Below are 59,898 nucleotides of genomic sequence, written 5' to 3'. Positions count from 1 at the left end.
CCACCTGATCCCAGCCAGCCACAGGAAGTTCCCTGTCTTCACTGCATTCAAAGCCTGCCTGTTCTCCAGTGTCACTGCTGTGAAGTTAGCACCACTTTAAATTAAAAGTTAAATTTAGTACAGCATGAGCTCATCATCCAGGAGTGTTAATACTCCCCCCTCCCCATTCATTCATCCTGTGCTCCTCACTTCTGCACAGATCCTCTCTTCCCTTAAGTAGTTTGTTTACATGAAAGTTTGCTAGCATATATAAACTCCTGAGGTGTAACGTCTCTTTTATGTAAGAACTGTGAGGGAGGGCAGATACACTTGCAAGTGCCCAGACACGTTCTCTCATGCCCAGTAGAAAAGTATAGTGTGCTTATCTCAGAGTCAAAGTAAACACAGCAGCCTAAAAATGGCATGAGATTTATAGAATCCAGGCAGACAGAAGAATATATTCCTTTAATAAACACAATCAAATAATTAATTGATTGCATTCTACTCCAAATCTGTTATAAAACATTCTGTTTGTTGTTGATGAAACTCTTATTTACTTAATCCTGAATTTGCAGGACAGTAGAAGATGCTCTGTTAGCACAGAAATATGTCAGTGGTATAAAGTGTGACCTTCAGTTCAGGTTACAACCTCCTGTATTGCAGAAAATTGCAGATATTTCCTTTAAGGACAGCTTTGAGCTCCTCAGGACTTACCATTTACACAGTTATCACTGGACTGCCAGTACAGAATGCACTTGGCTGCATACAGCAAGACTACATTAAAACACGTGTTTCTAGATGTTTTCAAGTGAATTAGTGTGTATTTTCTCTCCTAAGATTGACAAATTTGAAAAACATCCATGACTTTACTACAGCAGGTTCTGTGTCTTTGGTAGAGCTGGTAAATAGATGGGATTTTTCTTTTTTTTTTTCTCTTTTTTTTTCCTTCTTGTAATAAGAAAAAGATCCTAGCCTTGTATTTGAGAACCATTAGCAGCCTCTGATTTCTTTATTGAATAAGAAAAGCAGTTTCACATGTACTTCAGAGCTCCACACCTGCAGCAGAGAGGGGCAGCAGATCCCACATCACCGCAATGTCAGGGACATTGCAAAGGGCTCATAGGACCTCAAGTTTTCTTGAGGAAGTGACATGTCATTACATCCAGCTGATGATGCAAAGTTTCAAACACAATGGGAATGGGTGAAGTGGAGGTTTTGAAAGACACAAGGAGATACTTGCAGCCAGGGCTCACTGAAACCACTTCCCCACCAAGCTTCTTCACCCTGCCTGTTCTCACACACAAACAATGCATTCACCAGAACATAAATAAAAGCCCAGGAATGTTCAATAATCCATTTCATGCTTTTGCTCTCCCCAGCCATGTGTTACTCCCATTGCTTCAGGCAGGATGGCTGACATTGCTGCTGCACTACCCAAAAGACTCTGGGTGACTCGTGACTTTAGGGAGGTCTATGTGTGCTGACTGGTTCAGGTGCCCTCAGAGGGCTTGGAGGAAGGGGAGCCCAGCAGTGATCATGCTGCTGAAGATGGCAGGTTCTGTCATAGAGAAAACTCTTTAGCCCAGGCTAAAAAAATGCATCTCTAAAGATTAAAAAACATTTGGTTTTGTGATGGGACAGGAGGCTCCTGCTTCCCCTGGCACCTTGAAAAACTTTGCAGGTTAGAGTCAGCTCTTTGAATATGATTCACCCCAACTAAAAGGACAAAAAAGCAACTATTTTCCTAGTTCATTATTGGTTTTCTCCAAGAGGACTATATTTACAAAATAATATTTTTTTCTAAGATTTCAAGAAATACTATTTTCAGAAAACATCTTACACTGTATTTGAGTATAAAAAAACCCCAACAAAACCCTACCAGAAAAACCAAACCAAAGTAAACCAAACCGAAACACAAAAACAAACAAATAAACCAACAAAAAACAACAATGTACTTCATGGTTTGCCCAGTGAATTGCAGTCAGGAAGTTTGGCTTTACTCCCCAGTTCTGATTGTCAAATATTTGCAACAAACTTTAACCATTTAAAACTCTCCTAGACTTATTGAATTAGTTTGTGTTCGAGAACCATGTGCAGAAAATAGTAACAACTTTTTAAATAAACCCAACAGTGACAAAATTATGTGTGTTCTACAGACAGTAAACTCAATTCCCTCTTGGTTTTATAACACAGTAATTCCCATCACATCTCAAATCATCATGTGCAAATGCCAGCAGGAAAAGGGAGGGAGGCAGATGTCTTTTCCATCTATGCTAGACATCTTTCATATTGGGAAAAAAGTGGTCAAGGAACTCCAACCCATGCTGCTGTAAAAACATTGTTTTGTCTCTCCTCCTCACACCTCTAGTGTCAGGACCAAGAGGTGTCCAGACCCCAGATCTCCCCTTCTCTGACCAGAATACCATCCTGCAAAACGGTCTCCTCCAGAGCAACCTGATTGGCTTCTTCCTTTGAAGAGTATCATTCAGTCTACAGTCTCTTAGTGTGTCCTTGTAGCACCCAGTTTAATCCATCAAAAGAACCTGCCTTTGAGAACACATAATAGGCTAAATTCTAACTGCAATTGCCTACGGTATAACCATTGTGATATTAAAGCTGTAATAAAGATGTTTAAATAAAATGAAATGCAGCCATCTTCAGAAACAAATCCATTGCTAGAGAAGGAAGAGAACAGAGATATAATAATTAGTATTATCCTTTTCTGTTATGTTTTTATTATATAAAATATTGTACACGAGTTACACAGATTGGGATAATGAGAAATGTACATCTCTGCTTCGGATGACTTTCAAAGCCATCATTCATTAAATGTATAACAAATGATCACAGAATAATAGCTATTATATGTCCTTGTAGAAATCAGACCAGGCACTTGCGTTTAGTCCACAATGTGTTTGGAAAGCAACTCCTCTAAACCAAATTTTATCATGCTGCAGGCAGGATCCAATCAATTATGGAATTCAGGCTTTTAACATGCATTTTAAATGTGAGTGTTAAATAAAGCCACAGGAACATGAGAGGATTTCTGTGTTATTTGGTTGATCAGATTTCACAATATGTCAGCCAGGATAAAGCTGTATATGTGCTGCAAATGCTCTAGACAGGGCACTCGCAGAAGGAATGAGCACATTGAACGCGCTGCAGATCTTTTTCTCCTCAGGGTTTTCATCCAGTGCCACTGACTGCAAGACTCCCTCTGCCGTCAGTGGGAATGGGAACCGAAGCACCAAAAATATTAAATTTTGGTTGATCCTCTTTCTCTGCATGAATTACAAATCCAAACTAAAGATGGCAAAATATTTTTGTTTCCAAGCAACTTTTTGAGTAACAAATTTTCCTTTTCCTTCTACTCTTTCACAACCCCTTTGTTTACTCCCATTCAAAATAATTTGTTTTATGCGATAGTCATACAAAAAGTCAAGAAGTCTCTGGAGTAGCACACTGTACAACATACACTGAAGAAAGCAGAAATCTCAAACAACAACAACAACCAAAAAAAAAAAAAAAAAGAAAGGAGAAAATACTGCTGTGAAAGAAGAAGGCAAATTGTCAAAACAATTCAACCCCAGCTTTTAGCAACATGAAAATTATACAACTGGGGCAAATGTTCAGGGTAAAATCTAGCTACACACCAAGGCAGCAGCAGGTCTGTCTACCATTTAATTCTCAAAGGACATCACCATTTAGGTGCTAAGCCTTCCTGTTGGATCATGATGCAGAAGTGATTACCATCCTCATAGAGCATGCTGCAGAGGGCTTCTGAGTCGATCCTAAATTATCTTTACTCTTCCTACACAGGAATAATTTTTCCTCCAGACCTGCAGTCACTCACTACCACACATTTCAAGGCATGCTTATAAAGCAAAGGCTGGAATTCTGGGGAGGAAAACACACATTTTCCACTCTTGTAAAAAACTACAGGCCCACTTTAACCTGTGCACAGGTCACTGAAAGAAGGATTTGAGTTAGGAAAGTGCAGTGAAAAAGGTGCTTTTCCAAGTTTGTGGAAGTCCCTCTTTCACAAAGAAAGTAAGACAAACTTCATAGCACATCACATTACAGGCATCTAACTTCATCCCACACAGAAACCAAAAGAAAACCATGATCATGGTTTCAAAGCAGTCTAGCTGGGGGAAATGGAAAATGAGACACTGAAGGCAGCACTGGGATCCTAGCAGGGAGAAAGGCAGACTGGCCTTTTAACTGTAAATGGTTGTGTTTGTTCACATCACCACATGGTGCAGATTTTACAGCCTGCTATTGCACCCTTTGCTTGGTGTAAGTTACTTTCCACATTAGGAGGAGGTGCCAAGTACCCAGACCCACACTGCTATCATATCAGAATTGGGACAACTGCTCCTCATAGCCCAAGGAACTAAATGGTAAAACATCTCCTCAGAGGAACATAATTTTCTTTGGCACTGAAGTATCCATTACAATTTGGAGAACTTCTATCAAAGAAACAACATTTGGTATTTGAAGGTTGGCAGTGGACCATGTGCAAGTGAGCCAATCTCATCTTTACCCTGCAGATGGGCAGTCTGCAACTTCATGTGGAGTGTGAATTCCCAGTTTTTCCACGTCTCCTAACTGGCAGGTTGTCTCTGAAGACCACTAATCATGGGCGTCTACCTTCCTTACTTCTGTGCCTGCAAACTGCAGCACAAGGGCAGGTGGCCAGCAATTGTTACAATTAGGCTTACAGGGGCTAGGAGATGCTGTAAGGAAAGGAAAACCAGAAACATGAGGCAAAGATAGGAAGGGCAAAGGAGAGAAACAGGTAACATAACCTGACACACTTCTGCAAGATGGGCTGCATTTCTCCCTGCTCTCATTGCAGTGAGGGCTGTACTTCAGGCAAAGGCAAACAAAAACACCTTGGAGACCTATCAGGTGCAGGACCAGCCTTTGGGTGGAATTTTTGCTCTTAGCACCAAATTACTTTGTTGCCAGGGAAGGAAGGCAGGAGAAATGGGATGCAATGGTTGCAGAAAGCTTTTGAGTGAGATCTCAACAAACATCCAATGAACCTCACTGTGGACTTCCCACTTTTGAAAATGTAAGGCTTTGTGGTTGACAAGAGTTTACTTGTCCATGTAACATGAGACGCAGGCAACTGCTGGTGGTCCTGCAGTCTCCTGTTTTGACTCTGTCAATGTCATGTTTGTGAGAGTCAAAGAGGACGTGGAAGTGAAAAGGCGGAAGTGAAAAGGAAAAGAAAGTGGCTTATGACTTAGGAAACATAATCTTTCTACAGAAGTAAATGAGTATGCAAAAATAAAATAGTAAATAATATCCCCAAAAAGATTGTTTTCTGCAATCTTTTTTTTTCTTACAAACAGTACTCGAAAACAAATGAGGAAGGGAAGAAACAGGTAAAAGCCAGGAGCATAAATGTAGAAGAACATGGAGGGACCAGTTTGGAAGGAAGCCCCACCAGTGAAGTGTTGGTTTGCTTTCCCTGGGGACTTCTGTGCTCCTGGAAATGCCTAATACAGGTACTGAGTTAGCACAACCAGTACCCTTACCAATATGAGGAGTCCAGGGTTGGTGGCCCCGGGGTCAGCCTTGTTGTTTGGGAGGCACAGTCCCACTCAGGGAGGTATAGCCCACCCTACTGGAGCACAGTCCACACTTCTTGCTTGTCAGAGGACCTAGCTGTTTTGTTTCTCCACCCCCTAAAGTGAGGCTTTGTGTGAAGTCCAGGGGCCCATGGGCTGGTACAAGTCAGTCTGGATAGGTGGACATAGAGGGGCCCCCTGCGTGCATTCCTCAGACCGATGGGGTGGCCACAGCCCTCTCATACATGCGCTCCAAGATGCAGTGGATGCTGGCAAAGCTTGGCCGGTCAGCAGGCAACTTGCTCCAGCAGAGGCGCATCAGGTTGTAGAGTTCGAGGGGACAATCATCTGGGCAAGAGAGAACGTTCCCATCCCTCACATAGTAGATGACCTCCTCATGAGCCATCCCATAGTAGGGTTGCATGCCATAGGAGAAGATCTCCCACAGCACCACCCCATAAGCCCACACATCAGATTCTGTGGTGTAGCGGTTGTAGAAAATGGACTCAGGTGGCATCCAGCGGATGGGAATGGCATCATTCTCATTGGCTTTGTAATAGTCGGCTGAATACATGTTCCTCGAAAGACCAAAATCGGCGATTTTGACCACCATGTTCTCCCCTACCAGGCAGTTCCTGGTCGCCAAATCCCGGTGGACAAACTTGCGCTCAGAGAGGTAGGCCATGCCAGCAGCCACCTGCTTGGCGATGCAGAGCTGGCTGGTGCAACACAGGGCCAGAGGGTTGGGCAGGCGGCGCCGCGCCTCCAGGCTGCTGCGCACCAGGCTGCAGAGGTTGCGAGGCGAGCGGTCGCGCAGGTATTCGTTGAGATCCCCGTAGGCCATGTACTCAAACAGCAGGCACATCGGTTTCCCAACAGCACACACACCTGGAAAAAAACAGATGCACCACGCAGGTCATTTGGGGAGCCAAATGGATTCTGCTGTGCAAAACCAGAAACATCAAAAAATACTTACACAGAGGGGAGACTTTGAAGAATGCATGAAGGGACAAAGAGAAGGGTGAAGCATGCAAAGATCATCAGGTTTGCATGCACCCTTTTCTGTCTTTGAAACTCCTCCACCACGGATCTAATGCTGAGCTGTGTGGGAGATGTCAGCATGTCATGTGCTTGCCTGATTTGTTTGAACATCCCAACAAAAAGATAGACTTGTGGAGCTATGTTTAATAAGAGTCCAGTCCTGCTTGAGTTGGTATTAACAGAAGTTTTGCCTCTTCCCAGGTGCAACGGGAAGGACATAATTATAGACTCAACCTTTATAGTTCTGATTGTGGTATCTTTAAAATTACTTTGTTGTAATGATTGTACTCATACTGGTATTGGTGTAGGAGCTACACACATTTAGTAAGACTTCAGCAGTAATCAGAAGGGGAATGTTCAAGGGTTCAGTGGGACACTTACAATGCAAAGACATTCCTACTACAACTTCTTCTGGGTTGTGGTTTGTTGTTGGTTTTGTGTTTTGTTTGTTTTAATAACTCATACAAAAAGAGTTAGTTGCAAGAATTACTTTTGGCATAAGAGATACTCAAAAATGAAAGACAAGGAAAAACCAAACATCATAAAGGAGATATTTGCCATATCTGATAGATGTAGAACCTAGTCCCACTTACGGGCACATGCTTGGCCCTACACCAACTTTACTGGGGGCCAGCATCAGTATAGGACCCCACTCCCACCAGTTTTACTGACCGTACATGGGAAAAATATTTGGATGCCTATGATTAAATTGCCAACCAGCAAAAGCTAGCATTTAAAATTTATGTGTTTTGCTTTCTTTCAGCCATCATTTAGCAATCGGTAATGCAACTTATTGTGAAATCTGAAATTCTTGTTGATGACCTAACACTTGAATCTTTGAGGAAAAACAGATAGCTGTTCTCAGTGTGATAAAATCAGGATCTGACAAGCATGAGGAGTGTATGTGAGAGCTTTATCATCTAAGCTGTCTTCAACAATGTGGCTGTTTTCTCCACACCCTCAGAATGATAAATTAGCATACTCCTGTACCTTTGCCCTGACTTAAAATGTGCTGACAGTAAACACAATGTTTATTTGAGTTTAGGGCATTTCCTGCTTTTCTGTAGCCAAAGTACTTGTATCAGCTCAGATTTCCCCAAACTGGGATTTAGCTATTTTCAAATTGTGTGAAGCTTCCTACTGATATAAATTAAGATCTCAGCTGCTTGTTCACAGGAACCAGAGCTGCATACAACTGCTCAGAGTAGGATTGCCCTGTGAAGGTGACTAGCAACATCTACTTCAGTTAAATAATGAAAAATTGCTGAAATAAAATTTGGCTGGCAGTTTTCTTCACAGAAGAATGGCTAATAATTATTAGCCAAGCTGTGGCATCAAGACTTCCTAAAAAAACCAATAAACTGGGGGTTCCTTTCAGCTGGGAAGGGAGAAAGAGACCATTTTTGCAGCTGGCTTTTTTTTTGCTTACTTTTTTTAAATTCTGTTTTGGTGTGTGTTCAGACAGCACAATAGTAAGTGGGAGCCATAAAAGTAACAGGCTTATGCCTGTTTTTTTTAAGTATCCACAAAATAAATCCCAACTCCAGGAAGCTCGTGCCTTTCCTGTAAGACATCTCTGCCCATCTTACTAAACTGGGAGCACAGCTTGGCAGCAAGATGATCAAATTCATACATAATGCAGGAGGAGGAGGATTTATTACAATGTACTGTCCTGTCAAGGCCATAGCATCAGACCTACATTTTGAGGCTTGTTCTGGTGGACAATTTAGCAGAGAATGCAGTGGCACATAAAAAAGCTCACTTCTTTTGCAAGAGGCGTTTTTTCTTGCTAAAATGGCCAGCACTGCCATTTGCATGAAGCGCCAGTCATGCATGTGTGGTCACTCCTGCACCTCCAACAACACTGCAGCAGTTTGCAGAAGTTGGTGCTCTGTACATGGGCACCTCATTGAGATACCTAAAAGCTTGACGATATTCGGATTGTCGAACTCTGCCATGAGGGCTGCCTCCCTCTGAAAGTCGGCCTGCATGTCTGCAGACGCTTCTTCCTTCAGCATTTTCACTGCCACCATTGTGAAAGGCTCATATGGCAGCAGCCCTGGAGCCCTGCAAGGAGAGAGAGAAAAGGAAGATATCAGTGATGGAGGCACACCAAATGTAGACTCTGTTTCTGGAGCAAAAAGAGGGTCTGACATAAATTAAAAAAAAAAGAAAATAAAAAATGGGAGGAAGGCCCCAGCACTGACTGAAAGAACATAAAAGACCATATTCACGTCTCAGGCATCTCTGCATTACATAGTACAGAGACATAAAATTTAGTTCATGGAGATTTAATCTAGAATAGCTTTTTTTGATCAATGCCCTTTCTGCATATAAACTCTTGACCATGACTGGTAGATAGATAAGTAACAGGTTGGTAAGCAATGAGCTCCTCCTCAGTTGGAGGTCACATAGTGTAATGACCAGAGGTAAAAAGAAAAATATTTTATATTAAAATGTTGAAAGAGCCTCTTTTCACTGTGTCTTGTCCCATACCTGGCACAAGGATGACATTGGTACATCTTGCTACTGTAAGAGTGAAAGCAAAAGTTACATAAAGTCTGTAAGGAAAATATCATTTTGTCACTGTTTGTAGCATGTGTGTGCGCCTGAAATACAACAATTTATACATTCATTAGCTAATTCCAGCTGAATTTAACATGGTGGAGCTGACGGCTAGGAGATGTTATGCTTATGCAAGTTTTGTGGAAACAGATGACAGGGCAGAAGGGACAAAGCATATATGTGCCCTGTCTGAATAACAAGGTAATTTATGAATACACCCATAATAAGACACTGACGAATCTTCAGCTAGAGCTTTGAGACACACATCAGTAGGAAACAGAGCTTCCTAACTTAGAGCAGTCACAGACTCATTTTGTTTTCTTATCCACAGGTCACCAAGTTTAATTAGATGGGCTTGCTAAAGATTTAGGGTAGCTATTGACAGAAAACAGTAGCCTCCACTCTTCAAACATACATCAAAACTCAGATGTGCATTTTATTGCCCACACCAATTCTTCCTGTGGGTCCTGTAGTTCAAACATGCTCCTTATGGGTAGTCAGACAGAGCCCATGGTGAGTGGTGCACATTTGCATCTTATGTTACTGCTCCAGCCTGGCTGCCCTCCTGTTGCTCAAATGACAGGTTATTTTACTGATCAGTAGCCCCAAGAGAAGATTCCAATTTCCAAAGCAAACTTCCAGCTTCCTTGCATCTACTCCAGACAAATGGCAGTTCCAACAGATGCACTTGGATGCTATAAATGTCAAATGTCAGAAGATGGCAGAGTGCCCATGGAGAAAGGAATCTCACAGGTGGCCAGATCACAGCATAGACACTCTTCAAAGGAGGTCTGGCATGCTGGAGCAAAGGAGCAGTCTCCACACTTGTCTGCCCCTGCCTCCATTACAGCAAAATGCCTTCCTTTTTTTCCCCTGTACTGACAGAAAGTTTCTAGTCTAGTAGGAGAGAAGTACCTGCACCTACCAGCTGCTGTCTAATCTTAGCACTGAAGAAAGTCAGCAGCACCAGCCTGAAGAAAACAGCAGAGCATTTAATAGTAAAAAGAGAAAGGCCTTTATCTCTTCCAAATAATCTCGTACATTACCACTCATCACTGGCTAGCAGACCTAGTGCAGTGCCAAAGGAGGGGCAGGCACAGCTCCATCTTTCATGCTTCAGAGGGAGAAACTCATCCCAGGCTAAAGCCTGAAGTAAACCCATCTATCTACTCTTCACTGAAGTCCTGTAATGTAAACTAGTCTAAATGTAACTTAAACTGAGATTAAGATGCACAAAGCCTTTTAATGGTCCTTCAGGCAACAGCAAGTCATTTCACCCTTGGTAACTCATGTGCTACTCTTCGGCCTAGTTCTTAGCAGATATAGGACAATCACTGCAATCTGGGACAGACTCTGTTTGCAGTCTTGGTACAGAGCTGTTGAAGTTGACACTTTTGGTACCCAAAAGACAGGGTACTCAAAGGACGAGGGCACATCTGCCAGGGAGCAATGAGAAGCTTGCTGCTTCTGAAATTCACCAGGAGAATGCAGGCAGCAGGCCAAAAAGTAAAGTCTTTTCTAGAAAATAGGTTCTTTGAGAACTGGGAAGAATCAACAGAAATTACCATGGGTTTCATGTTTGTCTAAATGCTTAGGAGAAAGGTCCACTGTTTGTGCAGGGGATGGACAGCAGCTGTCCTTGCTCTTCACCATCAATGGATTTATTAAACACTGGCTGCATTTGGCTTTTAGGTACCTGCCATTCAAAGAAGTAACCAGCAGTGCAGTTATGGATTTTACACCAAGCCTACCTACAGAGAGTGCCTGGCTTTAAGTTTCTAGTAATTTTTTCTTTCCAGGTCATTTGCTGGGAAAAACTGAGGAGCAGCTCAAATCTGTGTTTGGATTGTATCCAGTTCCTGATCTTCCTCAGCATCACAGCTGTTAGGTCATTAAGTGATAGAATTAACATCTACTGAGGCTGGTGGAGACTTATCTTTACCCAGTCTTTTAGAGATATTTGAATGCAGGCAGGAGAGTGCTCTGAATTGTCAGGGGCTCATTTTGCTGTGGTGTTTTTTTGTTAACATCCACGCTGTTTTTCAGCTGTATTTGAGCCAGCAGGTCAAGGAAACACCCTTTGCACTTAGAAATAACATGAGAAGACTTCTATCAGAGAAACTCTGACCTTAGGGACAGCCTTGTCTCATGCAGAGACAATGATCTGTGCCTTTTCAGTGGTGGTCTACTGGCCTGCTAGCAAAGACCACACACCCGGGCTTTTATGCAATCCTGGGCATCAGGCTTAGCATGCAGTTCCTGCTGTGGGAGAATGCTTGCATGCTTGTCTGTGTTGAACTGCACAGGACTGGTGCTCTGGTGACATGTGGGGCCAGCATGGCCATGACCCAGGGGGAGAGGATCCTCAGTTGGCCATCTTGACTCAGCTGGGACAAACTTGAGCCAGGTACTGAATCTTGTTTTAAGGACATCTGTTAGAGTAACTGGTTACTTCCTCATCCTTCACAGTGTGAAGCTGCCCAGTGAAGATGGCAGCCTTTCAGGAGAAGCTGGTAAATGATAGCCAGACACTTCCTGTCCTAACATGTTACTTGACCCAGGAGTGAGTAAACTCTGAATCAGGAGTCACAGCAAGCCAACTGGCAAAGGCATTGCTGGCACCGGGTGCAGAGCTGTAGTTGCAGGAGGGGGAGAAACACGAGAACAGGAGAAGTAAGACGCTTGCTAAACTTAGCTCAAGATGTCCATTCAACACATGTAGACTGGTACATTTTATCCATCTGAGACAGGAAGGCAATGGTTTAAGTTGTGATAGCTTCATTAACCTGGAGGGATGCACAGCTGGCACAACTGGATCAACAGTCTGCAGTGATCTGTCAGCAGTGCACAGAAATGCCCGTGGCTTAAATGTTCCCTGTAAATGTAAGGTCTCAGAGGGACTTCTGATAGAGATACTAATAAAAATAAGGAAGCCCCTCAGAAGCAATATTTCTGTGGCCTCTTTCCTGAGAACAGATGTTTCTCTGAGTACGGTACCCTCCACTTTGCAAATACTGGCTGAGAAGATGTGATGCTTTTATTTTCTTCTTCTCTTTTTCTCTGAGTTTTCACTGACAGCCGCACCTGAGCCCTGCGCTGGAGCTGGGATGAGGGCTGCTCTGTGCCCCTGTGCCGGCTGGCGTGCCATGCCCTGGGCACAGCTGTGGTGCAGCTCCCACAGCTTGCTTCTAGTGCTTGTTCAGATGTGTTTGGCTTTGCCATCCAGGCTAACAATCAAGGCTAAGCATCTGCGCACCCCTAAAACTTCTTTATTTTAAGCTTTCTCTGTATTAAAGTATGTCTGCATTTCTTCCATTTGGAAAAATGCATCCCTTTATTAGAAGAAAAAACATTATAGCTCTTGAAACTGTTCCCCTGCTCTAATACATTTAACCTGCATGCTACTAATTTCCTAGCAGATACATCAACAGCATAACTATAAATATTAAAAATATCTGCAATTATGATTGCTTTTGCAAGGAGTATCTTTGGTCTTTCAAGTAAATGGCAGCAGTTCCACCAGGTAGGTCTTGGCCCCTGATGGGACTCTGGTATTCCCTGTGTTTTTTTGTGGTGATCATATACTACGCCAGATACAGGTAAAAATCAGCCACATCCCAGACTTGTTGACTGTAAAGGACAAAGAAAATAATCGTGAGTAACAATGAAACTAGACAATGTGTCCACTTTCAGGAATCTGGGGATGGGATTTTCCAAGGAGACCAGAACTGGCAGAATTTACAGGCTCTGTCAGAGCTAACAAGTCACCCTACATCCACTTCAGTCTAGGCAGGACTGGGTTCATCTCTGGGTTTTTCAATTAAATATTTTTTACATATGAAGAACTGTATGATCTACTCTCCCATGAGATTTAACAGAATTGAGATCTCCTCTAATACCTTAAATTTAAAACGGGCAACAATGGTAGCAAATTCCAAGAATAAAAAAAAATCAGTGACTAAATGGAAAAAAAAAAAAAAAAAAAAAAAAAGTTGGCCTAAGTGGGTTGGATTTCTAGGGGAATTTTGGTTATGTTTGATTTTGCCATTGAATCAAATAGAAACTGGGTCAGGACCTAACTGTAGCATGATCCTCTGTGGTGGGTACTGGCCAGTGCTGGTGTTACAGTGGAGGACACCACATACTGACAACTCACAAATTCCAGGAAATGTAAGAATTTCACAATAGGTCACATGTCACAGGCAATACTCTTGGCAAAAACATTGATGATAAATTTAGCTAAGCTTTTACACCAGACTTTGGAATGTAAGTAAGACATTGCATCTACTAGAGAGAAGAACAGGAGAGACATTTGTGACGAAAGTTGAACAAATATCAACAGGAAGTAGTGAACAACAGAAACAACCATTTGGTACACACGCATCTGATTTGGTTTGAGTGAATGAATTTCCACTGCCCAGATAAGCGTCTGCCCAGCTGCCATTTTTTCCCAGGTACCTCCAGATAAAGAGGACTCACAAACAGGCCAGTTACCTTGCTTGGAAGACTCTCCCAAATGCTCCTTCCCCAATGTCTCGCACGTATTCAATATTGTTCCTGGGATACTCCAGGCTGAGCAATTTTGGATTGAGGAGAAGGGGCATCCGCTGGTACATTGGGTTGGGGTGCAGCCGGTCCAGGAGGAGTTCAGAGGGCAGAGTGGTGAGCGTTGGTGTCTCTGACTCTCTGAAATGATGGAGCAGATTTTTTGGTCAGTGTGTGCACAGCCCCCAGCCATGAGATAACTACCCAAGTCTCCTTTAGGGCTGGTTTCTTCCAGGATAGAAAAGAAAGGTGTATGGTGTATGCTCCACCTTAATGTGCCTGCTTTGGTCCTCTTTGGGATTCAATTGCTCTCTGCCTCTCAGTTTTATAGCCTCAGGCCTAGAGTGGAAAGATTCCCATTGAAAAGGAAAGGGCCTAGCAAGCTCTGAACCAGTAATAACCTTGCAAGTGGAAACAGAAGGCCAAATTAATGTCTGTACCACCAGCTTCTTTCCAGTGTTGAAGAACATGAAGCCCAGTGGACATAAAATAAGGATGAACAGATAAACAGAAGAGCTTCCATGGTGGGAAAAGGGCATTCTTGGGTTTTTCCACTGGTTTCCTTTTATTCTCCAATGAGGGATTTTGGAGGTGCAGTTAAATAGTTAAATAAAGCAGTCAATCCACTTTATTCTATAAAAACCTGGTCCCATCTTTGATCAGAGAGACTCCCGTACACTTCTCCAGGAAGTGTGCTGGACCTTCTCCTCTCCAGTGGGCATGCCTGCTCAAGAGGCTGAGAAATGAGACAGGGGACACCCAGCTGTAGCCATAAAAGGTGAGAGATATCAATTCCCTCTATGTCTTCATTAGCCAGCTTCAAACATTAAGAAATCTTTCACCATTAAATTCTAGAACTTTAAGACCTCAGGTTACTTTTAGATAATTGCAATTACTGCATCATGTTGCCTGGGTATTATTTTAATAATTGTTTTAGATCTAGCATAAGGCCTACTCATAAGTAAGTTGCTAGCATTTAAATGTTTGACCTCTGCCAATTAACTGACTATTAGTTGTGCATTTTATTATTAAGATAACATTTTGCATTATTTCTTTAACATTATGCTCTTCTACCCCAATATCCCAACACTCATACATTCCAGATTGTGCCTTTTCTTGTTCAGTCATTAAGACCCCAGCATATACAACTTGCCTGCTATTGTGCTCCTTTTGGAACAGCAGGGCTGTTGAAAGAGACCTGCAGCAAGGTGTCATGGCATGTCCCCAAACAAGCCACCAGACCACCTTCTCTACCACAGGGACTTGCCAGACCTTGCAGTGGGCTGCCACAGGCCAAGGGAGGGCTACTCCCCCCTACCAAGTGTTCACAAGACTATGCTTTCAGAAACAGGCAAGTTCTCTTTCAAAGCAGCATTTGTTGCTTTCAGTTAAGTCCTGAGCTTTACCTTTTTTTGTTTTTCCACTGCTTTCGCCGACGACAGCAAACCAGGGTTACAATACCAAGGAGCATAACCAGAGCAAAGCTGGAGATCATTGAGATTATAACAGTCATGGAGTATGTGGGGGAAAAGGGAGGAGGAGCAGGGAGATTTGGAGTCTCTCCATCTGGTTTTCTTGTTCCTAGTGACAATGATGCTGAAATGCAAACAAAATCAGAAAGTTACAGCTCTGCTAGTTTATAGGGCTTTCTCTAAGAAGTATTTATGGAGTCATCCTGATGTCCTGGGAATTACTGACATTACAGATGCAACCATAAAACTGCATGAGAGGACCATACTAGATTAAGACACACAGGTTTTACAGGAAGCTAAACCTTTTTCTGCTTGCCAAGGTGAAAACTCATGATCTGGTAAAGACCAAGACACAACTCCCTTTCAGTTGGGAAAAACAGTTTTGGTAAGGAACCAGTTTTCAAGAGTCAGAGATGGGTGATTGCATCTGGTGGTCTCAGCAGTATTCAAATACAGTAATGTCTGCAATGGGAAAGATCAGTGGACCACAATGCATCATGTGTCCTAAAAGGAATCTGCTGTGAGGAGTGTAAGACCAAGTACATAGTGATACTTTGCTGAAATATCCCCTTGCCTCCAACAATTTGCATTTCAGTGTTTTTATGGGGAAAATATGGTAAACTAGTGTAAAATGCACCTGGCTGTATCATTAGAAAAAAAATAATATTCAGGTAGCCACCTGATGAGTACATTCTGAGACATTCTAGAAAATGCTCAACTTTACATGCAATGACTGAGAACAGAAATTCAAACTATTCTTTAAGGCCTGCTAAACTGATACTGACTTGTATTACCTCAAGTACGTAACAACCCTGTTCTCTGTGCAAGCAACATTGTCTGTTTCCAAACACTGAGATCCAGAAACTGTGCATCTTGGTTGAAACATGTTTCAAAAGTTTTTCTGTTCTCTGAGCAAGAGCACATGGAACATCAGAACAACAGAAAGACTTAAGTTTCAACTTCACAGAGCAATACTTCTGTCTTTTTCAGGTTCATTTTTCATTATATTCATTGTTTTTTATTATCGAAAAAATTAATCAGAAGCAAAACAACTTTGGAAACTATATCTGAAACCCTTATTTCTCTTCAAAACACAAGCAACTCCATTTCTCATAATATCACAGGAAACTTTATTTTATCCTTTGGCCTTGATAGAATCTGCAGCAAGGTACTCAATTTGCCTATTTCCATTTTCTCATCTTTAACGTGCATGTTACATCTTCTGGTTAAAGATGCTGAGTAAATCTATGAGAAGAACCAGTACTAGCTAAATCCAGAAGACAGAAAAGATCCGTGTGGCCATGATCGCTCAGGATGCAACCACCGTGCATGGCCCCAAAACAACCACCGTGGCAGAAATCATGAATTGCAGTTGCCTACCATCTCCACAAGGAGACACGCTGCAGTATTCCCAGGTCACAGATGGGTCTTTTGTGTAGCACCAGGGACGTTCGTTCTCACCTCCTGGATTGCGGCAGTAATTCTCAGCATCAGACAGCTCAGGGAAAACATGAGGAGTTCTCCTGTGGAAGTGGGGAGCCTTGGGGGAACAAACAAACTGGATTAGTGTTTTGGTATCATTTCTTCCTGCTGGTATTACCGAAAACAAAACAAAACTAAACAAATGTGCAAAGAAAGGTAGAAGTTAAACAGCCTTTCAATAGACTACCAGAATGTCAGAGAGTGCATCTTGCCAGGGGAAGGGAAACTTGCAGACTGAAATAGGAAGAAAGTCTGAAACACAAGTGAAACCAAGAAAGAAGGCAACCTGTTCCCTGCATTCAGCCCTTCCACTGGGACCAGGCTGCCAGCTCTGGGAAACTGTTTGGAAAAGCAGACCTCAAGCACGGCACTCTGCTCAAAGGGTCTCACACTGATGCGCACCTGGTCACTCCACTTCTGGCAGGGAATGCCAGAGGCCGTGACGTTGGCCCAGCCCTGGTAAAACTGTCCATTGCCACTGTAGCAAGACCCTGGGAGGAAAAAAAAACATGAGTTCAAGGCATCTCAGACCATGTCCTTCTGCTGGGACTCACAAGAGTGAAAATCATGAGAGCACGTAGCAATTAGCAGCAAATTCAAAGTGCACAGAAGGACCAGACAACTGCAGGCAGGGAGCTGCTTAGCTTCTTGTTCACACTTAAATGGATTTTGGTTCAATACATAAGACCAAACCTGTAAAACTCCAAAGAGAGAAGTGGAACACTTCCAGACTGAGAAAACAGGCCACATGCCTGTGATGGCTGAACTGCATCTACCCAGTTCAAAGCACTTCCACACAGAAAGTGCAGAGCAGAACCACAGTGAAGCCAAACACGCCAAACCAAGGCAGAAAGCAAATTGCCGTACTGGTTGCATGATTTCCAACAGACACTCCTACAGGGGCACCGACAGGAAGACACCCACGTTCTTGTGGTAGGCAGCAGAGGGCTGGGATTCATAACATCCCACAGTGGTACCCCTCCTCCCTGCCTCTGAACAGTGCTTGTTCTCTGAGACTGGATGTTTGGAAACAGCCTATGGTTTCCAGCATGCATGGAAACCACACACTGAAGGCAGCTACTGATCTGAAGGAATAGTGTCTGTATAAAATAATGTTCTTTATAATGAAGAATGTCTAGTTCACTTTCCATACACAAGGCTTACCCCAGCTGCAGAAAAAATCAAGCAGAAAATCTTGATAGGATTTTACTGTAGGACTGCATTCCCAAAACATAAATGTAAACACCACCTGTCCTCGCAGGAGAGTTAAGTGCGTGCTGGCATAATCTAGGAAGCAGGAAGGAGGAGAGGAAATGCAGGCGTACACACTTTAACGCATGCTAGCTAATCTTACTCAATCTCTGCTGACCAGGGGCTCACATTCTGGTTGACATCATGCATTAGCATTCACTGCGTTATTAACCTTGTCAGATAAGTTAACAAGCCAGCAAACACTGCTGTCATAATTATATTTTCTATTATGTTCTTAAACTTGTAGCTCAGACAAAGGGAGGGAACCTGACCCATTCTAAAAATCTTTTTCAGCTTCATGAAAGCTTTGTATAAGTTTTGATCTAAGTTTGAGACAAAGGCTATGTATTTCAATTTAAACTCACAGGTTATCCTGTTTCTCCTGTAGCAAGAACATTGTAAATGCATCAAGGGCAGATAGATCTGCTCTTTTCTTGCTTCACACACTGCACTCAGGATTGCATTTATGAGTCCTTTATAGACCCTTAGCTTCCTAGGCAGCAGACATTACACACAGGTAGGCAGAAACACCACTGTGACCATTTGCCTCAGGTGGGTGAGTTCGAATACCAGCTCAAGTCCTGCCACCCAAGACAATAAAACACCTCAGCATAGGAATGGCCACAGACTTCATGAGCACACTTAATTCATCACAAACTGCATAGTAAAGTGCTGTAACTTGGACTTCGACTGATATGTAAGCTACCATGTTGTGCTTTACATCTGCAACAACCTAGCAGTCCCCAACATGACCAGCACCTGCAGCTCTGCAGAGGTGTAGAATCTTGTTAACCTTCCCTAGAACATAGCTGTGGGTTTGAGCCAAGCATTTTAAATGTCTTGTGTTTAAAGGAGAAGAAAGCAATGCCTGAAACCTGCCTCATGACTGAGCTAATAACCAACATGAAAAAAACTTTTACACAGATCTGAAATAAACATCTGTGTGACACCTTAGAGAAGCAACATGGAGAGATTTAGGGTCAACAGCAACACCCCCAGAAAGAAAGCACCCCTCAGCTATTGGTGGCCTGGAAAATGCAGATGCTCTCATACATGGTCTTGCTACAATGAGGACAGAGGGAGTAATAAGGGTTCTTTACTGGGCTTTAGTGAATATCTTTGATGGGCAAGCTAGAAAACGGTTCAGTTCATGCTCCCCAAACCTTTGTGCACATAACAGTGACTCTAAAATATATTATTAAAAAACAAGTGACAATACAATTAAAATGTTATTGTCATGTCTCCCTGATTCATGACCAAGTGGTGTGCATCTGGGCAATGCCACTGTGGAAAAATACTGTGATAGCTAAACAAAAGGGTCACACCGTTACACAAAAGACAGAGGCTATGTCCTGAACTTGCAAGCATCCAAGGGAAGGCTGAAACCATCCTGTGAATGCACCACTCATTTGCCAGCATCCCTCACTCCTGCATATTTCCCCAGGGAGGGTACGGCTGCAGCCATGGGCTGGAAGCATTGGGCAGTGATTCTGGAGCACCCACAGGATGCTAAAGTGCTCATCTCCCATGTGTACAGTGCTGGGCACCTGGGATTTGGGTGGCTGGGCAGAGCCCAGGCCTTGCCATTAAAGAAAATTCCCCGAAAGTCTTGATTTCACCTTTTCCACTTTCTCTCCCAATGCAGAAGGTGCAGACCTGGCCTGCTCAGAAACATGGGACAGAGAAACATGCTCCAATGAAACAAGTTCAGTGTCTGAGCTTTAAGCTGCAGTTGCACGTCAATTGGAAAACCTAGAAGTGCTTCAGCATGTGACTAGCAGCAGGGTGAGACGCAGACAGAAGCCACATTAGCTCTGCAGCAGATAGCTGGGTCTTGCTGTGGGTAATGAACAAACTTCAGAGATGACTGAAGGAGAGTACTGTGGCCTTTTGGGCAATTAGGTTTTGCAGGGCCAGCCTGACATAAATAACCATGTCAGTGACAGCCTATAAGGTAGTAACAGAAATACCAAATATGGGTAAAGCAAAATTAGAAGCAATGGGTAGAAAAAAAACGGAACAGCTAGAGGCATTATCACCTAAAAGCACCATGCCTCTCTAATTACCCTCAACAGTTACCAGCCCACATTCTCCTCAAGCTAGAAATGTATTTCCCAAGGTCTTGGATGTAGAAGCTTGGGCATTCTCTGGTAATAACCTGAATCCAGCCAGCCAGGACCAGAGCAAAACAGAAAAATGCTGTGCAAGCTGCATCTTCAACAAGGAGTATCATGCCAAACTCTAGAAACATAGAGCCTGGAGTAGTCTACTTACTGGTTATATTCTCCTTCTTAAAATCTGTAAACAGAGAAGACAACTTAAGGAGGGGTTGTCCAGGATGTGATACAACTGGGTGCTTGCTTAGGAGCATGGGAAAAAGTTCCCTCCTATCTGCACTGAAGGGGTTTGTTTCTCTGCAATGGCATCTGAATGGCAATTTTGCCATCATTAAGACTAGTTTTGGCAATGGGGTTGTTATGACCCTCTCAATTAAGAGCCAGGCTTTATTTCCTCATGGGATTTTTCCCACACCCCTGTCAGACAAGACAGGCAAACAGTGGCTGTCACAGCACTGTGTACAGGCACTGACAAGACAGCACCCACCCTATATTTAGTTGTAAACCGTGAGTTGCACCCTTCCCCCCTCCCTCACTAGGAACACAGCTCTCTGGACAACAGACAGTGTGTGCCACCTTACCAAAGAACGGGATGTGGGTGCAGGCGCTGGGGTCCTGGTGCAGGCTGGGCAACCTGTTGCATTCGGGAAGAGTGAGCAGCATCAGCCCTGGCTTGTAAATCCCCTTCTGAGAGTTTTCCTCCATTGAGAGCCATTCCTTAAAGCAGTAGAGATCCTTTACAGCAAGGCAATTCTCTCTACATTATTTTGCAAAAAACAGTGAGATACAGCAGTCAATGGCTTGGTAACATTAGCTGCACTTAGCAGTGGTGGGCAGGGGCTATGCAGGCTGACAGAAATCCATTAAAGGAGCTATATTAAGCCTGTCTGGCTTGCCCATAATGGAAACTCTTATAAAATGTAACAGCTTGCTTTAGTAAACTCACAAAGCTTCATTTTTAATGAAGCAGGTTTATGCTCAAAACGCAACACACATCATAGTCTGTGAGGAGTTTGTTCCCACATTTTCCTACAGATTTATCGACACCTTCTACTAATAAACATCATATATGGGAGTTATTTTAGCATTTTTCAGTATATTCTACAAATCTCTAGTAAAAAGTGTAAAGAGTGTCTGTAAATTGTATAATAAAGTGTCATATGTTAAAGACAGGAGGTGAGCTACAATGCTTTATCTTCTTAAAATAAATATTTGTCTATATTTTTAATCTCACAGATTCACTCATCTAATTTTCTTTCCACAGACACCTTTCAGTCCCTTTTTTGTCTGTCAGCTGCCTGCAGCAAAACCTTTACAGAGCGTGGTAAAACAAGAGCCCTAACTGTCTCCTACCTAATGTGTCACCTCTATATGATGTGAAACATTCACTGACAAGTGCTATGGGTGTTTAAATGTTCCTTAGATCAGAAACTGTTTGTGAAGAAGGCCAAGGCACAAATATCTGCTCTAGAAAAAAAAGAAAGAAAAAATAAAAGTCAATTTATCGGTGATTTGCTTATTTATCTACTCATTCTTGAGAGCCAGAGTTCTAAAACCAGCTTTGAGGTCATCTGCAGAGATTACTTTTGCTGAGCTCAGCCCTCTGTGGATTTATGTCCTCCCTGAGCACCATTCTGCTGGGTGGGAAAGGGTGCAGTGATGCAGAAAGGTACAGCAGGGATCTATGGGGAAGGTTTTAGCCAAATTCCCCACAGGTGGGTTGATACAGTTTCTTTACTTATATTCTGCCAACAGTTTTGGCAAGAGCAGACGGCCATGAGTTTCAGTGATGACTGCCAATGCAGCAAACCCTTTAAAGCACCTAAATGACAGAGGGTTTGGGGAATTCCATGCGGGCAACAGTTTTCTGCAACAGCAGTGGATGCTCTTCAAGACTAGAGGCTGAAACCGTAAAATCCCAGTTGCCCTGTCCTTGGTTTTAGCCAGTGGTAGTCTACTCCTTCCTCACTTCCATGAAAGCCAGAATGCAGCCAGATGGCATAAGTTATCTTTTTTATGTTAAACATCATGTGAAACAGGAACAACCTGGAGTAAATAAATGTTTTGCTAGGGAAATGAGAAAATCTTGCATTTGAAGTGCTGGCTGACATTTGGGAGATCTTGACTGCATTAGCTGCCTTCATTCCTGAAGCCTAAGCATCCTTAAACAAGCCCCTGAGTTGGTGTGCAACTGCAAAATGCAAAAGACCTTTCCAATCCTGTCTGCTCCAGTGCTAAAAGCAGGTTATCATCACCCACAAATCCACCCTGGGAGTGTGGTGAGGCAGCCAGAGGGAGGGATGGTCAGTGTCCTTGAGCTGGGTTCATACCATTGTTGTAAGACTTGATTCTGAGCAGCAAGAGCTTGATGAGATCATATGCAAAGATTACTTCAGATTATTATTAGAAATCTTATGTCACGTAAATGACAGATGGACAAAGAACAGTAGCAGCAGAAGAGGACAAGTGGTCCAGTACCATTTTAGGGGCCAGAAAGGGCTGTTTAAGAGGAGCTGGGGACACAGGGACCTGACCAAAGTGAGAAATTTCCCAACACAAGACTGTTCCCTGCAGCCTGGTCGCTTCATATCAGCAGTGGCTGAAACTGAAATTGAGGGGTTTTCTTTTTCTATCACAGAAGCAGCCAGTAGTAAAAGGCAGATGTAATTAAGAATTATGAGATGAGACATCATTTTCCCTTAAAAACAGGTAAACTCTAATTTTAATCAAATTGCATCTTCATTTTTATTAAATGAAATTTTTCCTATCTCAATTTTTTCTTTTTCACATTGTCTTATTTTACTCCCTGAAATTTACTCAGTCTATTTGACAGTTGTTTTTCTTGCTACCTAGGTTTCAAAGCAAAATAAACATTAAAAATTACATGGCGAAATAAAATATGGTGCAGAGAATAAATAACAAGACAAAAACACATGTCAAGGGAAATATGTCCCCCAAAAACTCTCAGATAGTTAAATTCTTATTCATTAAGTATTTTGGCTGAAAACTGGTATTGTTTATCCAGTTTATGCAGAGAGGTATAAAGTTGTCAGTAACAAACAGGTAAGATAATTGGAGAGTAAGAAAGACCATGTGAAATGTGTTCAAGAGCCCCCAGAGGTCTCAACTGTTCATAAGTATGTAGAGAATGTTTGACTTATTAAAAGGAATATTGAATGCCAGCCAAGTCCATTACAGTTTAGAAATATCTGCAAATGCTGTGCCTGTTAGTTCAAGAACAAGTTCAGTTTTATGCCGATTTGTACCACTCTGACATCAGAAGTGCCTTAGAAGTCTTCAGTCAAATCACCAAGAATTCTGGTCCTACAGGCAGAAACAAATGCAGCAAGACCCAGACCTCACTGAAATGTCTCATGGAGCACTGTACAAAATCCTTAGCTGACAAATGTGCTGTGCACATGTGGCTCAGGTATAAATATCGTCACAAGTCTTGAAAATAGGCAGAGATCAGATACTGAAGGGTACAATGACAGTCGAACAAGGTGGCTGGAAGGAGTCTGCCAGAAACAAGCAACTTTCAGTATTGGGCTGCATGATCATCTGTGGATATTTGCATATGAACTTCTTTTGTAGCATATGTGCTATTACTGTGCTGGCAGAGGAATACAGAACAGCATAGGCACCAGAGAACATGATGCATTGTCAAGCTTTGTACTGGGATTTTTCTCCATGCCTTTGTTTTAGGGATATTAAAGGAGGAACAAACAGAAAGGTCTAGATTACAAAGAAAATATGCTTCTGATTGTCCTAAAAAGACCCTATTTTTCCCTACATAACTGGAAAAATAATTGCCAGTAAACTACATCTGGCCCAAGTCCAGCTGGTGGAGTGCCTGCCGTGACTGCAGAGGAGACTTGTAATTCAGTTGAGACACTAGAGACACTAGAGTTGGGGCTGCTCTCCCAGTAAACACAAATCTGAATGACCTGTTTTAAGATGTGGTTCAAGGAGGACATAATCAAAGTACTACACTAAGGCAGGGATGTTAGCAGCCCAAGCATGACCAGACAACAGTCCTCAAGGGGCTGAAAATGGACATGTTGGGGCCAACAGTTATGTTAGGAAAAAAGAAAGCTTCACCCTGAGACATCTGTGTAGGACTGTCCTCTGCAAAGCACACCAAGCAATTGTTGTTCCATTACACTAAACAGTAACAGAACCAGGGCTGGATTATATATATATATATAATGTACATATATATATTTAGCATTTAAAGAAAGATGAGTAGCTTTAGAGGCTAGAACAGCAAAAGCTATCAGCAGAGGTTGGAAAAAATGGCTTTATTCTAGTCTGAGAAGTTGAGGAAGACTTAAAATCTCACTACAAAGAGGAAGGGAAGGGGAGAAATTAATTTCTGTGGCCATGGTAGAAAGACAAGGAGCAATGAAGGACAGGCTGCTCAGGAGGTTGCACAGGGAAGGATCACTGTCTGTCACTAAGACATGTTGCACAGACACCTGTCAGCAGTGGATTAGCTGTAGTGGGAGATGCTTTGGACTCCTCTGAGTCCCTGCCAGCCCTCTTTCAGTGCACATTTCTCTACCTATCGGAGGATACAAGGGTCAGATGGGAGGTTTGGCTTAGCAGGTACAATTACCCTGGCAGTGTCTCAGTTGTGGTCTTTTTTTTGTTTCATCTCTGTTGTAGAGGGAAGAGCTGAATGATTAGGGTATTGCCTTGGCCAGTTTTGTCGAATGCACTGTGACCATATTTAGTCAAAATTCCAAACAAGCAATTACTTTTGATAGTAATAATGAGTACATACTGAGCTAGTAAGATTTAACAGATAGCACTATATTCATAAATAGTATTAATATAGTCAGTCTCTACAACTACCTTAAAGGAGGTTGTAAAGAGGTGGGAACTGGGTTGTTCAATGAAGTCACAAGTGATAGGTCAAGAGGTAATGGCTCTAAGTTTCACCAGGGGAAGATTAGATTGGATGTTAGGAAGAATTTATTCACTGAAAGGGTTATCAGGCATTGGAACAGGCTGCCCAGGGCAATGGTGGAGTCACCATCCCTGGATGTATTTAAGAGTAGTATAGGCACAGTACTTGGGGATATGGTTTAGTTAAGGATTTGTCAGTGTTATGTTAAAGGTTGGACTCAATGATCTTAAGGTCTTTTCCAACCAAGGAAATTCTATGATTCTGTGATTATTTAAATCAGTTATGTTATTCAAATGTATATTTCCTTTCAACAATGGCTGCTAAAAGCCTGACATTTGGGCCTGAAAAGCAGCCCGTACCCTAGTAAATAAGCACACAGAGAGATGGATCAGGTCTTCTTTGTACATAGAGAGGTGAGAGCAAAGGGAAAACCCATGCAAATGTAGAGGGCTCATTTTCCTTCAGTGCTACAGGTTTGGACTGACTCTCACCACTCCCGTGATGCCTACACATCCCCACAAAATGGAAGTGAAAGATGAGCATTTTTCATCATTTACCTGCACACTGGTTTTGGAGCTGGCCCAGCTCCCGAGGGATTGCACTCCTGGAAGATGTAGTTACACAGCAGAGACTCAGCGGCCGGTTGGCAGAATGAACTCACCATTTTCAGTTCAGTCCAGGCAGTGTGCACAAGCAGCTCTTGGGTCTCCTCTGGGTCAGCATAGGAGGAGTTGAAGAAAACAAGAGCATTCTTCGCCAAGATAGCACTACACACCTCACCTCTGTATGTGCTGCAGTAGCCTGCATCACCCTTGTACAGCTTGCTGTCAGGGAGAAGAACATGCACACACAGTAAGATCACAGCCCTGAACGCCTGCAGGAGTGTTCTAGGTTTTTCTGAGTCAAGTGGCATCTGTAAGGCTAACCGAGGTAGACAGGATAGATGGTTATAACAAGTAAAAATGAAACTTCTGCAAGGAACCCTGGTGAGTGCAAGACCCTCCACGTAAGCTTCTGGCTAGGAGTTACTAAGAGTGTAAGCGGGCAAAAAGACTGAGCCATCAAGAACAGTTGTGACTTAGCATGGCTCCCCACACTGCCCCAAGACTTTGATGGGAAAAGTTGTTTTTTTTCCCTGCTTCTCTGCATTAGAAATGAGCAGTACTGCTTGCTGCACACCTGTGATAACTTAGGATTTTTTGCTTTCCAGACTAGAAACAGTTTAATTTAGGAGGGACTGAATGAGCAGGAGACAGGTGAATCCTATCCAACATGTGCCAGGAAATTCTTTGCAAGATCAGACCAGCCAAGCTCCTGCCTGCCTCTCCTCAGCTCCTGCACCCCTCCTGACCCTGCTACATTTCCACACACCTATAGGTGGGAGCCTCAGAGAGGACAAAGGCACAAGCCTCTGCAGTTTTCTTTCTGGTGTTTCCCTGTAAGGTCCATCCTCTCCTGTCTTCACCACATCTCCCACAGGCAAACTCCTGCCACAAAGCATGGGGCCAGAGCTATGCCAGAGGAATAAAGAGCCCAGGAGGGTTAACCATTTATTTACCTTCCCCATGCTTTTTTGCATCTAGCCAGAGACAGCTGTCACCCCTCCCTCCCTTCTTCCCCATGTTCATCAAAATGGAGCAGCAGGACAAGGGCAAGCACAGGTCAGCTATGCTTTCAACAGCTCCCATGGCCACCTCACAACAGCAAGGTATGTGGTGAGGATGTGCCATCCACTCAGGCAGCCCCTGGGATGCAGTGCCCTCTGTGCCAGGAGAAACCTAGGAAAACAGCCTCCCCTGTGTGCAGGGAACAGCCTAATCAGAGGGGAGGAAGGCTGGGTGCAGCTGTCCCCACTGCTCATACGGTCAGTTTAACTGGGGTCAGGGAGTTCAATTCACAACATGCCAGCCATTTGGAGCAGCCAGCAGAGCTATTTGTATCTTTGCCTTTTATTTCATTCCTCTGTCCAAACAATTGCCCATTGTCAGCCTGAGGGTTCTTGCTGTTTTTCTTCAGAAAGCTGGAGGTACATGGACAAGGGATTGTACAGAACACGCAAATTTCTGCTTTTCAGATGCTGCTCTCTGCAGATGACACTCTCTGCCCCTTGTTTAGCTGCTTTACTATGAGGTCCATGTCAATTTTTTTTCTTATTGGTTTTTTTTCCTGTATGTCACATCAGCTAAAAACCCAAGAAGTCACTGATTCCTTGAGGTAGTACCAAAACCATAGTGACTCTGCAACACCCTGCACCACCCCAGGCGCCACAGACATCCCTTCATGTGACATAGGCAAGCCCAGCACCCTGCACTGGTACCACAGCCTATGGCCTCTTCCTGGCACAGAGCAGATATCCCCACAGCACTTCTCTGCCCCTACTTCCCTTCTGGAGTTGATCTTGGCACGGCAGTAGTGATATTATTCACATTTTTCTTGATGATGCCCATTGTGCTTAATCTGAAAGGTGAGTGCTTCCTGTGGCCCAACAGGCAAAGAAGGGGACAAGTGCACATGGGGCAGCTGTGCAGCTGACTTCAGTGGGCTGCAGAAGCAGCCTGACAAGAGCCATCGGAGCTTATATTGTGTTTCCTAGCTTTTTTTAAACCTGCAGAGAGACACAGACCCAGGTGCAAAGGAGAAGCACCAATACGTTTCTCACAACACCTTGTCACAGAGAGGGGATTTCATTAGACAAATGTTGAGAACAACTGTGGGACATAAAGGCTGAGTATTTGATCACTTTTTCCATGCCTGTCACACCTACATGGGTGCAGGTGTAAGGCATAAGTCTGCCATCATCATTGGATAGTCACTAAATCACGTACAAACTTCCTGAATCAACCTTGCAAGACCTTGTGAGGGGGACAAGGGCCTTTGCAAGGAGCTTGTGTCAGCAGAGTGACAAAGCCATTTGCTCAGAATTTCTCAGGCTCTGCTCTTTGCTCTGAGAGCCAGCCCTCCACCCAGGCTAACCCTCTCATTTTCCTTCCAGATTGATTTGCAAGTGCAGCATGTAGAAATATGCTAGGACTCTAAAAATAAAACACCAGCCAAATTGTTTAGTACTCAAAAAAATACTAAGCAAAGGTGTATCTCTGATCACATACAGGTGGTTTTAACCTTCTATAACTCTGCCTGAGACAAACATCTAAATCTCTCTTGCCCCAGTCCAGTGCCAAAATCTTGGCAGTGTATAGACAGGAGTTTAACTTGCAGTGAAGCTTTTGCCTGTAAATTTACAAGGTCAGCAAAGATGTGGATGTGTAATTGTTAACAGAATTTACTCCAGAATATTCTGCTCACTGATACATTTTCAATACCCTCACTGATGTGTAATCCACTGTTTGCTTGATACAGACATATCCTTATCTACCCGGGCCCAGTCTCCAGTTATACCTTTAGAAAGCAGCTCAGTGCTCCCTTGAGGTGCCATCATCTGTATGCTTGGCATCCAGAAACCCACTCCCTTCGTTAGAAAAATTAACTAAATCCTCTTGGTTCATCTCTCTTCTCCCTGGCCCAGAGAAAGCCCCCAGGCAGACATAGAAAGTCATTCTTACCTCCACTCTGCCGAGAGACACCAGATCCAGAAGTTGTCATGAGCCAAGGGAAAGAAGAAATGGAAAAGACATCAGTGACACTTTATTACCCCCTCTGAGGTGTGGGAATTAAGATTTCCATGCTAGGAAATAAGTCTGATACAATATGTCTGACATCTGTAAGCTGTCTGAAAATAAATGCACCTAAGTTCTGACCTTCTCAGGGGAAGAAATGTTGGGCAACACAAGATACCATATGGGGAGAGGGAATGAGGAGGAGAAAATTTCTCAGTTCTTGCTGAGGTGGACTGTTGAACCCTCAGTCCACACCTTCACTCTTATCCTTTCAGTCCTTCATAATCAGCAGGTAGCAACCTCTGTTAATGCAACCCATGCACTCATTGCTACAGGCAGCAGCTGTCCCAGGTGGGAAAACCAGGACTGGGGAACAGCACAGGCACACGGCTTTGTTGCCCACTTGCAGGGCTGTGGGGAGCTGGGCTGTGCTGCCACGAGGAGGCGCTGAGCATCAGCCAAGGACTGGGACACCTCTGTCCTGGGAGCCTCGGGAGCTGGGACATAGATGAGGCAGGTTCCTGCTTGTGTCAGGTGGGCCTCTCCCCTCCCTCAGAGCACGGCCAGCCTGGAGAAGAGCAGTGCAGGTTCTCCCACCAGCCCAGAGCACCTACCCTCCCTGTTGTGTGGGGCAGAGCCTTGTCAGGGCTAAAAGCAGAAGTGAGGATGTGAAATACGGTACCAAGTGCTGAGTCTCTTACAGGGCAGACCTTGCTGCTAGGTCTCAGTGTAAGAAAGGACATGGTTATTTTCTCAACAGAGCAGAAGCTGTGGCACAGAGAGAAGGGCAGGTGCATGTCTGATTATCAGCAGGACCAAGGCTACCATCTGGTGTCTGGAGTCCCGGGTGATTCCTCTTTCCTCTAACTAAACCCTCCTGCCTCTCACAAGAGGGAAAGCAAAAGCTGGCACCTTTCACTTAGTTTGAGAAATGCTGCCAGCTAGCTCAGACCATTGGTATTTCTCCTCGTTGGACCATCCTTTGCCCATTTGGGAACACAGGTTATCCCAGGCACAACAGGGTATTGCTCTGACAGCAACAACCATTCTTTCTGGAGGCAACCCCCTGAGAAGCCAAACTGCCCAGGAAAGCTATTTTCACCTTCCTGTTAGGTGATACCAACACTGGGTCTCAGCCACGACTTCCTCTGCATGGATGAACTTACGAAGTGTGCTTCTGGGACACAAAGTACAAGACGGCATCAAACATTCAGGAAATGACAGCTGTGCCAGTCTCTAAAGTGTAAGAATGTATGAGGAAATATCCTGGTGGTGGATGTACTTGTACTCAAATTTAGCCCCCTGCAAACTATCAGCTCTCCAAGGCTTTCCTTCCTCCACCCCAGGACTTCACACCCCTTTTCTCTCCCCCTGGCAGGGAAGCCAGGACTGTGATTACAAAGGTTAAAAAGTAATGACGCGCTCTTCCTCAGCATACCTGAAATGCTGATGGTTGCTGCGGCTTTTGCAGCTCCAAAGCTTTTGCTGTGCTTGTTTGTGGCAAGGCAAGTGAACAGGCCAGGTCGGGTGACATACACCTGCAGTCTGGAGTCAACCACTCTGTCCTTGACAGTTTCTGATATAGACCCTGCAGAAACCTAAGAGAGTAAAATATCCCTGTAGTGGTGTTTCCAACGAAGGCAAACAAACAAGCCAAGAAAAAATCTAAGAGAATCAGCCCTAAGCATTTAAACTGGCAGAGAAACATGTAGCAAGCAGGTAGAAGTGGCAGAGCTAAAACCGCTGGTGTTATTTTGGTGTTTGCACAGCAGCTGACTTCACAGACAAAAGCAAATGTTAAAGACCTCTCCTATTTCACACCTCACCAATACTTTTGCAATTAATTTTCAGTTCCAGAGGGCTGTAGTCTTAGTTTTGCTCATGTAATTGAGCCAGTTAATTGTTCTGGGATCTCTTCAAGTATATTGTTTGCCTATTCATGTCTTAGCAAGGAAGGGCATGAAGTGGCTTGGTAAATCCTGGCTAAACAAAGGGAGAAAAAATAATTTGGAAGTTGTTGATTCTGGATTAATATAACTACTGCCCCACTTTCAAAGTGGTCATGAGCAAAGCAAGCACTCTGGTTCCAACACTTTAGCAGATAATGCGTAATTTTCTTTCCTCACACCTGGAAATACGGAAGCGCTTGCAGACATGGTGATTTTGGCCAGCTCTTTTGCCAGGTCAGACATTCTCAATTAAATGAGGTTGAAGCCTACTGATTCTGGCCAGTTGCCTTGATTTTATACTCAAATCTTTCATGTTCATATGGCATTCCTGAAAGCAGGAGGACATGGTACACCAAGACTCTATGTTGCAAAGGTAGTAGGAAGGAGCAGCATTGTCATCTCTACCCTTCATACTAATAAGAACCATGAAATGTAATTCAAGTGAGATGTGGTTGCCCGTGGATCCCTCCAGTGCAACCTGGCCTTAAGGACAGTGAGAGTTGTCTCTCTAGATCCATCTCAGCAAAGCAGTCTATTTACACATCTATTTGAGAGGCTAAAGAAGATCGGTCTGATCTCCATGGAAGTTACCAGAAACATTATTTCAGTGGGATCTGTGTTTGCTCCTGAAGGTACTAACAGTGGTAGTTGAAAATGCAAGAAATGAAGCATCAGTGTTGCATTGTGTCTCCACCAACCATATTGGTTTCTCTCTGATTAGAAAATGCTGAGAATAATGTATTTGTTTTGCCTTACTCAAGCTGAACTTGGACCTGTAGTGGAGGAATGTACACAGGAACATATAACTAAGTAACCAGACCAACATCTGTTGGATGAGTAGTGTGCCAGTCACTGTGCAAATGCAGGGACCAGGGATATTTTTTGGCCTTATGCTGTGAAGTCAGTTCAGGTGGATGGGAGCTCAGGGGATATTTTTTCACAACTTTCTCTTTTGTTACTGTGCTGTCTAGATTTATTTTTAGATGTTTTGGGTTTTTTCTCCCCAGAAACCACTCAGCACTAATACACTGTGGGACCTTCTGGGTGGAAGGGAAGAATTTCTTTACAGGATGCTCCTGCCTTTCAGCATCAACCCAAGAGAGTTGTCAGCTTGCCCTGAGCCACTTCTGTCCTCTCTCTCTCCTTGCCCTCCAGGGCTCAGGAGTGCCACATCCTGTTAGTTCCCCCTTTGCCAGCTGTGCTGGGCTGCACCTGGTGAGCACAGAGAGCCATGATTCCTCCTCTTGGCTTGTGTCATCTGTGGAAAAGGACACTACATCTTTCCCTTTAAAGGCAGCTCAGTAACCTCAGCAGATTCCCACTCTTTAAACCTCAGGACAATTACAGGTTGGTGTTCGTGGACTATAATGCCACAGGCCCATTGCCTCTTCAAATGACTCACCAGGGACTGCTTGTGAGCCAGCCCTCAAACACACATGATGCAGTCCACCCACTTCCTGGCCTAACATCCCCAGAGACGGGCTCTTGCTAGGATCTCCTTGCAGTGTTTAAAATGAGGCAGTCTGGAGCACATCCTTCCTGGAACTGCACTTTGCTTCACAGACAGGAGTGGGGCAGAGCAGAGCTGATCACCCAGGCAGTGGCCTTGGGCAGGGACTGAGCATTGTCTCACACTCAGCACTCCATTGGATGTTCACACCAGTGGAAACTTGGCAGAGCTGGGGTTCTGTGCTCCAGAAATACTCTGCCCTTTCCAGGAACCCCAGACCTCCCAAAAGTTTCTTCCCCAATGGAGAAATCTTCAATGAATACCTGCAGTTGTCTCGGAATAGTTATCTCCAGAAACTACTGAGAACACATGGGGCTCTACAGAGGCTGACCTTTGGTGTTCTCCCTAACTATCGCAAAGGAATATAGAAAATTAGTCCTAATCAGTATGAAGGACACAATAAGGTTTAGAGGATATAAGGAAGGCAAGACAGCCAGAAGAGTAGCCAGGCTCCTTTATAATATATTTTAATAAATGGTAAGGAAGGATAAAGACCAGGATAGTGATAGCCTCTTGAAGTAAGGAATTTGAGCAAGAGGATTTATTGGTCTCTGGACAAGGAAGGCCACAGGAATGGCCCTAGCCAGGCAGTAGCCAGAAGGACTGACGGGACAGGGGGTCAATGGGAAAGGGTGGAGGCAACTTGCCAGCCTGCATGCAGCAGCTGCTCCACCTGCCTCCACAGCATCACACCCTGGGGCTCACATTCTCAAAAAAGCTGTTGAAAGCCCACAGAGAGTATAAAATGTGTCTACCATAATTGTGTGAAGACTGGAGGGAAGCCATGGCAGGCTCAGGCTGCAGAGCTGCTGTGCCTGTGGTGCACCACTCACTCCAGGGTAGGCAATACTAGGTGTTCAGCAACTCTCAAGTTCAGAGGAAAGGAACCATCACAATAGCCCACACATGGACATGAAAGCCAGATGAATTCAAAGCAGGCACCCATTTTAAATGGTCAGGACAATTAGACCACTGAACCATTTCCTGTGAGAAGCAGTGGATTTGCATCTCTTGATGCCTGCTGCCAAAGAGGGTGTACCTTTCTTGAGGATATGCTTCTAGCCAGGAATAAATTTGTGACACAATTCAGTGTGTCACCTAGGCCAATCTAGAAAATTTCAGATCCACTCATCTGCAAATATACTGTGCATATATGCTGTCCCATAGGTATTCTGCTTCAAGACAGTTTGCTCTATCTGACTGCCTCAGTTTTTGTTACTTTGTCAAAGAAGCAATTTTGCCATGTTACTGTTATCACACTAGGACAAAAGAGAGGAAAGGTGTCTGCAGAAATACTTAAACCCAAAATTAAGTTCTAGAAACCCTAGTTTGGAGGAAGGTGGTAAACATCAAAAGCATTCTTCATCTCAGGCTTTCTATACCATAACAAATTAACCTATGCAACACCCTGGAAAAGAGGAGAGTGTTTTGCAAAGGAGAAAATTGCAGCAGGGAGACAAGGCAGGCTCGACATGATTGCTCAGCAAGGTGCTAAGTGAGGCAGGAACAGAAACGACAGGATCTGGCTCCCAGCCCCACATTTTAATCCCTGAACTGTACTTCCAGATGCCAGCAGCCCTCCAGGGCCAAAAGTATGAAAAAAGAGTCACTTACAGCTTTCCCATTTTCTAGCCAGGTGACGGTGGGGACTGGAAGGCCGATAGCTGTGCACCGCAATGTCACCACAGACCCAAAGGTGATATTTTGGGATTCAGGAGCCTTCAGGATTCTGGCAAAAACTGCAGGAGAAGACAAAGGCGCTAGCTGAACAGTGATGTAAAGCTGAGACTGTGCTCATCAGGGGATGCTTCCTCCCCAGTACATCTTGAAATCACCTCTAGCCCCATGAATAAAAGCAGAGCATAGCATAGGCTTCCCAGTGAGCGACAGCCTTGAAAAAGGGACAAAGAAAGAAAGTGACCATCATGGTTCTGTTCTGCACCTTACATACCAAAATTATACCTCTGGAAATTTTAACATTATCTGAGTTTGACACCTGAAAGGAGGTAATATACAAAAAACTAAGAGCAAACTCATCAGTAGCATGCAGCTGGGACAGCTTACAGCAAATAGGTATCAAGTTATCATAGAATCATAGAATGGTGAAGGTTGAAAGGGACCTTAAAGATCATCAGGTTCCAACCTCCCTGCTATGAGCAGGAACATCTCACACTAGACCAGGTTGCACAAGCCTCATCCAACCTGGCCTTGAACACCTCCAGGGAGGGGGCTTCCACAACCTCCCTGGGCAACCTATTCCAGCACCTTACTACCCTCGTGGTGAAGAATTTCCTCCTGATGTCTAACCTAAAACTACCCTCTTTCAATTTAAACTGTTACCCCTTGTCCTGTCACTGCCCTCTCTGATGAAAAGCCCCTCCCCAGCTTTCCTGTAGCCCATTTCAAGTACTGGAAGGCTGCTATAATGTCTCCCTGGAGCCTTCTCTTCTCCAGGCTGAACAGCCCCAACTTTCTCAGCCTGTCTTCATAGCAGAGGTGCTCCAGCCCTTTAATCATCTTTGTGGCCCTTTTCTGGACCCTCTCCAAGAGGTCTGTGCCTTTCCTGTGCTGAGGGCAGCAGAACTGTACACAGTATTCCAGGTGGGGTCTCACCAGAGCAGAGTAGAGGGGCAGAATCACCTCACTGGCCCTTCTGGCGACACTTCTTTTGATGGAACCCAAGGTGTGGTTGGCCTTCTTGGCTCCAGTACACACTGGATGCTCATGTTGAGCATAACTTTGTGAAGATGAAGACTGCAGCGGGAGGTAGGTTTTCAAAGTGACTTTTCCTCTCTACTGCTCTTATTTCTTTTGTGGCAATATGGTAACTGGGCAATTTGAAGATAAGAAAGGCGTCTCCCTAGCCCGGTATGATATATATTTGTTAAAAGAAGAACTGAAGTATTTTTGTTGAAAACTTACTTCAATTCAGACACACAACTCTGATGGCCTTCACAAGCTATATTTCAGCTGCTGTACTTGGACCACATAGAGGAAACCAGAGAAGAGAGGCATTTCCCATATGGAACATTAGAGTTTTGATCCAAATCTTTTAATGGAGATGCCTGAATATCTATGCAGAAGCAGGCTGAATATGTGCTGTTTCTTCCTCCAATTTCTCATGCTTAGTGAGTACAGCTCACTCTCTACCTCTTGACTAAAAGCTAGAAGTCTCCATTGGAAATTTTACTAAGTAGGGGAGTTTCTCTTGGAGCTTTCAGACACGCCCAGGTTTGTTATGTATATGGTTCCCCTTACCAACACATCTGACCATGTAACAGTCTTCTGTGTCTGTTTGCCTAAGGTACCTCTTGGCATTGGTCACTTGTTGTTCCCCAGTAGAGACCTCCAATGCAGAACAATTAAGAGACTAACTGGAGTCCCTTCAGAAACTGAACATACGTCCCTGCCATTTGGGATGGGAAGGCTTAATCTGCAAAATTTCAGTTGGAATAAAAAAGTATAGGTTTTCCACCTAGTCCTTCCATCTGCTCCTGGCCTGTCAGGAGCTGAGATTTGTTTTAACAAAAACCCTAAAACTAGCTTTTGTGGATAGGCAACCCTAGGAGAACATTTCAGTGCAGAAACTTTTCTGTCTTAAGAGTAAAGACATTCAACAGGTTCCTGAGCAGAGGTTTCTAGGATGATTAAATTTCATGACAGTGAAGTGAAAAGGCTGGGAGGATACATATTACATTCAGCTTCTTAGTTCCTCTACAGTCTCCAAGCAATCTCTTGGTGTTGATGCTTGGTGACACTTGCTTAAAGTCAAAGCAGGGCAGCATCAATGCTGCTGCACCCCCTTTGCCCTTCAGTGAGGCAGCAGGTATGAAGCTTTACTGCTAATGAGGAAAGCTGCAGTTGCTGGCTTTCTTGAGGAACAATAAGTTAAATGAAACCCTTGCCTGAAGTTGCACTCCAGGTCATTAACAACAGATGGTTACGAATTCAGCCCTGAGTGCTCTGGGCAAAGCTCATAATTACTTTTATACCTAATTTGGAGAAATACTAAGCTTTTGGCTTGTCCCCTGGCAGCAGTTACCTGCACACGGCTCCTGCTGAAGGCAGCATGTTAACTCCTGGGCCAGAACACAGCCCTTAGTGCTTTTCTCATGCTGCTGTTTGTTTCTCAGTGTGCTGCTGGGACTTGGCCCGCAAGACAACTCTGCTGCTCAGATCCCACCCAGCTTAATTAATACTGAAGCAACAAATTAACAGGACCCTTATAGCCAGTGCCAGACACAGGCACATGTACTCTCCTCTGTACTACTACTACTCCCAAAATCTGCAAAAATCTTTCAGCCAGGAGGAAAAAAAAGGCACATTTTGAAAATCATGGCAGTTGCAGAGGCAGGGAGCAAAGCCATGGTGAGCACAGTGGTTGGTCCAGCTCATACATGGTGGAGAGGCCAGAAAGCTGCACCCCATTACCTGAGATCCCCCCACCAGCAATGATTACGGCACTTGGTATAGTAGCCCAACACGAGGGCTCATCCAGCAGTGTAGGGAAGGAATAAGGTCAGGCCATTCAAGCCTACAATACCAAATATAGAGTTAAAAAATCCAACCACAGCTGCTAAGGATTCACATGTTTCTTGTGGAAGTACTACAGGTGTATTACCTACTACAATGAGGGATGGTTAATAAAAGGGGGGCTGTAAGGAAATAACCTGATTTCCAAAGTGTGGAAGAACAGAAGCTTCTGTGACCCTCATTATCACCATGTGCACTTCCAGGACTTTCAAAATTGAAGCAACAGATTTAATACTTCAACATTTCAAGTACCAAATTTGCATGCTCTTTAAAAGTGCTCTATTGAAAGTGTGGCTATTCAACTTAAGTACTTAGCTCTAGATACCATGAATGGAATAACTTGGATTTTTTTATATTATATTATTTTTAAGTGAGAAATTCCCTGGGACAAAGGCTGGACTCCCCACACACTGCTGGGCTTTGGGCCGCCACTAGCTTGCACACCCAGAGAGACATTTCCCAAAGGGCACAGCCTTAAGCAAAAATAGCATCAGCTGCTTCTCAGCATTATCATCTATGGGTGGATGATCAACACAATGCCATTGCAAGCAGACTTGATTGCTGTGGGAAATTCAAGATGGGTTTGTGAGAGTAGCCAGCGTCACTTTCCAGCAGTGGAAGACCACCCAGTAGAGCTTAAGGTCCATTGTGGCAATTGCATCAGCGCAGAAATTCATCTTGTAGTTAAATGGAGGAAGCCAGCTCTCAAAATTACTACTTTTTTTTCCCCCACCATATTACATGAAGAAAGAAAAGAAACAAAGGCAAGAAAGAAATGGCGACTTTGATGGCGGCAAACTAAGCATCTGTAGAGGAGAGGTGTTTGAAAGGCAGGAAGAGGAAGGAACAGGAAACGGCAATAAATGTTTGTAAAACTCACATTATTTTGTGAGCTCAGTTCATGGTTTTGTTTTCATTTTGCCTCAGGGTGAAAATTCCCAACAATAAGGTAATTTTTAACACCTCTGTTACTTGCCCTCCTTTTCAAGACCTACCAAAAATGGATTTTGACAGGACCTTTGCCTCTTTAACTACATCATCACAAGGTTAGCAACATTCATGTCAAAATCTCTCAGGACCTCAGGATTTACCCAAAGTGGCTCCAAAACGCAGTTACGGAAGGCACGCAAAGAGGCCTTAATTTATTCATTTAAGTGGAAAATAAAACAGAGGACCTGGAAATGAAATCCAGCCAGCTAAAAGCCAAGCCAGCATGTCAAGTTTCACTCCCAAGCTGCCTAATAAATGTCCTTTCTTTTACAGCCCTGCTAAATGATGTGCTGTGCTCTGCAGGGCTTGCTAGGAGGTATCTGCACTGTGGCCAGCTGCTCTCATTTCTGAGAATTAGGTAACATCATCCAGTCCAAACAGTAGGGCTTTAATTCAGTCACAAAATTTTTATACTATAAAAAGATTAAAGCAGGCTTCCCTCCACTCCCCCCAGCCCCCATTTTGAATGGGTAACTCTTTCCAGGTGACTTTGTTTTCCTGTCGCCTTTGACTGAGCTGTGTTTCATTTCCAGGGTTTAGGGCCCCATCCTGCAGTCATGGCAGATACCTGCTCCCAATCTGGGTACGGTTTTTTGGTTAAAGCAGGCTGGATTGGGCCATTCTCATACAGATAGTAGTTGAGTGGCCTGGGGCTATGCTGGTGCTTTCTGGAAAGGACAAAGTAATGCCCAGATCAGTAATGCTCACAGAAAACCCTTGCAGGAGGTCCCACTGCAGGAGGATGTTCCTTTTAACCAGGGTTTCATAAACCTTAATGTTGACTTTGTTGCACCAGGCCCTGTCAAGCTCTGGTTTTGGGGTGTGGGGTATGGGGTAGGTGTTGTTGAGGTTTTTTTTTTTTTTTTTCCAGAATGTCCGTTGGCTTTGGTGAACTTCAGCTTTCAGAGGACACAAGCAACATTTTCTAATGTAAATTAAGTAACCCAGCCTGTCAACATCCATGCATACTCACATCCAAGAGTTTGTTGCTAGTCCTGGCATACTGTAAAGCATACCTGATAGTGCAAACTAAGATAAGGCCACTGAGAGCTAAACCTGTGTTAGTAGCCACCTAGCAACAGTGGGTACATGCTTTCTTCCCACCGCAGCCTGAGCCTGGTTCCACACATGAGCCAGACCTGGTGTGTTTATACTGCCAGATCTGATATCACAACCTTCTCCACTTTCCTCAATTGTTTTGGTTTGATCATGAAAAATGGCCTTTTGAGTGATTACAGCCAGGTAAAAATTTTTACACTGAAAAAATTTTCCAGCTGAGCTGCAAAACGCAGAGGGTTAAAGCAACTCTTATGTTCTAAAGGCATTTTCCTCTGGTACAGCTGGTGCTGTGCTGAGAACCAATGATCCACATTGCTGGGGGAACTGGTAAACTACACATTGCCTCAGGAACTTCGCTGATATAAATATCCTGGCAAAGCCTTTGTGCTGTGTACTATTCATGTGTAGGAATGTAGGAGCTAAACTGCAAACATTTTTTTGCTCACACTCGCTGATGTTCCCATAGCTCTTTTGTACTCAAAGCATGACAGACTGAAGTGACTCCTTCACTACAGAGTTCTCTGGGTTTGGTCTTTGCTTAGTAATCTGTAAAAAATCATTTATACTTGCTACCTATATGTTCTGAAGAACCAAAAACTTGCCCCAATGTGGTCTTCTGCCAGTGAGAAGTCCAGTCTAATTCTTTATTCAGATTCATTCATCTCACATCCATTCAGTCTTTCTGACAAGTCTAAACCAAGCAGTCAAGGAAAGGTATACAAGCAGAGGGGCTACTATTTCCTTCCTGCTGGTGAGAGATCAGGGGAGGTCTGACAAATACGTTTATAAACATAGAAAGCCACAGCATTTGTGTTTTCTGACATTTCAGATTAATCTGTGTAAAATCCCAACCATTTTTTAAATACCAGGGCTGAGAACATACCGCACATTGTGCTGCAGGACCAGTGGCTGCAGAAAACCTCGTGGAGCTGCGTGCAGCAGCTAATTGCATGCCAGGAGCCAGGGCAGAACAAGCAAGGCTCAGTCTCTACAGCTGACATGACAGGACTGAATCCCAGCTCGGGGAACAAACAAATTCCTCAGTAAGCAGGGTCAGCAGCTCCTCTCATAGGAGCAGGGATGGTCTCTGTGCATGGCTCACCACATGCCTCTGTATGGGAACAGCTCACCTTGTTCCTTTGCCACTGCTCAAGGCATGCTGCCACCCTGCCACCCCTTTCAAAATTGCTGGGTTAATAATTAAATCCTGAGATAATGGCAGGGTCAGTTTGGCTTTTATGTCTGAGTCTTTCTTATCAAAACTGCACTATTTATCTTTTTGCAAGCCTTCCAAGTAATCACAAAGAGGAGCAAAATGTCACAGGCAAAGCTGATATGAGACTCTTCCACTTATCTCTATCAGATTTCTTAGCTATTATATTTAAACCCCATCCAAACATTCAATGCCAGGGAACCACATGTATACAGATTATCAAAAGAAAAAATACGTAGAAACACAGTAGGAAATGCACACAACCACTGTATTACTTCTCAAGGAACACCATGATTAGATGTGAGAACTGGAAATGCAAGCTGAAGAAATGCTGTAAGCAAGTAGTCCTTCATTATCATGGTAATGTGGGAGAAGAACCTTCCAATGCATTTGAAATATCAGCATTTTGTACAAAATCTCAAAATCTCTAAGCTCTCCTGGCTCCTGATATATTATTTTGAAGGACTGGTGCTTGCAGTTGTTCTAACACCTCATGCAGCACAGGCCAGGCAGCACAGCACTATACATTCAACCTGAACCCTGAGGCTGTGAGATGGACAGCAGGGGCAAGTGTAAAGAAGTGTAAAGATGGAGGAAACCACAACATCTAGTATCAAAGCAAGTTTTTCTTAGCAAGGCAATAGGTTTTCAAGTTAACCTTATTCTAGGGTGAGTTCCAAGATTTATGGATGGTAGGACAATTTGTACCAGCAGAAGGATTCATATAATGTTAAATGCACCAGCCAGCACAGGAACTTCTCAGCTGTGAAAGATTTTGCATTGCATGTAGATGTCTCTGGAATCCTAAAAGCGGACACCTCAAATATGCAAAGCTATAACAACCAGGAGTAAAATGTAAGTAGATAGCTTATATCCTGTGTAACTATATAAAACCTGTTCTTTACTAGTGTTCATTTCTATATACAGGGCAATCACCAGATTCAAGGACAACTGAGGATAACATGTTCAAATTACTTCCCAAGGAAATTAATAAGGAAATTCTTTTAATGTCAGTACTGCTCTTATATATGCCTTTGCTTTCTTTGAAAAAAAGACACTTCTAAACCTCCCCATGCTCTGGCTTTTCTACAGCACAGAGACACATCATGTGCCTTTACCTGTTACCACTCAAGAAACTGGAAAAGAAGCTACCAGACTCCTGAGTCAAAGAGCAACTTTTTTGCCCATTCCAGTTGTGATCACGACACAATATGACCTCTGCTGAGGCTCCCAGCCTGTCTGCGTGTACTGAAACCTCCACAGCTGCACACAAGTCTCCCTCTTCCATTCTCACAAGTGGAGCAGGAAATTACAGGAATCACTGGGATACCCAAAACCAAGATAAGTCCTATAGCATCCTAACATCTGGTCTCCACCAATAGGTAACAGCAGTGCCATAAATTTAATTACACGCCATGTGAATAGTAATTCCTTTCATCTGTTTTAAAGTGCTGCTAGCAGTAGATGCTAGGTTGTGTCCTGTTTTGGGGTGATAGCAAGTAGCCTGTTCCTTGTTCACTTCATCCACCATGCATGGTTGGTTTTCAGTGCTGAAAACTCTGCTAGTCCCTCCTAACAGAAAGACCAATCTTAGTTCCCTATTCTCAACTCCTAGTCTGAGATGCCCTTTTTGGGAGGGGCTGCCTGGGGCTGCCATTCCGTTTCATACTTGTGAGGAGACCATTCCTACATAGACCAGCACAAGCACAGCAGCAGACACTTTCTATTTCATAGTATAGGCACATATAACCTAGAAATATGGTGTGACACTAGAGCTTGCGTTAGTGCTAGAACCAAAATATAGAGCTATACAGCTTGGAAAAGTCAGTTAGAGTGGAAATAAGAGCCAGGCTTTCCCTTTCACCACAGCCACCTGAATGAGAAAGATGGAAGAGGTCCTTGGAAGACAAAAGGAATCAGCCTTTAGAAAAATTATATTGGCCCACAGACAACTTACCAAACCTGGATGTTTTAAATAGATTCCATAAAATTTCAAGGTTGTCTTCAAAACCATCCTTTCCATATCGTCAACCTCAGCTGTATCTTGGTTTCCAGTGTGAAAAGGCAGTATGGTTGTCTCAGTTTGCTCTGGCCCCCTTTATCTGATAGCCATGGATCTTCTTTATCCTCTGCTCTCTTTGTTGTTGTGAAGAAAGCACATGATTCCTCACTACCTAACACAGTTTACAAGCCAGAGTGTGTCAGCAAAATTTTTTTTTTCCTTAAAATCACAATTCATTAAATTATGTGAGAAATTAACGAATTTTTAAATGCCTTTCTAAACTCTTTGTTAGGGGAAAGTGGTTTTTGCCAAAGGGAATAGCAGACTCAAATGTCCATTAAAGAAGAATTACTTCTATATGCTTTGTCAGAAACTTTATGCTCCCAGGAGGTCTGCTTTGCAGCTCCTCAGGAAAACACCCCACAACAGCTACTAAAAGGCAGCATGCACCTCATTGCCTGAGTCACAGCAGAGCAAGCCTCAGGAATAAACTGAGTAGCTGACACTTGTTTGTTCATTTGCTGAAGGCCTGGGCCTGTTTTCTTTTTCCTGTGGCTGCCCTGTTACTCTGTAATTAGGGCTATGGTCATATCTGCAGCATCTGAGAACCTCAGGATGACTATGATGAATACAGTAGATAGGAGGAGATTTAATGAGATATTCTGGGCTTTCGGTTACGCCCATGCCACCCCTCTGAGGCCAGTCAGTTACTTCAGTGTAATTACGGGCAAGCTGGATACTATTTTATTTCCTCGTAATGCTCTCTCCCCTCAGACCCTTTTCAATTTTTAAAAGCAAGCAGCAGTATTATCTGTTTGCTGCAATAGGACACTGCTGCAGGTATAGGTACAGCATCCATAAATACAGGGAAGGCAATCCTTTCCCAGGGTTTCTGCTTCTGCTCATGGCAGAGCCAAACCCTCTTCCTCTTGCACTTATATGCAAAACTGCATACTTCTCTATGAAACTGCTATTTCACAATCTAGCTCATCCAAACATCCTACCTTAGAAGATGGCACAGATAAAAATTCAGATTTCACTAATCTATGGACAAGGTGGCAAGAGACAGGGTAAGGTCTCCCTTTCCTGTTTTTGCTACACTAAGTACAGACTTGTTGACACAAAACCATAGAAAAATTTCTGCATGGCATATCTGGAGCCAGTTTTCATTTGAAATAGGGTCCATCTCTCGAATGCAGTCCTTTCAAATGGACAGATTAATTGGACTAAATAAATATATTCATTCTTATTAACTGAATTAGGGTGTGACTTTCTTGTCTTTTTATTTATCTGTGATGCAAATCTATCCCAAGGCTATATAAGAGGTCCACAAAACAGTTGAAGGAAGCTAATGCTTTATACTTTGTGGGCATAGTTTCTTAACTAAATAGCCAAGGCGTTGCTTTCTATTGTCCCCTAGTCTGCTGTCCCATTATTGGCTTCAAGAATTATTGGACAAAATGGTTTAAAAAAAATAATTAAAAAATCTATACTGAATCTACCCATGTCCTGGCAGGTTCTTTGCTCTGAAGGGATGAGTCTCCAAGGAAAACCTTCCTATTTTTAAGGCTAAGGCGGTCTCACAAGTGGCTTATAGGGGAACATTTTTGTGGCCTGTGGCAGGGTATTATTTTAGTAGCTAGTAATAAGCAATAAACTGTGGGCAGGAAAAGAATTCTATCTACCAGGGTTGGAACGCAGAAACAAACAATGTCCAAGACAGAGAAGCGTGAGGCCTTGTTTTGATTTGTTTGATCTATGTGCTGCCATATAGTATCAAAGTAGGAAGTGGAGCAACATTTCCACAGAGGGATGAATGAAACTGCCTGGATAAAGAAAGGATCAGTAGACCTCCACCTGTCCACCTCTGTTCAGCCAGTTGGAAACTGCAGAGAAGATTTGATTTAAAAATACTATTAAATCCATAGAGAGTCCAGTTAGTTTCTTGATGAGCACACTGGATCTTCCAGCACTTATCCTAGCTAATTTATCTGCTTGTTTCCTGACATATTTATGACTGGTAATTTCTAGACATGCGTTTGTACAGTGATTACTTCAAAACTAAACCTTACACACAGGATACTCCAAAACTCCCAAACTGCACAACTCTCTGGTGCCACAGACTGGAGATCAAGTTCAACTTCAAATAAATCACAAGATGTAGGTGTACCTAACTCAGTACACAACCAATAGGACCATCTGTGTAATCCTTCCTTTCATGTTACGATACACATATTTATGGCCCTTTTCTTTCTTATGCAACATTAAAAAGCATCAGTGGGCAAACTGGGAACATCAGAGGTGACTGATTACACTGATAGGATCCAATATCTGCAAAGGCAGAATACAAAGGTTGTTCTTCACCTTCAGGGGAAGAAAAAAATTTTTTTTCAGGAATTCTGCACATAAATTTCCTATATGGAAGGCTAAAAAGCACAGTAGGCAATTGAGACTGTCTTCCTACAGCAGAGGATTTCCACACATGCGCTTCTGTTCGAAGGGAAGGACACCTCGAAGAATATTCTACCTTCAATTGTGTTAGGGCCTCATCCACTACAACCCTTCTTACATTTTAATGGCATTAAATCCACTCATTTCCAGAAAATGCACTTTCCATAGTTGAAGATAAAAATTCAGCTCATAAACAAACATATGGTTTACAGCTTTATGCCTCATCTATAAGCAACTGTCACTTCTATACTGTAAGCAATTTACAGTCAGCTTTTCAATTTCTTTTGTCACTTTTTTGTTTTGAAGAGTGAAGAACATATAGGACAGGAGCTCATTCAACCAATTAGTAAAGTGGTACTTTCCCTCCCCCAAGGAGAGAAGAAAACATTCTCCAAAACAGAGAAAAAAACTCTTCAGAACACAGAGCCCAGGTCAGCTGATCTGTAAGTAAATGCAAAAATGTATAGTTTTACTGCTGTTTTGCAGTAGCCACTTCTTATTTGGTGCTAGAGTTGTATATACTTCAAATATTGGTTATAAGCACCACATCTGAAAAAGACAGCAAGAGCTTAAAGTGAAACCATCCAGTGGAATTTATTTCACACATGAAAAAAAAACCTACTGGGCAGCTTCTCTCTGTGTCTGAGTGACAAGCACGCTCATAACAGGAATATTGCCTTGCCCCTTCCCAGGCAAGAACTCATGGTTTAAAATTTCTTCTTTCAATGTCATACAATTTATATGTAATGGGTATGGAGAACATCATTGTTACACATGTCAAGCTGTCAGGACTGCAGAGGATGTAGCATTTTAGGCAGCAGTCCCAGAAGCTGAAGCTGATGAGCTCTTGCATAGCTTTTGCTGAACTAGTCCTATTAATTGACTGGATCAATGTCACTGAAAATAGCAAAGAAAACCAAAATTCCTCCTGTTCTACAGCCTACACAACATAAACAGCTGTCCAGTGCATGAAGGAAAAAACAGATTAATGTCTCACTAATGCTGCCTGTCATGCAAACCCAACAGATTTCAAATATTCAGACAGGGCCAAAAATGGATTCCTGTCACAGCCTAGAAGTCTATACCTTGCCTTCAATTTTCACAGACATCAATGGGAATTTCTGCACTTGGTGACAACTCTTAGCATTACTGGAGGCAAGAGCTGCTCTCCTATTTATTTCCAAAGCAGTGATCCAGGTAAAACTGGATGGAGAGTCTTAGCCATCCCAGCCAATATCTTGGCAATAAACTTCAGCCTTCAGACATCTGTGTGAACTTCAGATGAGGTAAGCAAGCAAATGCTTTTATTTACTATAATCCTGAATCTTGGATTTATCCAGGAACCTTTCAGCCACAGATTCACTTGGAGCATCAGTACAGCAATCAACAGCACACTTGTATAAATTATTTGGCAAGGTGCCGTTTCACTGAGTATGTAAACGCTGAGTATATCAAAACTTAGCAGAAGCATTCATTATCAAAACTGATAATGTAGCAATTAAACAGTTAGTTAGCAAAATGCTTAAGATGAGAGACAATTAATACAAAAGTGCAGGTCAGAAATATTCCCTCCAGGAAATTAAAATCACATTTCTTTGCAAACAGCCAAGATTATAATATTGTTCCTTGATCTCAACGCACCTTACCTAATGTAGCCATCTCCAGACATACATGGGCAACAGAAGTCATCCTCACACACTCATTTTAACAGAAGGAGGAACCTGATCATTGCTCATTCAGTTTGCTCTGCAAAGCAGCATGGAGAAGGCTGGTTTCTGCCTATTGCATTGCTTGGGCTGCAATTAATTTGACAAAAGAAGCAAATAGGGGAAAGCCAGGTCAATAGACCTATGGAGCTCCTGCACAGCTGGAAACCAGCTTACTGGTGGAGGACCACTATAGTGACCCCAGCACATGTTGGCAAGAGCCAATCCGGCTCTTCCAAGGTGTCCCCTCAGAGTTAAGCCAGAGATAAGTGTCATTTAATTGCTCAAGACACACCAAGGTCGAAAAAATAGTGTGCAAACCTCCTTCGTCAGAAGGGCTGTCTACCTGGCATGGTTGCTCACTTGACTCTCTTGACCAACACTTGCCACTGGTGTTCCTTCCCTGTCCCTCACCTCCTGTGCCCTCTCCCTGGTGCCAAATCAATGGGATGCCCTATACTCAGCTGCTCTGTGGAATACCCTCCAGGCATGCCGAGCAGCCTTTCAGTGAGGGCAGTGCTGACCCTCGGCTCAGCACAATTCCCAGCAGAGATCCCAGTTCTTCCCACAGATCCAGCAGGTCCATTATGATCATGTTTCCACCCCTGCTGGGTTATGCCGTTCAAGGAGAGAATCTGCTTCACCTCCACATGTCCAAATTCATGTGGCTTTGCCCTAAACATGGAGGAGAATGCAGTCCCAAAGGATAGGCCTTTTTTCAACCCTCTTAATTAAAATCCTGACCTAGTTCTAGACACTAATGCTCGTTAGCTGATTAGAGTTCATCACCTAAACTCTGGTGCCTCTCCATGCTCAGGGGAGGAAGCAAGCTGTGCTGGCTAGGAATGTGTCCATGCAGGGGTAGCACCCAGAAGATCTTTATCTCCTTCCTCCCATTCACTGACAAGATCTGGAACAGCTGAAAAGTCAGTTCCATTAGGAGATGCCTCCACTACTTCATTTTTCCTAACAGGATCTGCACATGAATTTTCATCCAAAATCTTTTCTCAAATTATTTTTACTTTGCTTTAAAAATAATAAACCTTTAAAAATACTAAAGCTGTTCTGTAAAAGTAACAGACAGAGGCCATTATTATAAATGTTGAGTAAAGCAAACAAAGAAAGGAGAAAAATCTAAATAGCAGCATTTTTCAAACTGTCTTACCCTGGACCACTGAAACCAGACAAGAAGTAAGACTGCAAGGCACCTCAGTGGTATAAATGCTTAGGCCAAGATTATAATTAGTTTGAATTAGTGCATCCAGCATAGATAATTTTACATTTTTGAGACTGGCTGTAGTTACTGGGCCCAACATCAGCAAGCCATTTAAGCACAGCACTGACCATGCATGCATTAAGGAGTCTGACTGTATGCAGGAGGCAGAGTGTCGGTCTTCTCAGTAAGTCAGTCACCTCTGCACTTTGAACAATGCCTGAAACTAATTGCAGGACTAACGCTGGACCCATTAAAATGGAAGCTCACAACAGAAAATTGGAAACCTCTTTCAGAGATCAAGACCCACATGATCCAGATAAATAGGCATAAATATTTGCACTTCTCTTTGAATGGGCATTTGCTTCAGGATTAAATATTCATAGTTAACCAGCCATTCATAGTAATTTTATTTTAATATTAAGCCACACTATGCAGGGTGGCAACTCTGGTGAATGCTAGCACCAAGATTTAAGGAAAAGTATTGTAGTGTTATTATGGAGAAGGAATGAACAGCGTATTTTCTTAAGTTTTCTGAATGTAGTGAATGCTCAAAGGTGACTCACTGAATTGCAATTTTCTTGCATCAAGTAATTTTAGATTGTTATTTACTTGGAGTTGTTTTAAAATGCTGATATTAAAGGGGTGAGAGAGCTAGGAGGAGAAGGATACTAAAAATAATAAAAGAGGCACATGAGGGGGTTGCATGTGTGTGTGTGCATACACAGGTATGTGCATATGTATGCTAAATATCTGTGAGAACTAATCGAAAATACTGGGAGGGAAAGGGATCTGTATACACAGCAAGCTGCAGTCAGGATTATTACCTTTGGATTTTGAAAGCCAAAAAAGTAAATCAAACATGCATCGGTCTAATTTGGGTGGCAGCCTGAAATGAGGTATATTATATGGGTGCCCTACCAGAGAAACCAAGGCCAGCCTGGAGAACAGCATTGCTTTGTTCACCAAGCACATGAATGGAACATGAGGGGATAGTCTGTACAGGAGCACTGAGCTCTCATTGATTTATCAAGAACTAATCTTCCTTGTTTTAAAATGAGCACACGCAGGCTCTTCTTTGCAACTAGGGTATTCACGGATTGTTTTGCCATACCTTGAATTAGCAGGTGGCCACAGAACTTTGGAGACAGGGACAAAACAAGACATCTACCTTAGAAGCCTGGATTTTGGTGCAGTTTTTATATTCCCTAGCTCTGGTAGAGCTGGAGCAATAAAATCCCAGTGTCTGAGGATCTTCAGCATGGAGAGGGATTTTGTATGCATGGCACCAAGTATTTGACATCCACATTTCATTCTTGACAAGCCTTTGGCCACTGTCTCAGTGACTGAGGCCAAAACAAAACCCGGGATCCAAGCTCTTCACCGTGTCTTCAGTTTGTCTCATCACACTTACCTCAGGAGTACAGCTCTGAATCTAGATTAGGAACAGCTGCCTTTCTGTTTTAAAGCTATTTAAGGAACTTCTAACATACCTGAAGTCTGCAAATGCAAATATTTAATTAAAAAAACAAAACAAAAACAACAACAACAAAGAAAAAAATGGAAAAAAACACAGACTGAAAAATTAATGCATTTTTTTAGGGAAACAACAGAGCTACAGTAATTTGTAGTTGAATCTAGTGCACATGATTCTGCTCCCAGAAGAAAGTCAATGGTCCTCTTAGAAATGGGACTGCACCATAAGTAACTCCTGATAGTCCCAGGCCAGACGTAATCTACAACAATCTTTTTAAGTTTGCTAGGCAAATGGAAACCCTTCTCCACTTTCTGGAGTACAGTCATTCTGAGCAAGATATAAAAATTCGTTCCTCTACTGAGTCAGTCATCCCACCACACCCTCTACAAAACCTTGCTTACCCAACTCCTCTTACAGGATTGAGGAACACTGGATGCTTCAGTGCCTACATCTGGGTTCCCCAGCTGCTCACTGGTTTCAGCATTCTGAAACTGGCGATGATTTATACCACAAAGCAAACATCTTCAGTAAATAAGAGATGGACACTGAGCGCATAAAGCCCAGAAACTGAAAAATCAGTCTGGCGTTTGGTTTAGGGGGCAGAAAATGTTCAAGTCCTCAAAGAGAAAAGCTCAGTTTACCTGAAGAATCAACCAATTCAGATGGAAAATTAGAGGAAAGAGAGAAAGACACACACATAATGCCTCAAAATGCTTCACTGTTTGCAGCTGCAGCTCTCTCTCTCTGCAGCTCTTTGCAGGAAGTTTCCAGGGCCATCAGTTTTCTATTTGTCCATCTCCAAAAGACAGTGTATAGCTCATGGCTCTGGTAGGACCTTTCAAACAAGAAGCAAGTTGGCATCTTGAAAATGATCAGTCAGAAGGAAAAAACATATTTGGGAGTCCTTATTCAAACAAATATTCCACCAGAGCCACATCAGCTGCAGAAAAGACCTTCTGCAGATTGTCCCTTTTACCATCATCCAGCAATGGGAGCAGATGTGAACAAACTTCCTCTGTTTCTAACTCTGCTTTCCTATCCTTCCCTTTCTTCTGCCTTTTAAGTCCTCCTGGTATGTTTTTCTTGACAACTTCTTCTGATTCATTCAAGGTAACCAGGTACGCATGAGGAGCTGGCACGCAAAGCTGGAGCCAGTGTAAGGGTTACTCACCTTCCACTGCCACCATTGCAGGTTTCGAATAGGCTGTGCCCAGGCTGTTCTTGGCCACACATCGATATTGTCCTGCATCTTCTCTCTGAACATTGTGGATCCTTAAATTCCCTGAATCAAGGACAGCAATGCGAGCATTCTCCTGCCAGAGGAAGGAGGGATCAAGGTGAGGGTTCTACATGTAGGCTGCACCCAAGCAGCACCAAATATCCGCTTGCAAAAAATGGGCTTACATGCACAAAAATTATTTGTGTTGTCCTTCAACTGAAGGATTTGGGGCCAGCTCTTCCTGCTCAGCATTGTCATGACACTCTCATCCATCCTTCTTTTTTGCAGATAAGTGAATTCAAAAGAGCCCTAAAGCTTAGCTAAGCAGCTCAGTAGTTTGTTTTTGTTTTTGTTTTTGTTTTTTATGAGAACACTCACAAGTGCATGCAGCAACACTTGGCCACACAGTAGTAATAAATACATATAATGTAAAACATAGATACACAGAGCATGTTTGGTTTATAAGCAGAATTATTGCAGATGCAGACATTTATGAGAGGAGCCCTGGGTTTTCCAAATATTAGCTTCCTAGCAACTAGAAATCACAAATGCTGTAATTGGTGCTAATATTTTAACACAGTTCCTTTAGTGAATAGCTGGCATTACCTAAATTTCATTCCCTGCTCACCTTTACAACTGTTTCTCCTTTGATCCATGAAACAGAAGGTTTTGGATTCCCCATTGTAGTGCATGGAAGAACAGCCTTTAAGCCTTCTATTATTTCCACATTAATAGGCGGTCGGGTTATTTTGGGTCCTAACATTTTGAAAGTCAAAAAAAAGTTGAATCAAAGTTGAAATTCAAGTTGAAGCTACAAGATACTAGAAGAAGACAAGTTCAGAAACTACAACAAAATCTCTGCTGCTTTTTCTGTGCACTGCTGAAAGATAGAGTGGTCTTAGTAGGTCATGAGCTACCTTGGAAAGAAAAAACATTTTAAAGTACATCATTCAGAGTTTCAGTTTATGGACACCAAAACCAGCCCACTTGCATGGGTTACTTGTCTTCAGGAGTGGAGTTTGACAGCCATTTGAAACAGGGCCTGGGCTAAAATCCAAATCCAGATAAGAGCATTTCCAATACTGAAGAATGTTTGCATTCCAGGTTTTGACTTTCTTCACTGCATAAACAGTGTCTTGTGTGAAAGCTCAGATCTGGAGTGGATTGGTTTTAAAATAGTTTTAACTCAGGCTTGTCTCTAGCTGAACAAGAAAGGAATGTAAATTCAATAATGTCCTTAATTGAAGGATTTATAGGTATCCTAGTAGAAAAGAAGAAAGGATCCTTAAAAAAAAAAAAAAAAAAAAAAAAATCAAACTCCCTGAAAGTTAACATGGGACAAATTTAAATTTTTTCCATTAAAGAAAAACATGGCTTAGTTTACTGTGAGCTGGGAGAAAAAAAGGACCTTTATTTCAGTGTTTTGCAAGATCTGAAGTTTTGCTTCCTTGTACAATACTGAAAAAGCAGAAGAGCTGCCTCCAGAGAGCATCACCTCCTGGCCCCCACTTGCAGGCAACTGGGGTGCTGGAGAGCTCCAGAATTGCCAGACCTGGAGGGTCATGCTCATTAGCACAAATAAAACCTTTCCTACAAACAGATGCTTTAGCCAGGAGATACTTCAGGTGCCCTTTTAAGTGTTTGCATAAATAACTGCAGCCACGTGAGTTCAGATTCACCAAGCTCAGCACATATATTGCCCTTTGCAAGAACCAGTCCTCTGCCTTCCACGTGGGATGACTAGAGTTACACTGCAGTGCTCCAGATCTCTCAAGACTGCTATTGAGAACAGCTGAACAGCATTAACTTGCTTTTGCCATTCTCAGGCATAAATCCGATTAGTGAAATCTTACGTTTAAATTCACAAGGTATTTATGCAGTATAGCTATGGAGGTCTAATCTATCAAATTGTGCTGCTTTTACAAAGTTTTTTGTAAAGGGCATTCTTCAAAGCATCATATTTTATCCTCTGTTTTGCAAACAGTTCCTCTGATCCTAACACAAGAGTGTGTTATTCAAAGTGAATTATCACAACTGCTTTTAGTTAAGATATGATCCAACATGCCATGTCTCTGCTTCGAGGGTCTGCACCCAGCCCCACATGAATATGGGTCTCCCTGAACACAGACCCCTGCTCATACCTGGGCTTCTGAGTCTTCTCAGGCTCCCAGTTACACACTCACATGATGTCAGGAAGGAATTGCATTCCAACTTACGCATTTTCACTTGGAGAGCCCCACAGCTCTGCGCAGCTGCTCCAACCCCGTTGTCCGCCGTGCAGCAATACACCCCATCATCACTGTCCTCCACGCTCAAAATGGTCAGCAGCTGCCCATTCCTCTGTATGCTGTACCGGGTGTCAAACAGCCTGCAGGGCACAGCACAGCTCGTCAGGGGCTGGGGGACAGCCAGGGACAGAGAGGGGAGTCTGCATGTGTGTCAGCAGAACACTGACAGCACTGCAAATGGCAATAGGTTTTACTTTTTATTTTCAACCTGCAAAGAGAAGGGAAGGCACTGAAAACATTAAGTTGGGCCTTAAGATTTGGTTTGGTTGCCACTAGACCATGCTTGACTGCCAGTAGTGTGGTGGCAATTCTTCCAGCAGTCAGGTATTGGTAAAGTAAGTAGGTGTCACCGTTGGGTTTCTGTCTGGTAAGGACAGATATGACAAGTAATCTTATCCAGTTGGCTGTAACTTTGGAGTAAACACTCAGAGCAAGGGAAGGACTGCCTATATCAACAACGAAGAAAATATTTTCTCATAACACAGATAATTATGAATAATTCTTACTGTTGTGAAAAAAAAGATGCAAACCAAAAGCCAAGCATTTTAGTGTCTGCATCCAGGAGTGGTCTGTGGGGGGAGGGTTGAAGGAAAGGGGAGGAACTAAACAAACAAGCAAAGAAATGTGCTGAAGAAAAGCAGCCATCTTAAGATCAGAGGAAGCAAGGATAGCTATAGTTTCATGATAGAAGGCTCTAACCGGGAAATTTCTGAGAAGTCAAGAGAAGTTCTGGACTTGTAGCAACAAAGGTGTGGATTGTTGTTACAAAGTCTGTGGAGCAAAGACCAATTCTACATGGGGTGTATGTGCATGTGTGTGTGAGAATACACATGCAAGAGCAAAGAAGAGACAGAAAGAAAGGTGGTAAGAAAGTGGAGGGCTGATCTCTGATTTTCATTACAGAACTGGGAAAATATAGTAAAACTTAAGCAGAACAAGATTTGCATAACATTTCATAAATTTCTCCATTTTTGATTTTCACACCTTCATTGGTGCTTTTTGGAAGCACTGGCATGCAATTGGCCTTAGATTCTGATTAATGGTAGTAAAAAAGACCTGGCTGGAGGGTTGTCTCCCAGGCTATTACAAATACCTTTCCTCTAAGTATTTTCTGGTTTTTCTTTTATTATTAAAAATCATACAGAAGTAACTGAGGAATCTGAATGTGTCCTTTACAGTGCTACACACACATTGTTTCCATTCAACATCCTTTCTCCTTTCAGTCTTTTATCTCCCTCCTCTGTTTCACCCTGGGAAGAAAGGGTGCAATGAACCTATCTGTCACGTAAAAAAAATGCGGGCTCCATCTCCTTGTTTCCCTGAGGAAGGCTCAGCCCAGGCAACCCTGTCCTGTGAGAGAGGATAAGTAACCACTCAGCACAGGGCACCTGCTGGTCTGCTTGCAAAAGTTTTGAAACCAAAAGGAAAGGAGCTTCCAGAAGGCTAATGCTAACAAGAGCCTCTGTCCTGGCACTTTTCCCATTGAAGCTGAATGTTTTCATACTCTTTTGTTTTGAAGGTTAGCTTAGCTGTTTCTTCAGGGTGCTGGGACACTGGCAAGAGAAAAAAAAATTGTAAATAAAATAACTTATATTTATTGCTTGCAATAACTAGCTCCTTTGAAGTTTGATACATACACATTCGGAGCCCTATAAATATAATTAGGTGGGGTTTTTTTTCAGAGAAAGTCCACTGATCTGATCCTTTTCTGTTGTGCAAATACTTTCATCCATGATCTTGGAAAGTAACAGAAATATTTTCGGTTATCTGTTTTTCTTTCTTTGGCCTGAGCTTTTGTATCCAGCAGCACTGCCTATTAATGCAACATAGCTTTGGAAAAGTGAAATAGTTGCTGCTATTCATGTTGCTCCAGAAGCCCCTGTAAAGGAAAAAAGCACCTGAGCAATCTGGCCTCACCAGCAGAGTTTTTGTATCAGTATTTTCCTTTTTGGTCAATGTTGGGGAAAAGACACCATGCAAGATAGCTGTGTTTGGCTTCTGAAAGTGAGGGCTAGGGTACAAAATTATGTGGTTTTCATACAATCTCAGAACACAGAGACAGTCAAATTTTAAAGACCTAGGGGAGAGAAAGGCATGTAACTTCTGTGATCTGGAATGAATGGCTTCCTCTGTCAGCTTTGATTTTCGGACATGGTATCACTGATGGAGAAGGAATTAGGAAGAAGGTGACCTGATTTGGAAGTAGCATCCATGGAAATTCAGACCTCCATCCTGCAAGACGGCCAGGGAAAGAGGGTTTGGACTGCGGTTTTTGCAGAGATTCTGTTGCAGGCAATGAAAAAAGAGGATTTCTGAAGCCCAGCTTGTGTATGTGTAGCAGTTTGCTTTTCTCCTAGTCTAAAATGGTCTTCCTAGCAGTAAGATGTCCTCCTGCTGCTGACTTATTTGGAGTTTCCCGAGACGGTTATTCAAGGGCTCTCTGGATGCTTGACTCCAACCGCAAGAACTGGGTTTCAGGTGACCATATGCCTAGCATGGACATCTCCTGTGGAGAAAGGCCTTAATATTACATGGAGATTGTTCTGTAGTTTTCCCTTACAGAGGGAGTCACTAGCAATGATCTAGAAGGAGAAACTGATATGAAGCCATGTGGCAGACACAATGTGATTTCAAAGCTGGAAGACCAGGCACAGTTTGCTTTGCAAGAGTTTGTCTACAGCAACAGAACGAAAGCAATGACAGCAACTTCATAATCATGTTTCCAAAGCTGCCTTCTTTCACAGCACCTTGAGGCCTGGTGGTTATTATATGATAGGGCATAACAATGACAAGGCAGATTCCTATGATCAGGTTCAGAATTAGAAGCAAACAAGAATGGTGTGGTACAACACCTTCCATGCAAAGTTTCCGAGCACATTACAGACACTTGGACAAGTCTGGCAATGCTCCTTTTGAATACTGTACAGCATCTTCCTCCTTCGTAAATGTGTGAAGTGTACAACAAAGCAGATGGGGTTGTCTGAAGCTGGAGAGCAAACCCTTTGCATTGCTTGTAGCAGAGACTGTCTCCAAGCTCAAGTGTGTGAATCTGCAAAAGCACCCTTTAAAAAAGCACTCCCTAAAGGACACAAATTCCTATAGGATTATAGCCGCTCACTCTCTTCTGTGCCACAAACCTATTTTGGTGTTTCCAGATAGGTCACAAGTCATGAAGGAAAGCACTGATGGTTTGGTCAGGAGATGCTGGAGAGGACTGGCTTGGCTCCCTACCTGATGGGAATACTGTTGCGCGTCCATGTAATCTCTGGCTCAGGGTATGACTCCACTACGCAGACAAACTTGGCGACGTCCTCTACCAACGCATCCACAGTTTCCAGAGGAGTGCTGATTAAGGGAGCTATGCAAAGGAAAAGAAAATGAGAAAACCTCCTGGTGCCTCCTGGACAGAGGCAGGGAGCCTGCCAGACCACTTTGGCAGAGGCAGCAGGGTCACTCCAAGGCTTTTTCCCCTGCATTCCCAGTAACGCCGGTCCCTCTGCCTTTGTAGCTGCAGCCTTCTGCTGTTTGCTGTGGGCTTTGCATTTTCTCTTGTTCTCTCTCTGTAGGGTGCCAAATAGAGCAACCCAGTGCCCAGCAAGCCCAGAGCACCCCATTTCTAACCCTCCTCTCCCCACAGCTCCAGGTGGCACACTGCAAGGACATGGGTGAGGCTGCCACCCTGTTAATGAGGGTGGCATTGTATGGACTGGAAAGTGCAAGAGGCAGCCCAAAAATTGAAGCCAAAGTGCCCTGGCCCTGGAATGGTCACAGTATCTCTTTATTACTGCATAAGGCATGAGATTTGGGGTTCTTTGTCATTAGTACAGGATTTGTTCCCCTCAACTATTTATTTTTAAAAAAAACAACAAACTGTTATATAGCACTGTGTTTTTCGAAGCCAGGCTCACAAAGGCCCTTCAGGTCTTCCAGATCTGTGACATGATGAGCATACATCCTCTTCTCTCCTTTTCCAACCAAAGTTCACCAGGGTTAAAAATCTAGTAGCTTTCATGCATTATTTGAATGTATCTTGAGAAATACTTTCTGTCACCCCGGTAAAAGACTTGAAGCACAGCTGGAAGGGATCAAAGGAGACACCTACCAAATGTCCTTCCCTCTGTGTGGTAAACCTTGCAGCCATTGCCTTCAAAGGCTCTTGTATGACTTTTAATATATGGCTGCGTGGGACACACATCCCCAGTACTTGTGGGACTGGGCTTCATTGACAGCTGTGCTAAGATGAACTCGTCTGATACCATGTTCCTGAAACACCACCTTGAAAATGTACAGTGGTTGCAGGAATCTTCCTGTTCCTTGCTGGCACTCTGTGTATCTTTTCACAGGGAAGTCCTGCCTGCAGTGTATCTCCTGTCCCTCCTCAGTATAATAAGATTTAAATATAGGCAAAAAATAAACTTTATCAATTGCACCCCTCCCTCCTAAAACATGAAATACAAGACACTCCAATTTAAGTGCCTGAGAATAATAAAAAGACTTTATCTTAATGCTTTTTCAATTTACATGGGAGTAAAAATGAGAATGTCATTGGAGTTCAGCTGGAATGTAGCTAGAGGAAGAAAGGATCAGCTTCCACTATCAGGTTTATGTGGAAGCTCTAAGGCTTTTGAAATATCATTAGATCAAACCTGCCTCAACAATATTAAAAATTTAATAATCTTAAGATTGCGTAATTGGTATGACTAAACTTATAGAAAAAGATCTGAAAACTACAGCTAATTTAGCACTGAAGATTATATTAACTAAACATTAGTTAAAATATGTCTGTACCAGATTTGTTGTTTGAGAGCTCAACTTCAGGTTGTATCAGGCTTCAATTTATTGGGTCATTTTGGGTCACACTAAATGCTAGAAGCAATCATCTGTATTGCAGTCCAGATGAATCCCACACCAACAAAACTAAATGGAAAATTTTCACAAAGCCTAAACTTCCTTGCTGCTGAAGGTTGTCTTAGGACAATAACCTCCACTGATGGCTATCCTACCTACTTCAAAGGGGATGTTGCTATTTCATTACAGAATTTATTGGGCTTTGATGGCATTAAGCCTGGCTGAAATTGAGTTTTGCAATCTAATTTTATACAGTACATTTTTATTGCTGTTGTCCTTATGCCTTGATCTCTGGAAGGATGCTTTTTTAACCCTGAGAAATACAACTTTTTACAGTTCAAAACAAACAGTTTTTTAACTGTGTTGTCACAAAAAGCATGGCCATTGTCACAAACAGTAAAGTTCTATTTGTACAAAGAGCCAGTATGCAGAATGGCAGTATTTTATTCTTTGGGCAAAGAAAGGCTGTCAGTTTTATATATTAAATAACTTCTTTAGCAACAGTTAAGCACTTTCAGGACTCGCAGTTGTCTGCAGGGGGCAGCAAGCAGTGGAGAGCACCACCATTTTGTCTTGAGGTGGCAAAGGAGCCCCAAAATGGCTGAGATGGTGCCTGCTTCTGAAAGCCAACAGAAGAGCTTAGGTGTTGGTGTCAGTCTGTCTTTGCTCAGTAAAGGGATCAAAACTTTTTATGCCTTCATTATCAGTTTTTAATGTGGGAAAATAAAATCGAACCAATGTACTGACATATCTATCAGCATAAAGAAATGGTCCCCAAGCTTTCCATATGCATCTATTAGGACTCTCTGACATTTTCTGGTAGCCCTGTGGCTTTAAATAACATTGACAATCAATTAATTCATATCTCTGTAAAGTCACATAGGTGCCATTTCCCTCAATGTCAGATGTAGTTTCCTGAGACAGCAAAATAACACAAGGTTGACCATGGGGCCCACAAGAAAACTAAATCCCCTGATATCCCCAGCCCATCAGATGCTCCCAAATTGTTTGGCTCTGGCTTTTGATTCACACTTTCAAAACAAGACAAGCTGGGCAAAAAAAAATAGAGCCAGTTACTCCTGCAGGACTTCAGATGCCTGGAGATAACAGCAGTTCCTCTTGTCAAAAACAAATCCTGTTTCCAGCCAATGCTGAAAAAACTCCACAGGGCACCAGTGGCCTGTAGTTGTGTTTCAGTCTCTCTTAGGGAACAATGCAATGCAGACACCTGTAATGTTTTAGGAAGGCTGTGTATCTCTTCATTGAGCTGTGCCACCAGAAAAAAATCAATCCCCTTCCTCTTTGTTTTTCTTGTTTCTCTAATCCCATTTTACCACAGCTTTCAAAAAGACTGGGGTTAACCAACTTACATTAGTGATTTAGGAAAAAAACGAGCTTTTTTTTTTCAAAAGTGTTGTAAAAAGAAGATAATTTTTTCTTTCCCATTTTGGGGCCAACCTGACTAAAAATTGTAAGAGCACAGCCCTGCTGTGTCAACAGTGATGTCAACCTAACAGGTGAATACTAGCATCCTCCCTGAAGTGTTTTTTTGTTGTTGCTGTTTTACTGTAACTGCAAAGTTTCTGGTACACTTAGAATGGCTCCTGACAAACGCTGTGCAGCAAAACTTTTTATCCACAGGGTTACCAGATAGTTCAACCAGAAGACCACTGTTGCACTTCGTACCTCAAAGACTTTTCTAAACAAATTATTTTCAGTTCTTGTGTAGCCTGAAAGTATGTGTGTGTATGTTCATGGGTATGAACCCTCTTCCACAAGAGAGGAAGAAGGTATGATAGCTTTTATGTTATAAGCAATACAAGCCACGTGTTTGTATCATTATACATACAATCTGTAAAAACATTATAGATATTTAATTCTTATCTGAGATTTATTTAACACCACAAATCTTGGGCTCTGCAGCAATGGGTGCTACCAGCCATTAAAAACTGTACACTCCCTTTCACATAAGAAATGTCCATCCCACTCAGGCCGAATCCAAAGTTCTCCCCTGCCCATTACAATGGGACTACATGCTCTTCCTAGACAAAAAATCTTCAATCCCAGACACAACTGCAGTATTATTTTCACTACTATCCTTCTAATAGCAGGGACGTGACCACCAAAAGCAGCACATTTATCCTTTCTGGGAACACTACTGTACAACCCACCCCACCATTAGCAGAGACACCTTCCCCTTTGCAAAACCTCCTTCAGCAAGCAGCAGAAGCAGAGCAGGGCAGAAACCCATCCAAGCAAACCTTTTGGAAGTGTCTCAGCCAGGCTGAGGGCTGCCAGGGTGAGGACATGCATCAGGGACACCTTCAGCAGGTTGTTCATGCTTGGTCCAGAAGGCATCTGGCTCCTTCAGGCAAGGTGTGCGGGGCTGCCGGAGGACTGCATTTCAGACGGCCGTGTGCGAGCTCCCCTGCTCTGCTAATGACGGAGTGGGGTCTGCGGGATCTAAGTATAATCAGGAATTCTCCCACCCGGCAGCGGTGATGGACGTGGCCAGCTGGTGTGTATCCACTTCGGTCAGTGTGAAAGCGTGGGGCTTGTGAAACAAGAGAAAGCAAATCCCTTCTGAATTCCTTCTAAGCAAACAGAGAGGAGTACAATAGGCAAATGCTTTTCCAGGGCAGTACCCCACCCCAGCACTGCCAAGTCACCAGGCCTTTATTCCAGCACTATGTGCATGCAGTAGTGGAAAAAATGCTTGCCACTGGATTTTCCTTCAGCTTAGTCTCTCTCTTTTTCTTTTTTCTCCTCTCTCTTTCACATACACTCCCTCTGTCTTATTATATCTTTTCATGATTGGCTGCAATATGCCACCTGTTGCCCTGCTGATAGCATTTCTTTTCTTAACAGATGTATTTGTTG

The 59,898-nt window shown here is 43.1% G+C and overlaps 1 protein-coding gene across 5 annotated transcripts; it reads right to left on the bottom strand.

Annotated features, from left to right (window-relative positions):
* Nucleotides 1-4,804: 4,804 nt before the first annotated feature.
* Nucleotides 4,805-59,358, bottom strand: MUSK (muscle associated receptor tyrosine kinase). Of its 5 annotated transcripts, XM_051642598.1 has the most exons (17): nucleotides 59,280-59,358; nucleotides 55,402-55,528; nucleotides 52,099-52,250; nucleotides 50,511-50,638; nucleotides 49,835-49,976; nucleotides 33,634-33,758; nucleotides 29,999-30,158; nucleotides 28,507-28,513; nucleotides 25,504-25,770; nucleotides 20,616-20,791; nucleotides 20,192-20,215; nucleotides 17,069-17,157; nucleotides 16,565-16,724; nucleotides 15,119-15,308; nucleotides 13,662-13,853; nucleotides 8,521-8,669; nucleotides 4,805-6,449 (listed from the first exon to the last, which is right to left on the bottom strand). In XM_051642598.1, exons 1-17 carry the CDS (start codon nucleotides 59,356-59,358, stop codon nucleotides 5,773-5,775), a joined length of 2,844 nt encoding a protein of 947 aa, XP_051498558.1. In that variant the 3' UTR covers nucleotides 4,805-5,772. The 5 variants fall into 5 exon arrangements, with proteins under 5 accessions (XP_051498558.1, XP_051498560.1, XP_051498563.1 ...); XM_051642600.1 differs by lacking the exons at nucleotides 16,565-16,724; nucleotides 17,069-17,157 and having other exon boundaries at nucleotides 5,773-6,449; XM_051642603.1 differs by lacking the exons at nucleotides 16,565-16,724; nucleotides 17,069-17,157; nucleotides 20,192-20,215; nucleotides 25,504-25,770 and adding an exon at nucleotides 42,736-42,744 and having other exon boundaries at nucleotides 5,773-6,449; nucleotides 33,634-33,779.
* Between the last annotated feature and the right edge of the window lie 540 nt (nucleotides 59,359-59,898).

This window comes from Apus apus, chromosome Z (assembly GCF_020740795.1).
Source record: "Apus apus isolate bApuApu2 chromosome Z, bApuApu2.pri.cur, whole genome shotgun sequence".
Taxonomy (NCBI): domain Eukaryota; kingdom Metazoa; phylum Chordata; class Aves; order Apodiformes; family Apodidae; genus Apus; species Apus apus.
This window is presented reverse-complemented; position numbering and strand designations above follow the sequence as displayed.

Bases quoted from the DNA above. Each gene is read 5' to 3' on its own strand.
- MUSK (XM_051642598.1), bottom strand. From the start codon at position 59,358: ATGAACAACCTGCTGAAGGTGTCCCTGATGCATGTCCTCACCCTGGCA. The intron at 30,159-33,633 runs GTAAGTGACTCT...TTACTCTCTTAG, and splicing joins GGCTAGAAAATGGGAAAGCT to GTTTCTGCAGGGTCTATATC. The intron at 6,450-8,520 runs GTATCTCAATGA...GTTTTTTTCCAG, and splicing joins GAATATCGTCAAGCTTTTAG to GTGTGTGTGCTGTTGGGAAA.